Source organism: Urtica dioica, chromosome 9 (genome assembly GCF_054948205.1).
Source record: "Urtica dioica subsp. dioica isolate 48M chromosome 9, U.dioica_male_clone48M_v1_H2, whole genome shotgun sequence".
NCBI lineage: Eukaryota > Viridiplantae > Streptophyta > Magnoliopsida > Rosales > Urticaceae > Urtica > Urtica dioica.
Window position 1 is genome coordinate 17129829 of NC_142764.1, and position 60948 is coordinate 17190776.

Here is a 60948-nt window from a genome sequence, read left to right on the forward strand (position 1 = left end):
GGGTGGAACAAGAAGCGGAAAGAGAACATCTTCCATGGAGAAGAAGAACGTTGTCGCGAAGGAAGCCACAGAGTTTCAGATCACCCGACGTGGTGTTCGTGTTGAGGAAATGTCCTCTAGGAAAAGTGCCGATGGTCAGTCCGGAGGTGCTCGACCTGAGAAGACTCCCATACAAGAGAAAATATTCTTGGCAAGAAGAAGGGTGTGATGATTCTTCCAAGGAATGTTGTCTTCTCAATCCAGGATATCATCTATCTCTTCCAGTGAATCGTCTGCTGAAGAGAGTGATGAAGTCACCGTCTCTGATCACAACGACGAAGATGTTCCCTCCAAAGAACATGATTCAGTTTCTCTAATTGAAGCCCATCATGTGTGGATTCAAGATATTTCTGATTCTGTCTCTACTCCCCGTCGTGATTGAGAAAGAAAAGGAAGTTAGGAATGTTGATGTGATTGATGAGAACCCAGAACCTAGTACTATGAATGAAGATATTGTAGAGAGGGATTTTGACAACTTGGGATCTCTACTTGTTTCCTCTGATCCCCCACATGCTGATGCTATTAGTGGAATTCTTGGTCTATCTCATACTGTTGTTGCTGACAATCCAGTTGGTGAGAAGGATGTTGCACAAGATGTCTCTGCATCTGTCATGCCTATCAGTGAGCCTGTTAGGGAAACTAAGGAAGTGAGTGTGCCTCCTAGTGATATAGTTATGGAGATAGCATAAGAAGTTGTTGTTGCTGGTACTGCTGATAAGGTTGTCTCTAAAGACTGAGAGACCTTCTGAAAAGACCTCTGGAAAGAGGAAAGATGCTGGTGATGATGAAGTTTTGGCATCCTTTATGCCAAAAGGAAAGAAGAAGAAGAAGAAGAAGAAGAAGAAGAAGAAGAAGAAGAAGAAGAAGAAGAAGAAGAAGAAGAAGAAGAAGACTGTAAATGACAAGGGTCCTGTTAAAGAGAATGAGTCTGTGAATACCAAAACTCCTAAGAAGAAAAAAAAAAGCCTGTGAAGAAGGGTTTGAGCAAGAAGAAGCTGAGACAGATGAATGTTGACGAAGAAGTTGCTGACATCCTGGACGACATTGAGGAAGAAGAAGAGGTAGCTCGTCCTGAGAGCTTGTCCTTGACTAATAGAAGATCTGTTGAAGGCCAAAAGCTTCCTAAGGGTGTTCATCCTGCCCATCTGGACAACGTCTCCTTCCACGAAGAAGATCGTGTGAGGAAGTGGAGATATGTGTTTCATAGGATTGTGTTTCCTGAGAAAGAGCTTTCAAAAGAGGCTCTGAAGATTGATGTGATTATGGAGCTACTGAACAATGCACAGTTGCTCAAGACTGTCACAGGAATTGGTCATTACTATCACAAGTTGGTGAAGGAGTTTGTTGTGAACCTGTCTACCTCTATTGATCAACCGCATTGTCTAGAGTTCAGAAAGGTTTATATGCGTGGGCACTGCTTTGATGTCTCTCCCTCAGTGATCAACAACTTCCTGGGTCGTGGGAAGATTATTAATGTTGATCGTCTACCTTCCATGGATGATGTGGCCAAAGAGATCTCAAATGACGAGAAGAAGACTTGGCCAAAGAAAGCTTCCCTACCTTCTTCTGATCTCTCTGCCAAATACTTCGTACTATATAGGATTGGTGTTGCAAATTGGGCCCCTTCCTCTCACGGCTCTAGCATCAAGACTGATTTGGCCTGTCTCATTTATCAGATAGAAGGACGTCCTGCGCATTGATGATGTTGTTGGAAAGCCTCCGAGTGAACTGACTTTCAGTCACAAGCTGGTTGAAGGGAAACATGCTAATGATCTTGTCAGGCCTTCTGTCGCGACATCTGTCGTCACTGGTGAAACTTTGAAGGATGGTCTTCTTTCCGAGATTGTGCAAAGTGACATTCTCAAGGCTCTTATTCAGGAAGTCTCTGCTCTCAAGGAGATCATTGAGATTTCTACCAGCCGGAAAGCTGTTTGTGAGGGTCTTATTAAGGTGATTAACCATCTTCCTTGTACTGATGGTGCTTCTACCTCACAGCCGGCACATACTGCTCAGCCTGCTCCAAAAGATGAAGAGAATGAAGATGAAGATGAGGACGAGGAAGAAGATGTGACTGATAGTGGTGAAGAGGAAGATGAAGATGATGATGATGAATGTTCTGTCGGGACTCCTACTTTCTAGAGCCTCTCTTTATTTGGTCTGTACTATCTAAATATTTGGTAATCTTTAGTTGTTTATGCTCTGGTTGATACACTCATTTGCTTCTCTTTGTGATCACCTATGCTCTCCTCTTCGGTGTCACTACTACAAATTGTGGATTTTACAATATTTAATAATTGTTGTGAAATGATTCTACAACACTTCTTTACCATTATGTAATACAGTGTTGTGGTGATTATCTGTCGTTTTTCTTCAGTTCTCGTGTGCTTTGCATTTTCATATATTTGCCTTCCCTTATTTTGGTTTATCCTTGCCTTTGGTATGTTTTTTAGGCAATCAGGGGGAGAGGTAGTATGTCATGTCATTTATTTTTACTGAGACTTTATCTGACTAAGAACTGCTCTGTAAGTGCTTACCTAAAAATAGCCAAAGGGGGAGTTTGTTGTTAAGTTATGTGTTGGCTTATTTTTTTACTGCAGATTGTTAAGGAAAGATGTCAGACAACATGCTTCAGGATTTGTAGAGACATCTTTCTCTCTGTGCGCAGACTGTAATTTCGGCAAGTTTCCTGTTTTGCTAGATCTTATCGCTGAAGACTTTCCTTGATGATCTTCACGCATTTATGGGTAAGGAAACCCTAGATTGACTTCCATACTTGTATGATTGCTATAAAAGCCGAGTGCTACCCCCTTAGCAGTTCTTGACGCTTTATCAAAATACTTAAGGTTCTTAATTACACGTGCACGACTGGCGGACTAGGAGACTATTTATTTTGATAAGAGCGGTGTAATTCTCCAAACACTATTCCAGAAGTCCGAGTGTCTGTGAGATTGGGTTTTGTGATTGCGTGATTGAAGTTTTTACATGCGTTGGCATTAAACCTGACCAAGCATCGGAGCGTGCTTGAAGAGTGGAATTGAGAAGAGTTTCAAATTCAAGGGGAGTCCCTGTTTTGGTAATCACTTGTAGTAACAGTTCTAGGGCATTGATTCCGGTGTTGTTCATGTAAGTCCATTGTTTGTACTATTGACTACTTGATAGTGAAATCATCTCCACTGGCTGTGAGCCCCCAGACGTAGGTGACGCTGCACCTAACTGGGTAACTATATCGTGTGTCTTTACTTTTATGCAATTTATTATCTGTGTTAAAACAAGTTGTCGGAAATATTGCTGCTACATTGTGTGGAACATCTTGCCTACATAATTTCAAATGCCTCCATTGTGTATTTTTATAAGGGTTTTTTATATTTGCTATTAGCCGCGCTGGTGGTACTTGTAGTAATTAGGTTTTCCAGACGACAAGAATTATTATATGCCTTCGACATTTATAACATGGGCGTATTTGTTTTGGAAATCGTTAGTGTAGAGATCCTTACAAAGTTCAAGCCTCAGTGTTGAGCATAAAGTTCAAGTGCTCTGGGAGACAGATTTTTTGTCTCAAGTTGAATGTAATTTCTGGGTTTATGTTTACTTATTTGTTCTTTTTTATTTGTAGAATTTGATTTTTCATGTTAAACTTAACGTTGTATATATGTTCCAGCTTTTGAATAAAACCTGGTTTTATTTATTTTTTATTTTTTTATGATAATTGTTTCAACCTGCATTTGGTGGATTTGAATTTCAAAAGCTAAATTTTAAATTTAGCTCGTGAAATTTGAATTTCAAGTGTTTATTATTTTAAAAAAAATACCTTTAGATGGCGCTTATTTATAAATGCCTTTAAAATTGAACAACTGCGAACATGACACGTGTATGCCACATGGGAAAAGAATAGACTGCGCTTTTCTATAAACACCGTCTAAAAGAATAGACTGCGCTTTTCTATAAATGTCATTAAAACTTTTGCACTTCAAATCCTACGTGGCTCGCATGTCAGCTTTAGACTACGCTTTTTTTAGGCACCGCCTAATACTTTTAAAAACGTCTTGCGATTTGACGGCACCTAAAAAGCGCAGTGTTTAATATTTAATGGTGTTTATAAAACGCCTTCTATCAATCTTTTTGTAGTAGTGAAGACAATACAAACGCACTCACAAAGACTACGCCGTGCCTCGGCATGTGCCACGGCGAGGATATGGAGTGGTGTTGTACAATGCACAAAAATCATTGGATAAATTCATCTACAACAGTTCAGAACCGTTGTAAAAAATCATGTTTTAATAACAGTTTAGAACCGTTGTAGAAACTTGAACTTTTTTCACCTGTTGTTGAATTTCTACACAACGTAGGGTTCTACAATGATACAAAACCAAACCTTAATTTATAGAAACTTTTTAAGACGGTTGTTTCTTTGTAGAATCCTCTTTTTGTTGTAGTGCCTCTCAAAATAAAATAAGAGACAAAAGGAAAACCTAATTTTTAGTCGTGCAAACCACGTCGTTATAGCAAGGCAAATTTTGTTGCAGCTCAGTTCAAAAACCATATATGCATGTTTGCACTAAGGACACAAAAACCGTCATGCAAACTAAAAACAATTGAAATTTTAGACGACCAAAATTGATCTCCATCCACAAAAGTCAAAAATATATGTAACATGACGAAAAATTTCGATCATTGAAAGTAAAAAAAAAAAAATTAAAATTTTATCCGACGGGAACTTTTTTCCGTTGTTGAAAAAAAGTATATGATCTTCCCCGAACGATAATTCATTTACGTTGTGGAAAGTTATAAAAAATTACTTTCTCCAACAAAAATAAATATCTGCCGTGCAAAGTAAGAAATCCAACTTTTTACGGTGGAAATAAAATTATGTCGCGGAAACCACGATTTATAGTAGTAGTGACCCCTCTGTAATCCTAATATGCTCTACTCTTCAAATAATCATAATGACTCGCATGGTTCTTTTGAAGCGTGTATATATATCTAGACATATCAAAGCAATCCTAAATTCCGTTTTTCAAAACGATGAAATATGTTATAAAAAAGAGAACGATATAATAGGAAAAAATACTCATGTTCAGAGTTGGTATAGAATAGCAAATGAATTACAAATATACAACTTTAAGAAAATTGACCCATCCACATACATTATATGGTAGCGATGCCGCTGGAAAATGCTTTTATTTAGTTGGTTTTTTTTTTTTTTTTTTTGGGCGGCGTTTATTGACGATCTTTGGGTTTGGGTGGGGTCTTGGCTCCAAACTTTTGACCTGGTGGAGAACGACAGTTGTTGGCCTTCATACACCCTCTCTGGTAGTTGTTAGTTGGGGGCGGAAGACACTTGTTACCTCGGCAAGTGGGACGGTCACCTTTGCTTATCGGTCCATACCCGATCGACTTCCCCATTGTGGGGGCCACCAACAGCGAGCATGCCAGCATGGCAACGACACACCACACCGCAGCCTTTGAAATCCCCATCTGTCCTTTGTTTTGTTGAAAACAACAACAAAGACGGATGGGAAGTTTTGTTTTGGATCTGCGTGGAGTTTGGTGAAGAAGCTTGCAATGAGTACACACGGTATATATAGTGAAGACTTGTGCGTCCATTTGTGGGGTGGCTAATAATAAGAATGTGATTTCAAATTGTTTTTGTTATATTTGGCTATAACTAAAAAAACAAAAACAAAAATATTGGTCAACCCGAAATGTAGGTTATTATGCTATTATTAAATAGCCTGTTTTTTGTTCTAATTTGATGCATTTTAAGGTAGCTGAAAATGGATGTATAGACCGTTATGTTTGGATGAAAGAGTTTGATTATTCTTGAAGTGTATTCCATAATAGCCGTGTATATATATATATATATATATACGCTAACAAATATTGCTAACCAGGAAATAGAAACAACTGTAATTCCGTGCCCTAAAAGTAGAAAGCAATCTTTTCTTCTTCTAAAAGCAATATATGCAGTAATATGTGTATGTAAGCATGTCTTTTAAATTTGTCAATCATTTCCGTTTGAAAAAAACGTTTTAGTTGAAAGAAATAGACATTCGACAACAAAAATCTCCCAAAAACAAATAATCAGAATCGACATTTGTTAAATACACATGTTCCTTATTTTGACAAACACCCCAACCCATTACATTAATATTAGTTTTCCATCAACTGTATCTTGTAATTTTTCCCTATCATGTGTATTGGTGTCTGAATTTACGTAAAAATTATAAACGTTAGTTTTACGGAAACTAAATACAACCCTTGTTAAAATAGACAAGATATATCTATGAGAACAATAATAATTATAAATTATTTCTCGATAGCCACCGAACTTGTGTCCTTTGTGACTACAAGTCAATAATTACACTAGATATCTCTCCCGAGATTCCTTTGCGGTGTTTTATGTGCTCACAAAAATAAATATTTATCTTGTACAGATAATACTTTCAAACTACATTTATTTAACAGAAAATTAGGAAAATAGCTAACTTAAACGTTTGACATTGCTAAATAACCAACGTTTGATAAATTAATCTTAGATAAATAACTGTAAATAATGATGTGGCATAATATATGGAGGTGATTATTTATCTAAGATTTACGTCTGTAAATTTAGGAAAATGACTATTTACCCAAGATTTATCAAATCTTGGCTATTTAGCAATGTCAAACATTTAATTTGATTATTTTCGTAATGTACCCTTTATTTAAACATCCCAATAAAAGAATAAACAGATGTGCTCAATAGCATGGAAAAAGTTACATAAATATCTCGTTTGATGGTAATTAATGTGACGACCTGGCTTTCTGGACCGTCGTACTAAGCGTAGTTCTTTTACTTAAAAAAAAAGAGTGGATAATTTTTTTTAAAAACATCATTTTATTTAATTATAAAGTTTAGAATTTAAAATAAAACAACTTTGAAAATAACCAACATTTGAAATCTTAGAAAAACATTTGATAAGAGAAATACTTCATTTGGAATTCCAAACCAAAGTAGATGGTTGGAATATTCAACGAAAATAAAGCCATGAAAATTCAACTTCAATTTCGCAAAATTAATTAAAGTTGAAAAATATATTAAGCATCAAAATCTCAAACCGAGTGTTTAGAAATTTGCGTAGCGGAAGTCTTTTAAATAAACAAACGGAACCATAACTCGACCCCTTAGCTATCGAACGCCGCTGATCCACCTTCCTCACTTGTTCAAGTGTTGTTTGCCTACAACACGGACGAAAACACATAGAATGAGCTAGCGCTGAGCGAGAATAACTATAACTCACAAAAAGATGAGTAATGCAATGCATGGATCGATTATTAGTGTTTTAGTTCTAATGGTGTCATGGTCTTTCGTATCATAAATCTTATCATATTTTATTCGGGGTGCCCTTAGAGTAGTCATACCAATTTCAGTGTACACTTTGGAAACGAACTACGGGGCTGTGACCTCCCATAGTTCGCACCATCTAATAAATATATCGCATGAGAAAACTTCCTTTATAAGCCTGTAGGTCGGCTCGAGAGAATTCTCTTAATACCTCCGTAGCTTGAGGCGGTACGACTCTCTTACTTATCTTACGACTTGATTATTTTGTTGGTGAATCAAGCTCGCATCAGACACGAACAAATCGCTCTGATGCGACTCCTTTGAGATAATTCTACCATATAACCATATTAATGCGGAAAAATAATTAATTACGCTGATCAAATGCTAATTAAATTATGGTTATAATTAACAAGATCTAGTTATGTTTAATTAATTTAATTCATGAGAGCATATTTATCAAGCAATCGATTTGAAGAAAAACGAATACTTACATTGATTTTTGGTTCAGCTACAGAACGCTCCTAAACCAATCGCGTACTCTTTGCGTCGTCTTGATGAAGGACTCGAGGATGACACCTTAGTCTTCCGAAACGTAATCTCCGAGACGAATAAGAAAGATGAGTGGGCACAGTCTTTATCTCACTAGATCACGAAACTAGGTGTTTCGAGATCTCTCTCTTATTTTACTAAGAATGGAAACGAATTTCCGAGGGGAGGGAGAGGCAGATGCACGGCCAAGGGAGGCTAGTGATGCACGAAATTTCTCTCAAAAAATTCCTTAAAATAATTGCTTATTTTTGCCTTCTCATGAACTCCTATTTATAGTAGTAAAAAGGAGATATTCATGGAATCTTCCAGAATATTTTATTTCTTTTTATTGGATCTCAACAAGTGAATCCTACTTTTTCTCTCATCCATCAGATCAATATCTATGTGATATTATTCTTTTATTTAAATAGAGAATAATTTATTTAGTAAGATAATAAAGGAGAATATATTATTCTCCTAAATATTCTCCTAAATACTTTCCTTTAAATAAGAGAAAATATAGGACAATATCTTATATTTTTCTCTCTCTTTTATTTAAACAACTAAAGAGAAAATATTGGTAAATACCAATTATGTATTTTCGAATTTGATGGCACACGGCCCAAGGAGATTTGCGCAAACCCTTGTGCCAAATAGCCAAATTCGAATTTTCCATGTGTGCAAGGCCCAATTGCTTAAAACTCAATTAATCATTTATTTACTTGGTCCAACAATAAACAAATAATTAATAATTGTTTATTTACTTGATCAAACAATAAATAAACAATTCTACCATAAATATTTATTTAATTCTGCGAATACCCGTTTTCCAGAATTAATGCTGTCAATCACAATTACAGCAAGTGAGATTAATAATGATAAACATTATTATACGAAAGTTCTTATCCGCATTTATCAGAGCTGAATCGGGGACTATGGACCTAGTAATAGAAGCTTAACAAATCCGATGAAAAAGACGAAATAGTCCTTTCTCTTTTGTCCATCGATTCGTCTAATCTTGGTCAAATAATCCATGTTGTAAGCCAAGACTGAACTCTCCTTTATACTAGAATTATATTTACTCATCGTGACGAGTGTCCACTGATATAGTCAGTTCGTGATCAAGATCCTCCAGGTTCAACCCGTGTCAAGAGAAGTCAATTTTTCTGTTATACTTTTCTTGATACATATCAGCCATAAGCATTGTTGCTTCCCCAGCGAAAGATTCTTTCGAACGTTACTTACTTCGAAAGTGCTAGCAATCTATCGGTTCTGGAATCAACCCTTAGGTGAGTGAACATTAACCTTCTTTCAGGAAGGCTAGATTCCGTATCTGTAAATCACTTTCCACTCGAATCATGCTCTGAGAAAAACCCCAGGACATAAGCTGTGATTAGCATGAATAGCCTTTTAGCGAATGAGTCAAAGAGCTCAGTAACATAACCGAGTGTCCATGATCACTTCAGGATTTAGATCAAGTCTCACTGTGACCATCATAGTGGCCTCGGTTAGTGTGTCGTAACGGTCCTTAAACGACACATCTACACCAAGACCTGTCCAGGTCGTACACTTACCACAAGTGTAGAATGCTCCCACATAGTGATCAGCATTCACCTATGTGTTCCACATATATGACTTTAGATATAGCTTTCCAGGCGTATATCAGTCATCGACCATGTTTTAGCACACCGCCCGAACTCAGGTGCCCAGCACGTGACTCAGTTAAATACGGAGGCTATGGAAGATAGTTGTTATTGATTCTAATTGTTTAGAACTCAACTCACTAATCATATAATGCTAATAAAGTAATCTTATTATCGAATTTAGTAATCATTTATTCATTATCTTCAAGTGGGCAATATTACCAACAATCTCCCACTTTGACCAGAGAAGATAAGTTTCCTTCAGCCAATTTAATTCTTTGCCATCATTGTAGACGGTTTAGACCTTGACCCAGGATTGAGATTCTCATCATATGGATTCCTACTTTTATCTATACTTTATCATTTATGTTGATCTGACATATGTCCCATTTTCATATTATTCTAGTTCATGCATTTTTGAAAGTGATCTTTGACTTACCATTTAAGGTCAAGTCAAATTGTCCATAGTAAATAAATTTACTTTAGAACAAATGAACACTTCGCATACCATTAGATTATACACCAGACTTTATATCTAAAGATAACAAGTCTCCCTATCAAGGTGTACATCCCTTATTGGTGCCAAAACAGGTTGCACCATTGCATGGTTTGATCTCATCACCACTTACTATAGTGTGATTTATTGAACGTGTTTAAATAAGAACTTTATTGACCTATTTCCATTACTTGGTTATTTATAGTTCATCCTTGTTTGTCGTGTTCATATTCAATATATACACAGGACTTTAAGGATTTACTATATTTAAATAACTAAGTATCTCACTATTTCCAGAAATTACAGTGTTTACAACACATGTAGTTATTCTCGGAAATACGACATTGTCTAAGGTCTAATTATTAGTCCTTTTAAAGACAATGTTGATAGCCTCAACATTGAGCTCATACCTTATATCAATAAGTATGTTTGAGACATAATGGAACGAGCATGTCGTTTCTAAATTTAATTTCAGAAACAGTTAGCTCAGTCAATTTACTTGTGTCATAATGAGGTCTAGAACTATAATAGTAATGACTTTATTCATGACACTTGTTTAGGAGCTATACTTATCGATCATTCTCAAAATATCGATTATAACAAACATCCATGTACAATCATGACTAGTTTGTTAAGTACTTAGGATCTACCTTTCATATTTCAAAAGGTTTAGTAGTATAACTACTTCGATCCATGTCTTTATGTTATTGGAACTTCATCCTCAAAGGATAGTTCATCTTCAATTTTGAAGATCCCTAATGAAGTGGTTTGTGGTATCAGAAAGAAGAGTATTATTTATGATAATGTCTCTCCTTAAGGCCTCAATCCCTTACCTTATAGCTTATAAAGCTTAAACCATTTCATTAATCCTTTTATAGACCTCTCTATTCCTTTAAGCTAATAGCTTAACAGGTAGATCTATTAAATATGGGCTAATAACTTTCAGACAAGTTAGTATGATCGAGAGTGATATCTCAAGATCATGTCTTTCCGTTTAAGGAAAGTTTATTGTTGATGAGAGTGACAAGGATCCATTCTAGGATGCTCCCACTAGGTTATTGATTTTAACGACAAGATAATTCAAAATTATCCTTCCTTTCAATTCATTGATTTATGTGGCAAGGTAATCATTGATTACTCTTTCACTTTAATTATTGAATAATAGCATATACATTCCGGTTAAGGATGCCATCTTCAATGATGGGTTTAATCCTGTGAAGGATGTTGCTATTTATTGAACAACAAGTGGCTAGATTTCATTAAAGAAAGCTCCCACTCTTTTAATGAACAATAGTGACTAGAATCCAATTAAGGATGCTCCCACTCAATAATATTGGTTATTTAGTGGCTAGGTTCCATTTATGGATGCTCCCACTATGTCAATGAATAAGAGTAGCTAGGTTCCAGCTAAGGATGCTCCTACTCTATTATTGAATTTTAGACTGGCTAGGTTCCAATTAAGGATGCTCCCACTCAATCAATAAATCTAGAGTAACTAGGTTCCATTCAAGGATGCTCCCACTCAATCAATACGAATATTAGTGACTAGGTTCCAATTAAGGAAGCTCTCACTAATTTAATTCATCATCAACACTAACTTTTAGTTGTGTCTCCTTTATTACTTATTATTCGCACAAGTCATTGTCGAATAATGGTAATATTTATTTAGACGCTTTCAAAGCTCTAAATAGTTCTTAAACAATAAAACATATTCAACATAAGAATTTAATGAAGCAATAAAAGCTAATTAAATTTTAACAAAGATAATAACTTAAAAAATATTTATATTTATTTATTGTGCTTCTATATAGCATATGAACGGAAAAACGTGACCTTCATATTCTATATCTTTTTCATAAGGACATAAGCATTCATGCATATTCAAATATCATAAAAGAAATCAAGGCATTCAATAGAATGAAATATTTAAAGACACAACCATGTGTTCATAAATAATGTAATAAAACATAAAGAAAGAAAGATTCATCCTTTCTGGAATAGCCATAAAGGCTACAATCAAAAAAACCTCGGATTATTAGATGACACATCCCATGTTCAAAAAATAAATCCAAAAATGAAAGTAATAAAACTAGCGGGAAATTAGATCTTCAAACGGAGCATGAGCTTCTCTACAATTCGGCCTTGAATCCGACATTGCTCAGCAAGCTCGTCTACACATATGTGCTCCATCAGATCTGCTCTGCAACAAGAAAAGAAGTATGCTCATGAATAATTATCCTCAAAACATTTTTAGGATATCTTTAATCATGAATTTTAAGGTACCATACCAGCATTCTTCTTGTTTTTCTCAAGCTCAGCCAAGTACAAAGGACAATGCCTCTTCCAATGGCCTTCAGTGTTGCAGTGGTGACATTTACCAATGCTTTCTCGCTTCTTTTCTTTTCCTTTTCCACTTCTCTTGAAGTTCTTCCTTTCCTTCTTGGCGGGACCTTTCCCCTTCGAAGTATTCGGACGTGCCTTAGATGACTCAGCACCAGAAGTCAACTTCTTCTTGGTTTTAGGCGAAGAACTCTTGTCAGCATAGAGAGCTGACCCTTTGTTCTTCCCATGTCGAGTGATAGACTCGAAAGTCTGTAGTTCATTCAATAGCTGAGACAGTCCATACGTCAACTTGTTCATGATGTAGTTGGACGTAAACGGTATGAAGTCACTTGAAAGGGAATTCAGGATTATTCCCACCTGAGTAACCTCATCCATCTGTGCCCCATGGAGTTCAGCTTCGGTGAAGTAGTTAGTCATCTTCATGACATGATCCCTCACCAGAGTTCCCGCAGTCATCCTAGTGCTAGAGTACTTACGGGTGAGCTCAATGCGGGCTTGCTCGCTTTGCATCCCAAACATTTGTTGCAACGAGTCAAGGATCTCCACAGCAGTCTCATTCCAACGCATCAGATATGCTTGCAAGCATGTAGGCCACCGCCTTGTTATTGGCAGTAGTCCACTTGTCATAGTCCTCCCTCAAGTTCTTGGAGGCACCATGAGCAGGAAGAGGAGGTCTGTCTTCAGTGAGGATAAAGCGAATGCTTTCACTCACAAGCACAATGTTGAGATTCGACTTCCACTTAGGGAAGTTATCTCCAGTCAGGACGTCTTTCGACAACAGGGCCATAATAGGGTTCGACATGATTACTAAAAAACATAAAAGTACATTTATTAACAATATGAAAAGAAACAACTATCAATATAATTTAGGAAATAAAAACTATAATGCAAACATGCACGGGATAAAATACTAATCAAAAGAACCCAGTTTTTATATTCCAAGGTAATTCGACTAATAGCCAGAGTCCGTTTCACTCTGGTGACGTAACGGAGTGCACCTAGTGAAAATGAGAACCATCTCAGATTAGTGAGCAATCATAGTACATGCACCTTCATAACTATGCTCACTAACTACCAATTTTATAGGAATCTTTTGCCACATGAGCAACCACAAGTTGGTTCATGCATGAGTCAACCCAACATTTCAGTGAAATAAATCTAGCCCATACGCACTAGCGTAACTAGTACACGCAGAGATCAACCCTCCCACCTATCGTCAGAGACACAACCTTGGTATTGGAATCAGAAAAGCCCTTCTGAATGGAACTGACCACCATGTTTAGAAAACCGCCGGTCACGAAGGGATCTTTCATCCTCATGGTGTTGTGTCAATGTTGGAGACCTACGACTCAATATACTTTCAGTATTTTAATTTTCCTAGCATTAACTTTAATCTAGGTGTTCCACTCGAGTTAACTAAGTCATATTAAAACTCGAGAGTTTCTAAGCTACCCTTAAAAACAGATGTTTCAATATAGCTTAGTGATTAGGAATTCGTGACATCTAGTCTTGATTATCCTAAAAGTATTCCATCACGGAAAAGCTCCCAGTAGAGAAGGTGAGACACTAGGTCTTCTTAAGTACCTCTCAGCTTAGCCTCTTATCGGCTTGGTGACAAAGCTCTCCGATCCGTTCAACTCATTCATTAATTAACTATCCTAATCCAATTAGACAATTTTAATGAATGAAACCCCATGACAACCATTAACATACGATACATGATCTAAGTTATAGCATACAAGCATGGCATAGTAATTAAATAAACAAGCAAGAGCATGCAAGAATGGTTTGATTCGGATTGATCGTTTCCTATTTGATTCTATAAAGTAAATCAAGATGAGCCCAATCACATTGGCCCATGGATTCAATTGGGCCCATTCTTATGTCCCTTAGAAAAATAAATCAATATCAAATTATTTAATTTTTCTAATTTTTTATCGAAAAATTAATTAAGTAAGGGCCCATTCTAATGTCCCATTTAAAATAAATCGATATCATAATCATTTATTTTGTAATGTTTTAAATAAAAATCATTAGGGCTCAGCCCATACAATTAATTAAATAAAACATTTAAAAACTTAATTTTTTCGGTAAATTTTTTTTTTATATTGAGTGGGCCCGTGGGCCCACTAGGGTTTCCGGGCTGAGGCCCGGACGAATCCTCTAATCTTGACCTAGGTCAAGATTAGACTTGAGGCTGCACCGAACCGCCGCCGCCACGAGGGCGCGGCCCGGCACTAAGAGGACGGCCGAGACTTGTCACAAAATTTTGTGACAAGTTTTCTTGTGGCGTAGTCGTGGAGGCTTTCTTCGTCCGTCATGCTTCTTCGTTGTGTGTCCGTCTCTCGCCGATCGTCGTGATCAAGAGCGTCGCACCATCGGATTACAACAATAATAATAATAATTACATAAAACTTATACCCTTTGAATTTCGGGTTTACAAAAAAATCTAGAAAAGCGAGAATCAAATATTCTACGATCAAACCACGAATCACAATCCACATATCATATATTGAATTGCATGAAATTCACATCCACATATAATTTCATTCAAACCATATTTAAATTAATTACAAGAACGAATCGATTAATTAATCATAACATCTAGCTCTGATACCACTTGTCAGTGGATCGAGCTCGCGTCGGACACGAACGATCGCTCCGATGCGACTCGTTTGAGATGATTCTACCATATAACCATATTAATGCGGAAAAATAATTAATTACGCTGATCATATGCTAATTAAATTATGGTTATAATTAACAAGATCTAGTTATGTTTAATTAATTTAATTCACGAGAGCATATTTATCAAGCAATCGATTTGAAGAAAAACGAATACTTACATTGATTTTTGGTTCAGCTACAGAACGCTCCTAAACCAATCGCGTACTCTTTGCGTCGTCTTGATGAAGGACTCGAGGATGACACCTTAGTCTTCCGAAACGTAATCTCCGAGACGAATAAGAAAGATGAGTGGGCACAGTCTTTATCTCACTAGATCACGAAACTAGGTGTTTCGAGATCTCTCTCTTATTTTACTAAGAATGGAAACGAATTTCCGAGGGGAGGGAGAGGCAGATGCACGGCCAAGGGAGGCTAGTGATGCACGAAATTTCTCTCAAAAAATTCCTTAAAATAATTGCTTATTTTTGTCTTCTCATGAACCCCTATTTATAGTAGTAAAAAAGAGATATTCATGGAATCTTCCAGAATATTTTATTTCTTTTTATTGTGTTCACACTAGTGGATTAAATCTAGGCCATTGGATCTCAACAAGTGAATCCTACTTTTTCTCTTATCCATCATATCAATATCTATGGGATATTATTCTTTTATTTAAATAGAGAATAATTTATTTAGTGAGATAATAAAGGAGAATATAGGGAAAATAACACATTTATACCCTGTGTTTTAGTGAAATGTCAAGTTTAACCTTCGGTTTTCAAAAATGTCGAGATCATACCCTCTGTTTAACTAAAATGACGAAATTATACCCTCTGTTTAACTAAAATGACGAAATTATACCATGAAATGAATAACAGCGTCACAAATCTCCCTTTCATTGATATTAACTCTTATATAAGAAAAATCGAATCAAATCTAAATCAGCACCATAACTTCCAAATTCTCAATTTTGAAATAAAAATAGCCTTAAATTGAAATTAAATAATAAAACTCATACTTTCTAAGAAATGACTTCATTCCGTGTTCGAATTGTAACTCTAAATCCTGGCTTCTCTGTTCGAATATGCGATTTTGATGACTATCAACTATCGATGTTTACCCTTTTGCCTCTTTCTGTGTTCTTCACGATTAAAAGACTGTTGTTTATTTTTTAGTTTTTAAATAAATTACATATATGGCGCGAATGAATAAAGATAATTGGTGTTTATATATAAATATTATAGTCAACGTCAATGAAAAATCAATAAAAAGAATATTCGTGACACTGTTGTCTATTTCAGTGTATAATTTCGTCATTTTAGTTAAACAGAGGGTATAATTTCGTCATTTTAGTTAAACAGAGGGTATGAACTCGACATTTTTGAAAACCGAGGGTTAAACTCGACATTTCGCTAAAACACAGGGTATAAATGTGTTATTTTCCCGAGAATATATTATTCTCCTAAATATTCTCCTAAATGCTTTCCTTTAAATAAGGAGAAAATATAAGACAATATCTTATATTTTTCTCTCTCCTTTATTTAAACAACTAAAGAGAAAATATTGGTAAATACCAATTATGTATTTTCGAATTTGATGGCACACGGCCCAAGGAGATTTGCGCAAACCCTTGTGCCAAATAGCCAAATTCGAATTTTCCATGTGTGCAAGGCCCAATTGCTTAAAACTCAATTAATCATTTATTTACTTGGTCCAACAATAAACAAATAATTAATAATTGTTTATTTACTTGATCAAACAATAAATAAACAATTCTACCATAAATATTTATTTAATTCTGCGAATACCCGTTTTCCAGAATTAATGCTGTCAATCACAATTACAGCAAGTGAGATTAATAATGATAAACATTATTATACGAAAGTTCTTATCCACCTTTATCAGAGCCGAATCGGGGACTATGGACCTAGTAATAGAAGCTTAACAAATCCGATGAAAAAGACGAAATAGTCCTTTCTCTTTTGTCCATCGATTCGTCTAATCTTGGTCAAATAATCCACCTTGTAAGCCAAGACTGAACTCTCCTTTATACTAGAATTATATTTACTCATCGTGACGAGTGTCCACTGATATAGTCAATTCGTGATCAAGATCCTCCAGGTTCAACCCGTGTCAAGAGAAGTCAATTTTTCTGTTATACTTTTCTTGATACATATCAGCCCTAAGCATTGTTGCTTCCCCAGCGAAAGATTCTTTCGAACGTTACTTACTTCGAAAGTGCTAGCAATCTATCGGTTCTGGAATCAACCCTTAGGTGAGTGAACATTAACCTTCTTTCAGGAAGGCTAGATTCCGTATCTGTAAATCACTTCCCACTCGAATCATGCTCTGAGAAAAACCCCAGGACATAAGCTGTGATTAGCATGAATAGCCTTTTAGCGAATGAGTAAAAGAGCTCAGTAACATAACCGAGTGTCCATGATCACTTCAGGATTTAGATCAAGTCTCATTGTGACCATCATAGTGGCCTCGGTTAGTGTGTCGTAACGGTCCTTAAACGACACATCTACACCAAGACTTGTCCAGGTCGTACACTTACCACAAGTGTAGAATGCTCCCACATAGTGATCAGCCTTCACCTATGTGTTCCACATATATGACTTTAGATATAGCTTTCTAGGCGTATATCAGTCATCGACCATGTTTTAGCACACCGCCCGAACTCAGGTGTCCAGCACGTGACTCAGTTAGATACGGAGGCTATGAAAGATAGTTGTTATTGATTTTAATTGTTTAGAACTCAACCCACTAATTATATAATGCTAATAAAGTAATCTTATTATCGAATTTAGTAATCATTTATTCATTATCTTCAAGTGGGCAATATTCCCAACATATTTTGCGTTGCATACAAAGATGACATAGGACATAAGCATAAATAAAGCATGCTAATAATTGGAACATGTTATGCCAAATTTGTACTAAACTCATACATAAGCTCATCATAATAAGACATAACATAATAATCACAATTCACTCAATAACACATAGACGCGTATAGGAAATATCGCACAATCAATCATATTACACATATTAATCAATTCAGATCACATACTCATCGTAATTAATTTTAAACTAATACATATTGTAGTGAGATTTTTCTCACCTTGTTTCGGAAACGTGCGACTTTAAACTATTGAACGATCGGAAAAAGTATTTGGGTCGAGACCTAAATGAAAGAATGACAATCAAGGTTTCTGAAAAAAAAAAACGCAAAGACGAAACTTGGAGTTAAAAGACAAAAACGCCCTTCGCCCCAAGGTTTCGGCAAACATACTAATTTTCGAGAAAAAAATCTGGAAAAATTCCAGAACATAGGAAACAAAATTTTAAACATTTTCTTCTTTATTGGCAGATCAAAAATCAGGTTCCAACATGAAGAAATCTAATTTAAACGTATATTATCTAAAATTTGAGTTTTAGAGAAAGCGGGACAGGTCTACGCACTTACTGAAATAAATACTAACAAAAATACTTCCGGTAACAAAAACTCCTAATTATTTTTATATATAACAATAACAAAAATATGCGTCTAATATAAAAATTTCATGCCAAAATAAGTATTGCAAGTATTTTAACAAATTACTAAATATGCTGTTGGGAACAAAAATAAAAAGTCTGCATATTGATCATAACTGATTTTTAGAAAAATCAGTTTAGAAAAATCACGGGTCGTCCAAAAACTTTGAAATTTAAAATACGTATTATAAAAATCTTGAATATTTTGGTATAAAAATATCAAATAAAAATTCGTTTTGTAGCTATTTTATTAAAATAAATTCACGTTGTTTGGATCATGAAAATAAAGTTCTACGTACCGATGGTAAAAGGTTTACCCAAAAATCATGAAATTTTAAACATGTATCGATAACATATGAAAAGTTCATATACAAAATTATTGGCTCAAAATAATATTCATAGCTATTTAAAATAAACATGTTTTCTTACTGCCTTGAAATGTGATGAATCAAAACGTACTTACCTTAAAATTCTTTAGAAATAAACATAATTACTGAAAAGAAAATACCAAAACAGTGAAAGATAAAAAATTTCGAAAATACCTTGAGAGTTGTGAAAATTTTGTAGGAAAAATAGTCCTAAGGCTTCAAAAAAGAGTAATGTAAAGTATAATATGGTGACTCGGGTTTTTTTTTCTTTGAGAGAAGAAAAAAAGAGAATTTGTAAATCGTCTGAAGAAGAGAAGGAGAGAAAAGAAATTTTGAATGTGTGTGGTATATAGTCTGAAGTGAAAAGAGCCTTTGAAAAAATTTCTAACGTGCCATATCAATATCAATTGGTAAATTTCTAACGTGCCATATTAATATCAATTGGCAAATTAAAAGATATGATTCGATTATGGCATAATCGATGCCATTTATTACTAACCATCAAAACTTGCTTCTTTTTTTCTTTTTGAATTCCTTACGTTGACGTAATATACATAATTGAGTGACCAAAAATCTAAATATAAAATGTAAACACGTGATATATATATATATATATATATATATATATATATATATATATTCGTAAAGTAAGTAAAGGTAATGTATATCTATTATATATATTGATAATATATATATATAACCAAAGTAAATCAGCGTGTATGAATATATATATATATATATATATAATAAATGTATAAACTGAACATAATAGCTTATACTAAAATTACATGTATCAACAATATATACATATATACAGCCTTTTTAATAATTCATGAAAGAAAAAATTATGAGATTTAAATTTATCTCGAATAGAAATCATCTCCCGAACTTAAATTTGAAGTCAGCATAACAATTAGAGAAAAAGTAAACATACATACCGCCTAGCCATATAACTCAAATAAGGGTTTCTCACACAAACAAATTCTAATTAATTTTTAAACTTAATTAAATAGTTAAAGCTAAAAAATAAGAAGATTTGTTGTAACTAACCAATCCTCTAGATTTTTTTAAGATTCTAACAAAAGTTTTATTTTATTAAAAAAAAATAGCATATTAGGTGTGCGGTAAATTAATTAACTAAAAAGTAATTTTTTTTTTTAGTTATTTTACTTTACTCTTTAGTTAATTAATTTATTGTGGGTATGGTGAGCTATTTTTTAATAAAATAAAATTTTGGTTATTTTTTAAAAGGGTGGACTATTGAACTATTGGACGAATTATCCCAAAAAAATAAGTCATATAAAATTCTAAACGCTAATGATGTATATGGAGAATTAAGTTTTTAAAAAAATACATTATGCAATTTTCTCGGAAGTGTAAAGGGCTTCTCTCCTATTTTATTTCTTGTTTTGAAAGATTAAAAAAAAAAGTAAAAAAATAATATAAAAAAAAGAGGTGGGAAACAAACACCCTATTTTTTGGGGTTAATTATGTAATTTTAGATTCAGTTTTTGAAAAAAAACTATTTTTTTTTTTTCAAAAACTGACAAGGTATCTGGTAAACTGTTTATAAAACAGTTGTTGCTGGTAACAAAAACTGATTTAGCGTTTGGTAAAATAAATATATTATAGTAAAAAGACTAAAATAGACATGTTCTTAATAATTAAATAATAATTATTAATATGCTTATTTATATACATATATTTGAATAATATTTTGTTCGAGGATATTACAGTAATTTATATACCAAACTTAAAAACACTTTTTCTAAAAGTTAAGAATCTTAGTTTTTCCATATCATGTACAAAATCTAAAATTGCTTTTGAAGTTTTTTATAAAAACAGTTTTGCCAAACACTAGATAAGCAGTTTAGTTTTTTCTAAAAACAAAAACAGGGCTTTTTAATCTGAACCAAACGCTAGGGGTGAAACTGGATCGGTTCGGTTCGGTTTTTGACATTTTTAGTATCTGAATCCGAATTTTCGGTTTTTAAAAACTCGGTCCAGTATCCGGTCCAATTTAGTCTAAAATCGAAATTCGATTATCTGGTTTCTTAAATCCAGTATCCAGTCCAGTATCCTATTTTTAAAATTCGGTTATCTGGTTTGTAAAATTTCAGATCCAGTTTAATATCCAGTTTTATAAAATGGATATCCAGTTTCTAAAATCCAAATCCGATTTGTAAAAATTCAAAAAACGAGTACAAACGACTCTTATAAAGCTCCAAAATGACAATACATAATCTAAAACTGAGTACAAAAATAAAATTCAAAAGGACACTCGTCTCCAACTACCTGCACATGTAAATATCATAATATAAAATTAAAATTATAACCCTAATGATCATAATAAACCATACAACAATTGAATTTGTATGTTACCTTTATAGACCATATAATCAAGTTGTAGTAGCAGTAGGAGTTGATATATGAGAAGTTTATTATTCTATGACAACTTGACCATCATCTGTTAATAATAATGACATAAAGTTAAAATAAATTTGTTTTAATAAACAAACTACAAATGAATATGTCAAATAAAATATCAAATTAATTATCTTACCCGAAACAACTTGCTTGGAATCATTTAGTGCTTCCACTTCATCCATGTATTCTCACAATACAACAGGATCTTTGTACGAGCTCAACCAACTTTTAGTGCAAATCAACACTACAACAAATACGACATTTACCGACGATTTATTTCGTCGCTAAAAACCCCGAAATCGTCGCTAAATCTCTTTAGCGACGATTTTAGCGACGATAATAATCGTCGCTAAATATGCGTGCCTAAATCTATTTAGCGACGATTTTTTCGTCGCTAAATATTTACCGACGATATTAGCGACGATAATATCGTCCCTAAATGTCGTGACGAGAAGTTTTTTTCCATTTTGAAACAGGAAATTAGCGACGACTTTGTCGTCGCTAATTATTATTATTATTTTTTTTTTTTTTTCGTCGTTAATTATTTTTTTTTATGGTTTTTTGTTTATGAAATTCTAAAATGAAAAATCAAATAAAAACTAAATTATATTATCCAAATCAAGAAATATATAAAATCCGATTACGTACGTTTTCGGTTATCGAGAAATATGTAAATAATAATCTACTATACACAAAATTTCTAATAAAACACTACTCGCGACGTTTGCTTTGTCGTCCCGCCGCTCGTTTTCCTCCTCCTCGACGTGAAACGCTCTTTTGCTGGCGCTGAAGTTCTGCATGCTGCGGCGTCGGAGTAGACTGACTTGGTCCGCCGGGCGTCGTCTGCTGGCTGGCGTCGGGAGTCCTCTGCTGGCCGCCCGTCGGAGTGTGGACGTCGGGCGTCGGAGTGTGGACGCCGGCCGTCGGAGTCTGCTGGCTGTGGGATGACGGAGCCTGCTGTGAACTCTGCGGAAATTGGGACATGAACGAGCTAAGGTTGAGGCCGGGCACCTGACTCTGTATTGTCTCGGCAAACGCGGTGAGGGTCGATGTCAACACCTCCTACGAGACATATCCTGGTTGCGACGTCCCAGCCTCCGAACCGTAGACTTCGGCGACTTCAGCCGCCATCCGTGCTCCCTGTGGCACCAAACGTCCGACGCCGGTCAAGTGATCAGTCCGCGAACCCATAATATCGCGGATCGCCTGCTGCTCTAGAACGGAAATATCAACGTCCGCTCCTTGGTGCTCAGCCTCCGCTCGCAACGTGTTGAACCTAGCGACCAGTCGATCCTGATATAATTAACTAGTTAGTATATATTAATCGAAAAATAAGAAAAATAAATGTAAACTTACATAACGTGCGGAGACTTCAGGAGTCAGCCATTCGGACTTGTCGGACTGATGTTGGCGCTTGTAGTTCGCAAACAAGCTCTCGAAAGCGCCTGTCTCGACGCTCTTCTGCATGTAAACAAAACTTCAAGTGTTAGATAATTTTAACGATTTGATGTATCATATAAACATAAAACTAACGTTCTTCATGCGGTGGGTCGAGAACCCAATCGTCCCCTGTCGAGTCTTCGTCTTCTTCTTCGCGCGATTCGCCTTGTTCTTCGCTTGAATGGCCTGTAATATAAGTAACCGTACATGTAAAGAACAAATCGTTTAATAAAAGGGTAAACACATATTTAACGTAAATGATTTGATTACCTTAAATTCATCGCTCGTATATCGTTGTATCAGCGTCTCCCATTCAGTGTCGAGCTTAACGGTCCTCGGTTTCAGCGACCGCGCCACCTGTACGCTGCTCTTGCAGTCGATGTCGAACCATGACCGCAAGGTATGCCTCCAATCGCGAAGACGAGTCTTCGCGTCTCGAATGATTGCCGCATCGACAATCGCCTTCTTCTTCCCGGTTGCATCACCATCGACTCGAATGTCGTACTTGTCTCGAATCGCATCTCGGATCTCGGCCTCCTTCGCCGGCCCCACGTTCGCATTCATCCACCTTGGGACCGTAGGCGAGATCTTGTCTCGGACGACCAACCCGAGCGTGTTCGCGAACGTCGCGAGATCCGGATCCATCTCGCGCTCTGGCTGCAAGAACGACTGAAACTCCTCGTTATAAACGACGACTTCCTTCACCCCGGGGCGCCGTGCACGCTCAAATCGAATCCCGACCGTCGGCCCACGCACGGCCGGTTCGATATGCTCGTCTTCTTCTTCGACGCCATCACGTACGGGCGCCGACTGGCAATAATTCGGGAGACGGGCTAAGAAGTCATCCCCGCCTCCGCTGCCTCCAGCTCTTGTAGCCGCAGCCATCTGAAATTCAAAACAAAATACGATCCTACCGAAATTTCGGCAGAACCTCCCCTATAAACTTAACAACCCGGCATCAGCCTTTAACTTTAAAACCTGCATAGAAACATCCTAAAACTAACAATAAATCCAACCTCAGTGGTTCGATCATTTTTAAATCTATAAACAACTAATTAATTTCACATTTTTAGTCATTTCTAACAAAAATTAAATCCAATTTCAATTTCAATCCATAACCAATTAATTAATTTCACATAAACTACCTAATTTTCGTTAAACTAATTCATTAATTTAAGTTTGTTACCTTTAGAGAATCGGTTAGTAATTACCTTTAAACAATTCGTTAAACTACCATTAATTCATTAATTCATACATAAACTACACAAACTTAAACAATTTTAAATTTTCTAATCGTAATTAACAAAATTACATTTTCTAATTTATTAATCTCTAATCTACTATACTTATATACATAATTAATCTCTAATCCTAATTTACAATTTTAAATTATCAAACATCCTAAATTATATCGTAATTAAATCCTAAATACTAAATTATATACTAAATTATATCCTAAATACTTATATCCTAAATAATTATATATATAATTATAACTAATTATATATATAACTAATTATGTAAATACTTATATCCTATATAATTATAACTAATTATATAAATACTTATATCTATATACTAAATTATGTAATTATATAAAATATAACTTATATATATATAAATATTTATAACACCAAAATAAGCATAATATCACAATTTTTATAACTAATTCATACAATTCCATTTATTTATAACTAATTTAAATAATTTAAATTACCTAATATAAATAACTATATACTAATTAATACAATTCCATTTATTTATATAAAGTTATATATATATATATAAATAACTAATATATATAACTAATATATTAATTATATAAATAACTAATATATATATATAAAAAGTTATAAAAAAAAACAAAAACTTACCGGGGAGTAGAGGACGGTGGACGAGGACGAGGAAGAGCAGCGCAAGCTGCCGGACCGGGGCGGACGAGGACGAGGACGGCGTCGGTGGTGGAGCGGCGACGGCGTCGGCGGCGTCGGCGGCGGCGGAGCTGCAGACAGGAGAGAGATGTGAGGAGAGAGAGAGAGATGTGAGGAGAGAGAGAGAGAAGTGAGGAGAGAGAGACTTACCGGGGAGGTAGAGATCGGCGTCGACGGCGTCGGCGACACACGGCGGAGGAGGCACACGGCGGAGGAGGAGAAAACAGAGAGAAAAAATTCGATTTTAGGGTTTGGGAGCGAATGAGGGAACTGATACGCGACCTGGTATTTAAAGACATTTACCGACGATTAACTCGTCGCTAAATGTTTAAAATTCGTAGCTAAATGAACTTAAATTTTCAGTTCATAAACCAGGCATTTAGCGACGATTTACTCGTCGCTAATAGATTTTTTACACATTTAGCGACGATAAAATCGTCGCTAAATCATTTCATTTAAATTATTTTGGGGGGATTTTTCCCTCTTTGAATTTCGTTAAATTTCGAAATTAATTCCAAACTATTAGCGACGATTTAATCGTCGCTAATTGTTTCCCCGCGAACTTAGCGACGAATTTACACATTTAGCGACGATAAATTCGTCGCTAATTATCTTTGCCGCCAAACTTTAGAAGTTTTGGCACCAAATAATTAGCGACGGAATTATCGTCGCTAAAAGGTTGATTAGCGACGAAAAATTAGCGACGATTTAGTCGTCGCTAATACTTCCGTCAGTAAATGTCATATTTCTAGTAGTGCAATGCTTCCACCATTCTCGGAGACAAAGAACTTCGAAAAGGATCTAGAATGCGATCACTTGTGGAGAAAGCCGATTAGGAAGCAACTATTGACACCGGAGCTGCAAGAATATCTCTAGCCATACGCGACAAATTTGGATACTTGATGGAATTGATCTTCCACCATCCCAAAAGATCAAAGTAGTTGTCCAGATTCAAGTTTTTTTTTAATATATATTTATTTTTAATTAAAAAAAATCGGTTAAATAACCGATATCCAGATTTTCCCAAAATCAAATCCGATATCCGGTCCAGTTTTGTAAACCGGATCGGTTATCCGAATCCGAAATTCGATTAGCTGACGTGGCTCTAAATTTCGGTTTCGGTTCGGTTTGGATATCGGTTTTATCCGATTTTCGGTTCGGTTTGGATATCATGTAGATGCATTAACTAAATTAGCACTCGATAAATAATTTTTTTTTGTTTTAGTCTTGTCAAGTCTTTCTTTCTTTCTTTCACTTATATATCCACTCAAGATTTATTGCGGTCTACACTTATTTCCGCTACCCCAATGCATCAAATTCAAACAACAAACAGGCTTATTATAGCATAATCAATAAGAAGCACTCGAAATAATAGTACATTCTAAATAGGGAGAGAAAACTCGCAATCTCCTCTCATCATAAATGCCATGCATGCCTTGCTTCCTCCACCAAATAACTCCAAACAAATCCAAGATCAGAACGAACAAAAAAAAAAGTCCAAACTAAGAATGGGGATTTCAAAGACTGCGGCGCTGTGCATAATCGCCATGGTGGCGTGCTCGCTGTTGGTGGGCCCGGTTACGGGAAATGCAATCGGGTACGGTGCTGTAGGTAAGGGTAACGGAAAGCCTTGCACGGGCAAGAATTGTCTACCCGACCCATCCAACGGATACCAAAGAGGCTGCGAAAAGACTGATGACTGCCGCACCCCACCTGCTAATCACCCTAACACGCATCATCATTAGATTGATAATCATCCACTATTAGTACTAGTACTAAATGAGACACCTATTCGAGTCGCTTGCAACCATATTTATAGTTGTGCCTTTTTTTTTTTTTACTCATATATGTAATTGTTTAACTAATTATTCTGAAAGTGAATTATTTTTTTTTCTGCCTGAACAACGTACGTATAAATAGATTCGTACTTTGTGCGGGACTGAGTAGCTCTAGATAATAATAAAAATAAAGGTGTGGATACACTTGTATAATAAGCCAAGCTGGCGATCCTTTGTGCCATGCTGGCGTTAAAATTTGATTAGCTTAGCTTAATAATTTGTAATCTTGGTTGTATACATCGGATGGGAATTAATCAATATATGTAAAAATCAATGTATGTAAATGATTTGACACAAATACACAGTTGTGTCAATATATGTAAATGATTTGACACAAATACACAAAATGATTTTAATCTCACTTTAAATAAAAATTAATACTCGGTCAAACCGCACAAATGTGAAAATAAACATTCATAATAAAAACCTAAACAAAATAAGCTACTGATCGACAAGAAAATCAAAATAAGTCAATAAATTGTCAAAAATTTGAATCTTACTGGCACAAACATTTATTGATTGTCAAAGCACAAAACGCAAAAATCTAACATTGAGAATCAACAAACCTAATCGAACAAGGCAATAAATTGTCAAAGACTTTAATCTCAATTTCAAAAAACTTTATCATCTGTCAAATTACGCAAATACAAAAGTCAAACATTCATAATCACCGAACTCTATCAAGTAAGCTATCGACAAGTGAACAAAAATTATAATCCCACTTTCAAACAAAATAACCTCGTTGGTCTTTTTTCACTTTTTATTCCTTCCCGTTGTCTTTTGCATACTTATCTTCTTCTTTCTATCCCCCACCCTCTTTACCTCGCATTTACTTTTTTTTTAACATATTATTCCTACTCTGTTCTGTGTATTTGGGCGGTCAAGAGGAAATGCGAGACTTCTCTTCTGTGTCTCTCCCTCACTCTACAAGTTCCGTTGTGACACCACTACTCCTCTACACACGACCACCGCACCGATCCTCTGAGACAAAGTTTAGCATAATCTTCGTCGGCGAAATGAGAGAGTGTGAAGATAGAGTCCTTTATGTGGTGTCCTTGCTCGCCGATGAACCTTTGCCGCCGCCATCGCCACCGTGATCCAAGCTCAGCCAAAAGACTTCAAGCTCGTCAAGTAGGAATGTGCTAAGGAAAAGAGGAGAAATAATGAGCATTTTGGAATATTTTCTTTTATTTGTAAGTTTAGATTGGAGTTTGAACATTTGTCTGTTTTGCAAAACTAAAAGTTTAACCTGGCTAAATAGCTACAAGGCCATGATTTTAAACGGTCAACAATTGTGCATTTGACCACATTCACTTACTTGCGGACATATATATAGTAGGCCCACAGTAGAGTTTTGAGTATATTCCGCAAATACCTCAAAAGCTTTCACAAATACCATATATATTTTATCAAATTCCGCAAAAAAATTCACAAATTTTGCAGATACCTCATATGTTATTTATGTTGATTCATTTATTCATATAATAAATTGCAGTGAATCTTCGACACTTACCACCACGAAAGATAAACGATAAACCAATAAAACTGAAGTCACGGTATGGTAGCACGGTAAACGGTAAGTTCATCCTTGATATGACAAGGACAAGCATATATACCCCCATGAACTTTGGAAATAAGAGTTTTTACTATGTATGTACATCGGGTTGAGATATTCGAGTTTATACATTTCATGAACCTGATCCAAAATCTTTGGTTTGTCAGTTTTATAACCCAATCCAAACTGTTTATGGTACTGAAACCAAACCAACCCGAACCGATAATAAGCAGATTGGTTTGGTTTGATTTATTTGGGATGACTTAACAGTTTTTCGGGTTAATTCATCATAACACAAGTACAAAATAGAATCGTTGAAACAAATTCAATAGAAACCATGCAAATACTAAAAATAAATAAACCATATTGATGAATGTGTTTTATACATACTAATCTATCGTTCTCGAGTGTGAATTTAGCGAGTTCTCAAATGTATTTGAAGGTTATTTGGTGTTTTTATAATGAATTTCCAGGTTTTGGGTCATAATTGAGCATCAGGACATCACGAGAGTCATTTAAAAAAATTTAGGGTCAAAACAGTGCTAAAACAAAGATTTACGTGAAATTCAAAGTTGGTCAACACACCAGTGCGGCGTGCCAATTTTCAGCGCCCTGCACTGAAACACCACAACAGATCTCGATGGAAGACAACCACTAACGCGCCGCGAAGACGAAGATTTTCAAAAAAATTTACACTGACTCGGCATGCTGAAGGGTCTGTCAGCTTCAGTAATTACACTTCTTAAGTGTTTTTGAGCCGTTGTATTCAATCCAAATGCCCCTATATCTCTGAAAATTTCAGCCTTAGACCCATTTAAGAAGTCCTTATAACCTCAAAACACATCTTTCTCTTTATTTTAGTTTCTCATATTGTGTATGGCTACTTTGGAGAGCTTTTTGAAAAGAGGAATTGATGCCTCCGACAATCTTTTTAAACCTATGTCAATTGTTCTTCTTTCTTCTCTTCTTTTATTTATTTTATTGCTTTAGATTATTGTTGAACACCTTTTTATATTGAATTCGTTTTTCTTTTCAATGTTGATTTTCATTCTTTCGCATATTAGTTTATTCTTAGCTTTGTTTATGGATTCCTTAGCGGCTACATTTTTATGGGGCAACGATGTAGCCCTAATCGATGTTAACGCGTTGATGATTCTCTAATATTTTTCTATTGCCCATTCCCAACTTGTTTTTCTTGTAGTATAATCATGTTTTTACTATAATCATCATGATCGACTTAGGTTAGTAGAAAGCTCTATGCGGTAGTGCAATCGTTTGAATTCTTATTCTTTATGTGTGCAATTTCTTTAATATGATTAGAGACCGAGAGGATAACAATCTGTCAATTGCATAGGTTTGTTTGAACACGAGAGAGACTAATGGATATGTTAGAAAGAGTGAGATTGGTAGCATAAGAACGAGGCAATAATAGACAATATAGGGATAGTCAACGTAGTCGGTTCGTCGTGAAATCGTAGCCCTGCTTTTCTCTTTGATTTACAAACTGTTAATTGTTTTCTTTAGTCTTGTTAATTTTTTTAAAAATCCTTTCTACATTATACTTTGATACCAATTCGCGTCAAGCTGAAAAAGTTGTTAATATTGCTAGTCATCGTGGGATTCATACTCGTATTTCACATACACTATATTATTTGGGCGACATGTGCGCTTGCTTGTTTCATTTTATCGTAACAAGTTATTAGCGCCGTTGCTGTGGACTAGTTTAATTCAGCGATAGAAGTAGCTTTTTTCTACAATTTGATTGCTTTTTATTTAGTTTGATATCTTTTGTGTTCACTATCTCCTTTAAAAATGCATGCAAAGGGATGGTACCATGAAGCTTCTTTAGCTAGATCCCGAGATAGAAAATACGTTCAAAAGAAATCGAAAAGAAGCCAAAGCACAAAAGATGGGAGACGCGCCGAATACTCTCTTTTAGTATGGCTTACTGCGGCCTTTCTCCATCACGGCATTCAAGGAGGGATGGTGGTGCAAACCTTCTACTGCGGCCTCTCTCCATCATCTCACACCCTCGTCAACACTGTGTTGGGATGGTTATTCTTTCAAAAGACTGAAGAGGATGCCCACGCCATCCTCGAGGAGCTTTCCTATAATAACAATCAATGTCCATCCAAGTGGAGAATCATGAAGAAAGATCCGATCACACTAGAGATGAAGTTGATGAAGGCGCTCGCTACACAAATCACCGACCTTACCAAGACCGCCAAACAGAGCAAACGGTGGATAGATAAACTTTGTGGTCAATAACAACTGCTCAGTGTTCCAGCACACCAATGGCTCTGCAAGGAACATGAATATGCAAGCGGCTCTGTAAGCTTATCAACCACCGCACCAAGCTCATGAGCCAAAGTCCAACCTCGAGGACGTAGTGACGCAGATGGCCACCACCACCAACGTGTTCATGACCAAGATACGAGCAATGCTCCAAACTCAATTGGCTCAAATCCGGAGTCTCGAGGTGCAAGTGGGACAACTCGCCACCGCCATCTATTCGCGAACCCAAACCCGATAGAGCAATGCAACGCTGCTTCACATTAGCGCGTTGCGGTCATCGAGATCTCGAAGAAAGAAGAAAAAGAGGCTGCCCCGAACACTAAAGCTCCTAAGCCGCCCTCGTCGGTCCGCACCTATGAGCCACCACTTATGTTTCCGCTAAAGCTCATGGTGGCACTCTCCGCAGAGTGTAGCACACTTCTACAACAAGAGGTCCCACCAAAGTTGAAGGACTCGAGTCAGTTCACATTGTTGTGATGTATAAGAAACCTCTTCATTGACAACACTTTGTGCGACCTAGGTGCGAGCATCAAACTTATGCCCTCTATAATTTCAAAAAACTTGGGATGGGTGAACTAAACCACACGTGCACCACTCTCCAACTCGCAAACCGGTCCGTCAAGCACCCGTGTGGTGTTGTGGAAGACGTCCTTGTCAAAATCAGAATATTCACATTTTTGGCCTACTTTATACTCGAGATGGACAAGGACCGCGGCATGCTCATACTATTTGGAAAGAGATTTCTTAGCCACATGTGGTGCTTGCATAGACGTGCAAACAAGCGAGCTGAAGATGCGAGTGAAGAACAAGGAAGAGATGTTCGAGATCTACAAAACCCAAAAGCACGCAAAAGAGAAGAAGATGTCTACATCCTTGAGACAGACAAAGGTTCCCCCACATCCCCCGCCACCACCATGTGCCCCTCCCAACAAACGCAAGAAAGGGGCTACAAAGGGGACTGACTCCAAAGTCTCCAATCAAGCCATGGCAAAGAAAATGGCCGTCACCGTTCAAAGAGATATGAAGAAAAAATTGTGATATCGAGCGCCTAGATGAAAAAGAAAACTCGCCGCCTGAGCGCGGGGGCAATGAGTAAGAGTATTCGACCACCATCGCGAGATAATCTTTCTTTATCCCGTGTTTTTATCGCTCTACATTGAGGACAATGTATATACTAAATTTGGAGGGATGGACTGCTTTGCGGGTAATTTTTGTAGATTAGATTTTTTATTTTATTTTTATTCTCTTAATTTTGTTTGGTGATTGATGGTTAGTGGTAGTGTTTAAGTGTTTAATTTCTCTCATTACTTTTCTAAGATACCGTTGTTTATGAAGAAATCTGAATTTGAATTTTTTAAAAAATTGTGTTTCATTATGATTGACTAGTGGTTTGAGTAGCAAATTCTTGTTTCATTTTTTCCGTTTATGCACACACGTCTGTCCCGGATTTTGAGTAGTCTCTTAGGGGTTCGATAACGTTTTTTAAATTTATTTCAGCTCACGAACACTAAGAACCGCTCTAGCTCTCTTCGAGGCGACATGACCTGACACGAATCTTGGAAAAATGATTTAGGCCTTTATTTGAACCGATCAGAGCCAAAAAGCAAACCCGTACTACTATCCTCGAGCAAATTTTTCGAAAAAGCCGAACGATTTTTCCTTTCTCGAAACTAAGTCAGAAAAAACCAAGCTGGTAATGTTTGAAATCCCACAAAAAAACGTTGTTAACTTAGTCATTCTTGAGCGACATTTTGAGTGAATTTTTTTTAATGTGATGATTGTTCGACTATTCTCTACGTGTTTCATAGTTTATTAGACACCACGCAAGTGATTATTTGTTTCTTTTTTATTGTTTTAAAAAAAGAATGCAAAAAAAGTGTTTAATTTATGCGTTTGATTTTATTGTTTATTTGTTTTTAGTTGTTGGCATGGTGTTTATTGACATTAGTTTTAGAGACTAGATTTTGTTTAGTTGAAGTTTAAGGGGAAACATTGGAAAATAAAGACTTAGAAAAGGAAACATTCTTGAAGGAAAAATTCTATGCCATGAATGTGGGAAATCGTTGAGTGAAATTCATGCAAGATTTGGTGGGTTTTGGTGAGATTGAGTCGTTAATTTGATGATTAAGCCACATTTTTATCTTATCCTACCGTTGACCATAACCTAACATTAGAAGCCGAAAAAGCCCTATTGATTTCCTTGGTATGTGTCTTGCATTAGGGGAGAGTGAGCGGCGAAAAAGCATTATGGTGCGAGTCACGTATATCATTTATTCTTTGAGCATTAGACATTAGAGGGCGTGAACGAATTTTCAATTTAATCTCACTATTTAGGGACATATTACACACATAGGGATTTTTGATTGGGAACGTGTTGCAAAGGTCATTTAGTCAATATAAATATTTTTTGTTTCATATGATAAATAACTTGGATTCTGAAATTTTTGTCCAGTGAGGCATTTAACTAACAATTGACACTTTGCGAATTTTGTAATCGCCATTCGTTTTTAGTGTAACTTTGTTGGTGTGTTTATTTTTATTGTTTGGTTTTGTGTGGTGCTTGAGGACAAGTAAAGGTTCAAGTTTTGGGGAATTTGATGAGTGCGTTTCATACGTAGGTACAGATCTATCATTTCCGAGCGTGAATTTGACGAGTTCCCAAGTGTATTTGAAGGTTATTTCTTGTTTTTATAGTGAATTTCATGTTTTGGGTACCATAATTGAGCATAGTGACATGACGGGAGTCATTAAAAAAATTCGAGGTCAAAACGGCGCTAAAACAAAGATTTACGTTAAAGTCAAAGTTGGTCAACACACCACCGTGGCGCGCCAATTTTCAGTGCGCCATGCTAAAGCACCCAGAATGGATCACGGTGGAAGACGACAAGCAACGTGCTGTGAAGACGAAGATATACGGAAAAATTCGCGGTGGCGCACCACACTGCCCTTCTGCGCGACGCGCTGAAGAATCTACCAGCATTAGTAATTACCCGTTTTTAAGTGTTTTTGAACCTTTGGATCCAATTAAAAGGAACATATTGCTCCGAAAATCATGTAGACCTAATGCTCATTAGAACCACAATTGATCTACCAACCAGTAGATTACCTCTAATGCTCAGTAGAACCACTAGTAATATTGATCTAATGATCAGTAGATTAGCTCTAATGCTCAGTAGAACCACTAATAATATTGATCTATTGAATAGTAGATTAGCTCAAATGCTCAGTAGAACCGCTAATAATATTGATCTACAGACCAGTAGATTAGCTCTAATGCTCATTAGAACCACTAGTAATATTGATCTACTGACCAGTAGATTAGCTCAAATGCTCAGTAGAACCACTAGTAATATTGATTTACCGATCAGTGGATTAAATCTAATGCTCAGTAACCACCAGTAATATTGATCTACTGACCAATAGATTAGCTCTCATGCTCAGTAGAACCATTGGTAATATTGATCTACTAATTAGTAGATAATTTCTACCGCTTAGTAGAAGAGTGCATTTCTATAGAAATGTTAATGCCTTCTCAAGTACTTGTTTATCATGCAAAAATGCATTCTCAAGGACTTGTCCATCACATTAGTTGCTAATAATAATAATAAGTATCAAAAAACACAACATACTTAACTAGTACATACATATACTTAAATATAAGTCAAGGCCCCAATCGCCTTCAAAAATATCAACGACCATATTATTCTTAAAGAGTGGAACATGAGAATCCTTTATATCTTCAAAGCCTACTCCAACTGAGTGATTGCATATGTTCCACAATCTGTTCCCCTGTTTACAGAAAACAAAAGTTAAAAAAAAACACAAAATTGATTACCTTATAAATAAACATTGTAAATAGCATGTATAAACTTACTTCTTATTTTGCAGCAAATCTTTCACCCGCTTAAATGGCCATGGACTCCTTAACTTTTCGCCAAGCTCACCAAACATACCACTTTGCTATTGCAGGTATATATCCATATCTACAAAAAAATGTATTTTAATACAACATGTAAAATAATACATATGAATCTACTGACCAATAGATCAGCTCTAATGGTCAGTAGAGCCGCGATTAATTGATCTACCGATCAATAGATTGCCTATAATTCTAAGTAGAATCACTATTAATATTGATAGAATACGAAAATCATACTTGAAAAGCATGTACGAATTCTAAGAACGTATACGTCTTCTTTTTTTTTTTTTTTTTTTTTACTGTTCTTCTAGTTTAGTCTTTATGTCCTTCTAGGGTTCTCTCTAATCAATCAACATTAAAATAATAATAATAAATCCAACCTTCGAGGATTGAGAGACAGAAAAGAGGGTCTCGATTTTGATAAGTCGTAGCTGGCTTTCGCCGCGGACTGAGTTGAGATAGCACGGTCGAGAAGGAAACCGCCGAGAAGATAACATTTTTTTTTGCTGTGTTTGGCCGTTTGGAGAGGGTTGGAGACAAGGGAGAAGGAATGTGAGAGAAGAGTGGGAGTGAGGAGTTTTATTTTCTACTTATTATTATTATTATTATTTTCTTAAAAGGGTTAAATGATAGATATATAGGTAATTTCGGATGTTTTTGTTGATGTGGGCTGAAAAAATAAATAAAAAAAGAAAATGAAAATTAGAGGAGCGTATATAGTTAAAACTAACTCTTTATAAATGCACTAAACTAAATTTCTCTAAAAAAATTATTAATATTGCTAGTATTCGTGTGACCGATACTCGTACCTCACGTACAATATATTACTTGGGCGACATGTGCGCTTGCGTGTGTGATTTTATCGCAGCACATATCTCATCTCAATTTCATACTCCATAAAAAAAAATCTACACCTTTAGAAAAATTCATAAAATAAAATAAAATAAAAAAGAGTTGTATAAATTAATATAGATAGGTCTTCAAAATCATAACGAGTGTACTTCTATTATATCTTGGTATCGTTGTAACCATATCTGTACTAATAAAATGCAGTTATTCATTATGAAATCATAAAGTATAATGTGTATTTTTTTTTACTTTAACCTTAATAACATTTTTAATTTTGCGTGAGCATAAATTCTGAATCCAACGGTATCGTGTTTGTTTGGTTCAACTTAATCTCATGATTATAAAAAATCAATCCAATCATAAACACTTTCGGTTTTGGCTGATTACAACCCAAAGTTTTTCAAATTTCAATGACACAGTTTAGAAAAAATTGCGATTTGACTTGGATGATTGACTTATTTGATTTGGCGATTCTCATGAACACCTTTTTTTAGTTCTTACCCCAAATTTCTTATGTGTGTTTACAATTTTAGCCTAAAATTATTTGATTATTTAATATATACCCCCCACTGAATCATGTTTTCCAAATCTATACCCCCACTCTAATGGGTTAATAAATGGAAAATTTATTCAGCCCTTTACAGCGAGAGAGAGAGAGAGAAAGAGAGAGAGAGAGAAAGAATCATGGCGACTTCGAAGTTTCAAGCGCTCTGGAACCACCCGGCCGGCCCCAAAACCAGTGAGTTGACTGGCCCTCTGTTGTGTTTCTCACAGACGCGAAACGCTGTACCTTGTTTTTTTTTTTTTTCGTCTATTCGATTTCATTTTCCATTAAATTCAATGGTGTGGTTATTCCAAGAACTGCGTATTTTATTGATTTTTCTGCGAATCGGATCTTGTATATGAAAAAAATTATCTTATCCGTTTCCTCATACGATTCGGTACCTATTATAAGTCTTATTTTAAGAGTGAAATAGAGATCATTAGCCATACCTTTATTTGATTCAAGGGTTTTGCTGAATCATCTTTCGACTTTCAGTGTCGAGAGAGGATCTAAATTAGGCCTAATCTCATTATCTCGCTTATTATGACCAAGGTAATAAAAATTGGAGCTGAGATTTAATCCAATTGGTTAATCGATCTAATGCCACAATTTGTGTGCATTTGGGGCTGTTTTACAAACTTTTTTTTTTTTTTTTGTAAAAAACTCTAATTAAGCTTGTGTGTATTCGTGGCTGTTCTTCGTGGCTTTTCATTACAAGATATCAAAACGAACTCCAAAAATTTTGTTTTTCTTTTTCTAATGTAACTACACTGATGTTAGGTTATCACTGTGAATTTAAAACCGTGCTCCATGAAAGTTTTAACCAACTTGTGTGCCCGAGAGTAAAGTCTGGAATTTGTTTATCATGCAATAGAATTGATTGAGGGGTTTCTTGAAATACAGTTCACTTTTGGGCGCCGACATTCAAATGGGGAATCAGCATAGCCAACATCGCTGACATTGCTAAACCACCGGATAACATTTCGTATCCTCAGCAATTAGGTATGTAATGTCAGCGTTTGCATTAAGTCCTTTACATCGGAGCAATTTTTTTCTTTCAACCCAGTTTTTGTTTTACCGTTTCTCCTTTGCTTCAAATTGTTAGTTTTCTAACCCGTTTTTCTTTCCCCGCTTTGCCTTATATCGTAATCGGTTACCAGCGGTTACTTGCACCGGAATTATCTGGTCACGCTACAGCACTGTTATCACTCCGGTGAGTTTGATTTATGCTCCAGCAGATGAGTGATGCTTAACAATAACATTGAAATATGGGATTTCAGTTTACTCTTTCGTTGTCGTTCTTACTCAAACTAAGTGTTCTAGAATGAGAAGAGTAGGATAGACATACCTCCGTATATATTTAGAAATCAATCTATAGATGAATGAGATTGAATTCGTTTGATTTTTAGTTTCATTTTGGACAGCCTTTCTTATAGAAACTTTCTTGACTTTTTGACTTGACTGAATTCTGGGCCTAAAAAATTACAGAAAAACTGGAATCTTTTAAGCGTAAATGTTGCAATGGCTGGCACCGGACTCTATCACCTTTCTCGAAAAATACGGTAAGTTCAGGTCAGAGTGATAGTCTATGTCTGAATATTCAAAATATTTTGAATGATGTGTTTATTTCCGTGTCGAAGTTTACGATGTAACATTCATATCCAGGCATGATTATTTCTCTGAGGCTGAGCCCGCGGTCGCAAACGAATGATGACGAAGATTTATAGGGTGATCGAGGATTCTCTCGATTTGCTCCAGCTGTAATTGGTGTCCCAACTTAAACTACATTTGTCTCTCATGTCCATTTCTGTACCCTTTTTTTTTTAAAGAAAAGTTGCTGGTCATTCCTGTAAACCATCTGAACTATTAGGAGACGATTTCAATAGCAACTAGTCAATGATGGCGAATAAAAGGTCTCATCTTGATTTCTCGATTTCACACCTTGGTTCCTCGTTACTCATCTTTGGCCTTACATGGTGCCAAAATTTCTAATGATTCACTTAAGGCGGCTTCAAAGAAACAGCAGATAATTCTGAATTTGTCAATTGATAGAAATAGGTTCTCTGAACTGGCTTACAAACTAGACGTTATATATTTTTGAAACAGGTCGCTGGAGATTTAATTTTGAAAAACAGAAACATTGCCATAAAGCAATAGGGCCTTCTCGTAAATATCCATTTGTAGCTAATAAATTTGTAATAGAAAGAAGAGAAATAGTGAAAATTTATGTGAACTTATTTGTCAATAAAATTTATTGAGATTTATTCCCAATCTCGAACATTAACTATTTGCCATAAAAATTGAAATTTTGACTATTTTACTAAAAGCTTATAACTACATTTGGCTAACATAAAAATGAATATTTTGCTAATAAGTTCATTTCAGATGTGTGTATCTTCTCATATTAACACAGCCTATTTGGTATTTTCCGTAATAATAATAATAATAATAATAATAATAATAATAATAATAATGATGCATAAACGCGGAATCCCCAATAATTCACTAAAAAAAACTCACTATATTGGTAATATGCCGCTAATGCAAAGTAACAAATGCCGGATGAGGTTAAAAAATGTTACTTTTCGATGTGCTCAAAAATAAGAAATCACCGTCTTACATTTACACAACTCAGCTCTGAGCGACTAAGAATTGAATAATAACGCATGCATAAATAAAGCCAAAGGTGTGAAATTTGCCCGGATGTGACCATGAAGCCAAGAGAGGAAAAGCATTTAAGGTGGGAATGAAATACTTGAACTAGCTCTCTCTACAGTCACTGTCCTTCGAGTCTGGTTCATCGTTTCCGTTAAAGCCCAAGCTCAGGTCCAACGTGCTCTCATTCAGATCTTGGCATACAACCTTATTCGTATCCTGAGATTGGAATGGAATGGAATGCAATGGAGTAACACAATCAGGAATGACTTCTCCTGTAAAATTAACATGATAAAGAACTCAAACTAAAACAAAAGATTTGATCTTTAAAACCGTACTTCGTTTTCGTCCATTGGAACGTCGTTGATGTCGGGTTTCTCGTCCAAATTCTCGTCCTTACCGGAGGAGGATGCATCGCCATCGACTGCTTTCGCTTCGTCCGATTCCTTTTCCAAAACCTCGTCATCGGTCGCATCGTATTTCTGTTCCTCGAGAACCGCAATCTGCATTTCTCGTTATTCAGAAGAAACCCTTAGCAAATCACAATGACGTAGTGGGTTCCTTTTTTTTTTTTTTAATAACATTCGAGCAACTTCTCAGTGTTCTTAGCATAAATATAAATTCTAAAGATTCTTCTAATTTCGCCAACCAAACTGTAAAAGTGGTCCACAATTTTTCAACATAAAAACTAAAGATTCCACACCACTAGTATTCCTATAAGAAAAATCTTTTCTTTACCTATCACACCCTTTTGTTCGATCAATCAACGTTACAATTAGCTCAAGACAAATAAGCTTTTACACACCATCAGAAGTATCTCAGCCATCCCCATCTAACCAAAAGCTAGGAAATTAACGCATAGAAACCATAGCCAATCTAATATTTACACAATGCCATTACAAAAACGGCTTAAAATACACCAGACTGAAGTCAATACCTTGCTATTTTTTCACTACAAAACCTTCAAAAAGAAACCCAAAGATACATGCTTTAGACTCACTCCAAAACCCTAACCTACACAAAACCTAAAAAATGACCAAATTTATTATGATTTAATCTCAAGAAATTTCGCAGAAAAAAAGAAGATAAAATTTACCGGAACGTATTTGAATTTCCTCCTGGGAGGCTCCTCGGAAGCAACATCGTCCTTGGAAGCAGCGACGGCCTTGGCGTCGCCGTTAGTGGCGGCGGAGTTTTGACTATGCGTGGTGGGGGTCCACTTGTAGAGCAGGAGGTGAGACCCGTTAACGGCGGCTGAAGCGCCGTTATGGAGAGAGTGAGCGGCGTTGCCATTGGCGCTGGAAGCCGTGGCGGTAGAAGAAGACGCCACGTGGACCCACTTCTTCTTCCACTTGCGGACCGGGCCCGTGAAGACCGTGGCCGGGCCGTACCGGGTCGATGACCGGCCCAGCCGGGCACCCACTCCCTCCATCCGCTCTTCTTCTCGCTCTCTTCTCTTCCCAGACTCTCTCCTCAGATCCGTTTCGCTCTCGCTTTCTCCCAGGGGGCAAAAACGTAACGAAAAATTAATGTTGGGGGATAATCTCAATTTAAAAGTCAATACAGGTCTTGGTCAAACGAAAGCTCGACCCTCTTTGGGCTTAACATATATCGGCCCAATATAACAAATAAATCCAGGCTGGGTAATTAGAGGCCCAGCTCAATAATCTGAAGAAAGAAAACAGCGACATTACGCCTTTTTACAAAACCATCGCCGGCTTGAAGACATATATCTGCAGAGCTCTTCTTCTCTGCAAGCCGTCGCCGGCGTGAAAGACGGCGAGCTAAGGTAGACGAAAGTGGCACTTATTACATTTAGACGAAGTTTAGCCATATTTTTTTATTATCATTATTATTATTTAAACTCTTTTCATTTTGTAGCTCTGAATCAGTGTACACTGTAAGTCCTCTTCGTTTGGACTTGGAAATTTATTTGAAAGATAGATAATAGGGAATGGAAATTACGCATCCTGTTATGTGAACACGATATATTATCATATTTTACAAACTAACCAAAGGTTTCAGAACCAAATATACATATTATGTTTTGTTGAAATCAAGTTTGTTTATGTTACCTTTCTTTAATGTCGTTGTTTTTGTAGATGCGTTTAGGTTATGCATAGTTACTGGTACATGCTTTTACTAGTGAATGCTCTGTTTTGTTTTTTAAATTAAATTTTCTGATTTAATGTTTTCATCTTTTGTTTGCTTGAATAGTGTTCTGAATCATTTCTTTAGATTATTAGCACGTATTAATTTACTAGGTATGAATGCTATGTTTACATTTTTTTTTTTTTTTTTTTTTTTTTTTTTGCATATTCTCGACTAGCAAGTACATCAGCCAAACTCCAACTAAGAGAAGAGTCGGGAATAAAATAATAAAGCATTAACAAACTTTTCTGAAGTTGTGATGAGGCTAAAACTCTCGACAGTCAATTTGAGTAATGGCCAATCTAAATCCTAAATAAAAACCCAGTGAACTTTTATCTTATGGTATGAGAACAATGGGTTCAATTGTATTCTTGTATAGTTCTATCATATTTGATAATTTCTGTATTATAATATCACAGGATGTAAGTAGCTTTTCTGTGGTTTCACCTTCCAATGGATGCAAAATCATTGCTCTCTGGAGTATGTTCGAACACGGGAAGTCCATCGAAACTTATAACTAGAGAGCCTTTGTATTCAACCCTTCCTCCGACCATTATTTCTTTCGTCCGATCCTATAAACGGGTCGGCTACAGATCACTCGGTCCTTTGATTTCTTCGAGGGCTAGCCAGGGAAACAAAATAAGATGTGACAACAGCGGAGTGGATAAAATGACGCGTGTAGATTCCGAGGAACATATCGGAACCAAGTTGCTACAGAAAAAGCTCGCTGTCTTTGTCTCTGGTGGCGGATCAAATTTCCGCTCGATTTACGAAGCTTGTGTTCGTGGCTTGGTTCCCGGAGACGTTGTTGCTTTGGTCACCAATAATCGAGGTGATTTAGACTTGAATGTAAAAGTTGACGGAATCGTATCAATTTGTGATATTTTGTTATGAGAATATATCATTGGAAATTGATATAAAAAAAAATAAAAAAAATAATTCTTATTTAATATTTTTTTTCCTTCAAATGCAGAATGTGGTGGTGCCGAGTTCGCAAGGGAAAAGGGAATCCCAGTTATTGTGTTCCCCAAGACAAAACTCGAACCTGATGGACTATCACCGACTGAGCTAGTAGATTCCCTCAGGTAAAAAAATAGTTTCTTGATCTCATTCTGTATCAATTAACTTTGTCAGATCATAACTCGGCCTATTTCCGTAAAGTTCTTCTTCAATTCTGTGCCAGGAAGTTTCTAAAGCTACAACTCACCTCACACCTTCATTTGTTTAGTTTATTGACTGTATTATTCCCAAACGAGGATTCAAACCAAGTGCAAAAAGTCGATTGGAAATAGGAAATTGTGCCGGTGCTTACTAACTTCTTGGTATTGTGTTGATTAGGCAATTCGAGGTTGACTTTGTTCTCCTAGCTGGGTATTTGAAACTCATACCGGTCGAGCTTGTCCGAGCCTACCCAAAATCCATTCTCAATATCCATCCGTCCCTTCTTCCAGCTTTCGGAGGAAAAGGTTACTACGGCAAGAAGGTGCACAAAGCAGTGATAGCTTCTGGAGCAAGGTACGCAAAACTCTTCTTAACCCACGTACTCTTTCATACAAAGAGACTTGACCTTTTTGTCATTTCGTATCAGATTCTCCGGCCCGACAATACATTTTGTTGATGAGCACTATGACACGGGGAAGATTCTCGCACAAAAAGTCGTCCCCGTGCTCTCAACTGATACGGCTGAGGATCTTGCAGCTAGGGTTCTTCGAGAGGTAACAAAAAACCGGAAATCAATGATGTTCTCTTTTTGAGTCCTCGGTTTGATTTTTAGTGTATTTGATATTTTTTAGGAGCATCGATTGTACGTGGAGGTTGTAGCAGCATTGTGCGAAGATCGTATAATGTGGAGGAACGACGGGGTTCCTCTGATTCAGAGCAAAGAGAATCCAAAGGAATACAGATAACAAAAGTATTTGCCATGCCATTTTTGTTGTAGAAAACCGAGTAATATGTATTACAAGGGGGCGTTGAGTAATATGTAGAGGACTGTATTTGTTTATTTATCGCCGTGCTCTTCTTTTATTTATTTATTTATTTTTCTGTTGAGAGTGATGATGTTGATGACATTGGGAAATAATCTATGAGCAATGGCTTTTGTAGATTCTCCTCATTCTTTTCTTTTTTTGGAAGGTTGAGGCCCCCGTTAAAACCTCCCCGGTCCCTTATTGGTACCCTGGGTGAGGAAAGAGTGCCCTGATCTCATTAACATTGCTCAAAAAAAGTTTCAACTCATTTTGAACAAGGGTCGGTACTTCCCCAAATTTACAAAAATGCCACATTCATGGTCCTCGGTCCCTAAATTCAAAACTTTAGCGAGAGATTATTCCTAAATTATAACCTCTGCACTCGTTTTGGACCAAAATTCAAGATGTCTAAATTAATCAAAAAGTATGATTACCTTGTATTTTTTTGTACAAAAATATCATCAATAAATTATTTTTTTTTTGTATTCCCAATCTCTCTCTCTCTCTCTCTCTCTCTCTCTCTCTCTCTCTCTCTCTCTCTCTCTCTCTCTCTCTCGTGCGTAGCTGAGAAGGATTTTACGTTTTTCAGTGGCTTCATGCTCAAGGAAGCAAGGTTTGTTCTCATTTTCGGTCATTTTCGTTCACTTTCTTTCACTTTATGGTTTAGAGGTTTTCATAAAAGAATTGTTCGTTCTACTAGCGTTTTTTCGTTGAATTTACGTAGTCTGTGTAGTTAAAAAGCAATGAAAGAAGGATTCTTAGAATTTTGAAAAATCTTTAAACAATTTCTGATAAATCTCTGAAATCGTTGAAGATTTATGGACATCATTGTCTTTTTATTGACATCAATGTCAATAAATCTTCAAACGATTCTTTGAAAATCCTTTGAAGATTTATTGATATCGATGTCAATAAAAAGGCAAAGATGTCAATAAATCTTGACATTTTAAAAAATATTTTGTTATGATTTTAAATCTTTATAAAGGATTTTTAAACGTTTAAAATAGAAAATTAACATCATGATTGCACTATTTTCATGCAGTAATGGATGAAATTTCAATATATGTCAAGCATAGTGGTACATGGGTAACACCATATGTATACAAGATGCGTGCGTCGTTTGTACTTGTGCTTTCGGATGATTTTGACCACCATCATCTCATGGAGGCGTTGTATGCGGAGATGGGGCTCTTACCGTCGACTCATTCCATTGTGATTAAATACGAGACACATTTTTCAGCATCGCCAATAAAGATTACAAACTATAACCACATCAAAAGTTACTTGTATTTGAGCAGCCGATACCATTCCATGTCGAATTTCATCTTGTTATGGAGATAGAGACGCTTCCATGCGATAAGACTGTAACTCAGCCATCCACCTCTCGCCTAGGAGCATGACCAATCAAAGGGGAGTCTAGATTTGTAGATTTTGCATCTCAGCCCACTCTTGGATAGGAAGAATACACGTTTGAACAACCGCATGCGTTGGTGTCACATCTTCTTTCCCCGCCACAGAGACCGTCATAACCCACTGCCTCGACACCTCCACAGCCCCCTTCCCCTGCACATGGACCGTCTCAACCCACTCCCATAACAAAGCAACATCCACATCCCTCTACCAAATCGTCTAGGACCGGTTGTGAGAACATTGGGGAGTTTGAAATGATAGATTTGAACTCACCTATCAGAGTCGAACTAGAATCTTTATTAATATTAATATCAATAAAGTAAACCGTAAACGAGGACTTATTGACACTAATGTCATTCTGATGTTTATTGACATTAATATCAATAAATAAATAACAGTATCAAATTATTTTTTCAGAACTCACTGTGAATATTTTATTGACATTAATATCAATAAGTTTCGATGTTTATTGACATTATTATGAATAAATAAATAACGATATCAAATTATTTTTCTAGAACTCATTGTGAATATTTTGTTTACATTAATATCAATAAGTTCCGATATTTATTGACATTAATATCAATAAATAAATAACAGTATCAAATTATTTTTTCCAGAATTGACTGTGAATACCTGTTCATTGTAGATGAGACCTTCTTCTTTTTTTGAGTTTGAGGTTTTAGATAAAGATGGAGAGAGACAGGCTGTGAATTTGCAACATAAAACGTGCTCATGCCTATAATTTCAAAGAGATAGTTTTTTTATGTGCTCATGCGATTGCGGCATGTCATGTTCGTAACTTGCCATCAATGGACTTTTGTTCTGCCTATTATACCACCGAGTATTGTAAAGGGTGTTATTTAGGTGTCATCCACCCCAATGGAAGTGTTAAAGAATATGACATTCCTCTTGAGGTTAAACAAATCATAGTACTTCCTCCTCACTGTAAAAGTCGTCTGAAAGGTAGATCTAAGAAGGAGGATATTATCTCAAGGTCAAGTGCCTAGTAGGCATAAATGTGGTGAGAGAGAAAGTCATTTCCTCAAAGTGACTTCTCTTATGCGTAATCCTCCATTTCCCTTCTCCACTTTTTTTTTTGTTCTCACTTCACTTTGCGTTCACATTCCTTCTTCTTATTCAAAACGTCTTTTTTTGTTTCTCAAGTCCCGAAACTCAACCTCACTAGTATTTTCATGCTTATTCTTCGTGGTCTTTGAAAATTGGGTTTTGAAAGTGAATGGAGAAAATGTCAAGTTTTTATAAAGATAATGTTTCGCGAGATCTTTTTAAAGTTAAGTTAAATAGTTTTATTTTACATATTTAAGCAACATTTTATAAGAAAAAACAATTTCATTAGAGCTTTCATTGTTGTTCCCGTCGGAAACATCCATGAATACAAAGAACAACTAACTCGTGTTATGTATGGTTGTTCTCGGTTATTCTATTCGTTATTTGTAATTTGAATGATAATAAGCTTCTTCTAAGATTATTTTGTATATATATAAACTCATTACTAAGTTAAATAGATTAGTATAGTTTATCAATAAATATTGAATTGGAACAACCGTCTGTGGACATGAACAACAAATTTTCAACAGAAACAACTTTATGTGTTCATGGTGGTTGTTCTTTGTTGTTTATTATTTGTCTGTTCATAATTGAAAATACATTTTCTTATATATGAAATAAGTTTGAAAACTTACTTTTGTTCTGCATTTAGTTTGTAGTTCTTAGAGGAAAGTGAATATGATGAATAATTTTTATAATTTTGTTTTACAATACCTTGAGATCAACTATAGTTATTAAAACCAATTATTTTACAATATTTTACATATAGTAGTTGCATTTGCATTCACATAGAAAGTGATGGAGAATGGGAAAAATATTAATGGTGGCTCTTGGAAATGGATTGGAGTTGGTATGACCAAGGGATTTGCAATTGAAAGAAGCGTCAGGTTTTAAAATTGGTGGATACAATTTATGAAATAACAAGTGTTGATTGAGAAAAAGTTACCATTAATATAACACATAAACTCCCTAGCCACATATTTGGAGACTCTGTTGCACCGATTATTATTTCAAATGATGTGGATGTTGAAGATGTGATGTTAAATAGCTATTTTCAATCCTTTTTGAAGGATTTTATTGAAATTGAACACATTTGACAAATCATTCTAGTACTAGAGTGTAATCGTTAATGGATAATTGGCCAAAATAAAAACTAAAAAAATTAAAATAACAATAAGCAAGTTATTAAGAGTTGGGAATATCTAATTTAATGTTTCACTTTAATTTTTATAAATTATGTCATTTTCGATGTCTTAATCACGTGCAAAATCATGGAATAACAAGGGTTGTTCTCAGTGTATTTAATCGGTTGTTTTGTTTTGATTTTCTACACTTTAAAAAATGAGGACTTAGTTTTCCATTCAATCCGATGCGATGCATATGATATGACATGACTAGGGATGCACATAAAAGGCACAGATACAAACATGATGTTCTACTGACGACGGTAACTTAATCTAGACACTGAACATATCACTTAGGAGTGTTTCGTCCCATACCGAATATCTCCTATCATACATAACATGGAAGAGAGAAACCGAAGTCCTGCCTATTCCACTTCACGGTTCTCAACGATACTGACGGACGTGGCAATCGTCTTACAAGTATTCGACTTGTTAACCAAAAGATGATGCACGACTCTATTGGCGAAGCACATCTGGTACTGTCGATTTGACATTTGTCGGGATCCACTAATGGTACTACCATTGATAACTATGCCGACATCGTGAGGAGCGCAGTCCTTTCGGACATCTCACGACAAGGGTCTCCTCTAGCAACATCTACGCTTGATCGACTTACACGATCTTGAGGAGGATAGAGTCTGAAGACTCATGCAGTCCATTGACACTGACATTCATTTTAAGCTGACTGTTCATTATTGTTTTAAGCGGTTATCGATATCCTCTAGCAACATCTACGCTCGACCACTTTCACGGCCTCGAGGAAGATCACCAATTGACATGACTAGTGCATATCGGATTACTAACGTCATCCGGTTAGCCTGACTGTTGGGAACAGTCTATCGAGTTTAACCCGATGGATTGGACGCAAGAAGTCTATCTTGGTCAACTATCGTAATTAGACTTGTTTACGTTGCTTACTTGAGTGTTTTAAAGGAGTTAGGAATTTCATTCCAAACATCCTAAGATTATCATATTCGACGGCTACTCGATACAAAAATCTTACGTAAATCCCAAATAACTCAAACACTAGTGTTTGAGTGATTACATTAAGTTCTGGGGCAAACATACATAAACGGCTGCTAATTGTTTAAGGGTAATTTGCCAGACACCATACATTAACCTAATTAACTACTAATCAATTATTGTGGACCGTCGTCCTTATCTGAATACTGACATGACATCCGTTACGTGAGGGTTTCGGCTTATTATCATTTACTAACGTTCTAATGCACGTACGCCGAAACGGCTAAACTATCTAAGCTTGTTGCTGAGGTGCCTATTGTTCACTTACTTCTTGTTGTTCGTGCTTGCCTATTCCTCGTCTCCGGTATCCTGCTTGATTGCTTAATTCCTCAATCTAATGCGAAACCATAAAAAGTTAGCATATATACGGCTAATATATGCTACCGGAAAAACGGACGGAGTCTGGACATAGACTGACTATTCTGGAATCCTAAATGAGTTCATTGACTAGCTGAAACTTCTTAATGGAGTTGACTTTGACTAAAAATTCAACATCAAGAAGGTACTTGAAGACTTGAAGAAATGCTGGAAAACATGCTACAATATTTTCTCAACACTAAGGCCAAACTTGAGAAAATACTAGAAAATATGCTTTAGCATTTTTTTTAGCATTAAGGTTAACTCAAGAAAATATGGTTATTGAAGTTGACTTTGACTAAAAAGTCAACATCAGGAAGTACTGTTCACCGGCACTGGTCATCCGTATTGTTCATCGGCAATGTTCATCTGTATTGTTCACCGTTACTGTTCATCAAGGTCGCTGACGTGGCACTGCTCATCGAGGTACTAAAAAACTCGAATAAATGCTGAAACATATGCTATAGCATTTCTCAGCACTTAAGGTAACTTGAGGAAATGCTGGAAATAAAAATATGGTAACACATTTTCTCAGCATTTAGGCTAACTTGGGGAAATGCTGGAAAATGTGCTATAGCATTTTCCAGCACTAAAGTTAAGGATTTAACACTTGAAGCAAAACTGGAAGGAATGCTGAAAATATGCTAAAGCATTGTTTCCAGCATTGAAGCTAAACTCGATGGAAATGACTTCAAATCGAAAAAGTCAGTACATGAAAGATGTTGGGAAGGATCTAACTCCTTCAACCGAGAAGCTACCTCAAATCATCACTGATCATAACGGGGTCGAAATGGTCAAAAATTGAGGCTGGACACTTAGACAATTTTTTTAGCAAAACTGGAATTAGGCAGCCTGACCCTTGGAGGAAAACGAATTTTTAGAAATTAATCTAGACTGATCTGAGCAAAACGTATTGTTGGAAATTAAATAAATAAAGAGTATTTATTTACATGTGTATGGCTGATTTGTTGGCAACAATTTGAGTGGGTTCCACTCATCGGAATTGAATAATTCCGAGTGTTACGGATTCCTCGTAACGAGGGCTATAAAATTGAATATTTGTTTGCCAAAATCGGACCTAAGATGAATGAGAAATTGATGCTCAAAGTAAGCTAAAGAAATACATTAATGTTATGTTGTGGAAGTGGAATACCAAGAGTCTCACATTGCATGGGGATGTGTGTTGTAGTAGTGTTTAAATACTATCCTCTTTAATTTGTGAATATCCAAGTGCAAGTGAGGAGAGTGTGTGTGGGTTAACCATTAACCTCTCACGCGCGCGCGCACACACACACGCGCGCGCAGTCGCCGCCGCCGAGCCGAGCCAAGCCGTGCCGGGCCGGGCCCGGGCTCGGGCCTCGGGCTTTGGGAATTGTCTCGGTCTCGGGCTTTCTTTTTATTGCAAAGTTCACTTCCAAAATGCTTTAATTCCATAAATAACTCTTTTGTTACGTTGGGAATTAAAACTTGGGTTAATGCCACCTTTACTCGTGAGGTTCAATGCGCCATGAAGGCTGAACGTTGAAGGGTTGAGAAGTGCGTTAATGGCCGGGTGTAATGGCCTCATTAGGAGCATTAAACGCCTTTAAGGCTGGGCGTTTTTTGGCTGGTTCAAATCCGTAACCTCACTGCCATGATTGCCTATATAAAGAGGATTCAGCTCTCATTCGGAGGACACAAAAAATTCCATTGATTCCTCTCTATTCCCGAGCTCTCTCTTTTCCCCAGAGAGTTTCTTCTTGTTTTGTCGTGGTGATAGTTTTCGCACAGGTTCTAGTTCGCAGAGAGTAAGGCCTATTGGTGCTAAGCTTGCCTCTGTAGTCGTTGTATCCTGGGAGGCTTTCGCTCAAATAGTCCAGCATCCGTGGGAGGGCGATAAAAAGCTTCAAGGAAACCGTCCAACGGTCCTCGGCTCTAGCCCGACGAGCGCGGCACGGAAATTAGGAGGCTTGCTTGGCGGTTCAATTCGTGCCCCGTGGCCGAAGTCGACAATTCAACGTGAAGATCGAGACACGCGACGCGATTTGGTGTTGATCGAAAAATCGCATCAACATTTTGGTGCTAGAAGAAGGGCTTGTGTACGTTAACACGAGTACATAGCTCTCACCAGCAACTCAAATCGAGGATTTTTCGACGATCCTCCAACAAACCAACAATCTAAAAACCAACAAATCTCGTATCAAGTGATACTCGAAGATCCAAAATATTAACGAATTTCGTAGCAACGACCCATGTCGTGATACTCGAAGAACCACCCAGAAAAAAGGATTCGACCCGAGTCGGATTCCCCGATAGAAAAGAATTCGGCCCGAGCCGTATCCTCCAAGAAGGGAGGATCTTACCCGAGTCAAATCCATCAAGAAAAAAGGATCCTCCCCAAGCCAGATTCACCAAAAGAATTTGGCCCGAGCCGAATCCGCCAAGGAGGGAGGATCTAACCCGAGTCAGATCCACCAAGAAAAAAGGATCCGGCCCGAGCTGGATTCCCCAAAAGAAAAGAATTCGGCCCGAGTCGAATCCTCCAAGAAGGGAGGATCTTACCCGAGTCAGATCCACCATGAAAAAAAGATCCCATCGAGCCAGATTCGCCAAAAGAAAACAATTTGGCCCGAGTCGAATCCACCAAGGAGGGAGGATATGACCCGAGTCAGATTCACCAAGAAAAAATGATCCGGCCTGAGCCGAATCCTCCAAGAAGGGAGGATCTTACCTGAGTCAAATCCACCAAGAAAAAAGGATCCTCCCCGTGCCGGATTCCCCAAAAGAAAAGAATTCGGCCCGAGCCGAATCCTCCAATAAGGGAGGATCTTACCCGAGTTAGATCCATCAAGAAAAAAGTATCCTCCCCGAGCCGGATTCCCCAAAAGAAAAGAATTCGGCCCGAGCCGAATCCTCAAATAAGCCGAATCCTCAAATAAGGGAGGATCTTACCCGAGTTAGATCCATCAAGAAAAAAGGATCCTCCCCAAGCCAGATTCTCCAAAAGAAAAGAATTTGTCCCGAGTCGAATCCATTGAGAAGAGAGGATCTGGCACAGACAGAATCCTCCCCTAAAAAAAAAGAAAAAAAAAAGAGCACGTCAATGTCTCAAACAAAAAAGAGACGACCAGTCTCAAAGACATGCCAGTGTCTCGAACAAAAAGAGGCGCCCAGTCTCAATGGCATGCCTAGTGCCTCAAATAAAAAGAGACACACAATCTCAAAGATACGCCCAGTATCTTAAACTGAAAGAGACGTACAGTCTCAAAGACACGCCCAATGTCTCAAATAAAAAGAGACGCTCAGTCTCAAAGATACGCCTAGTGTCTTAAACAGAAAGATACGCCCAGTCTCAAAGACACGCCTAGTGTCTCAAATAAAAAGAGACGTCCAATCTCAAAGACACGCATAGTGTCTCAAATAAAAAGAGACGCCCAGTCTCAACGGCACGCCCAGTGCCTCAAATAAAAAGAGACGCCCAGTCTCAAACGGCACACCTAGTGCCTCAAATAGAAAGAGACGTCCAGTCTCAAATACACGCATAGTGTCTCAAATAAAAAGAGACGCCAGTCTCAACGGCACGCCTGCGTCAAAAAAAAAATCGGAGAAGTGAGTTTTCCAAAATTGCAAACAACCACCCTGAATTCGGCACGAGAAGATCAAAGTTTCACACGCGCAAAAATTTACGCATGTAAAACTGGGGGGTTAATGTTGGTTCAAGAAATCGCCCCCGTTGAAAAGTCAAAGGAGTCGACGTGGATGACAAGTTCGAGACACGTCACCTCAAACGCAACTAGTCAAAGAGCCGGGAATCTCACATGCAAGGCATCTCCTACACTTGGTCCAATTCTACGCATCTCGAGCACATTACCGACGAACGATGAGTTCAACTGCGAATACACGAAGACATAACCAAGGCCTGAGCCAAATCCAAATACCGTACAGACTGTGCAGACAGTCCGAACTGCCATATCCAGATCTGTACGGAACTTCCGGATCCGGAAATGTACGGACTGTATGGAACTGCCGGATCCATATCTGTACGGACTGTACGGAATTGCCGGATCCAGAGATGTACGGACTGTACTGACTGTACGGAACAGCCGGATCCGGAACTATACGGACTGTACGGACAGCACCGTACGGACCGCCGGATCCGGCCGTACGGACCGCCGGGAATTGCCGGATCCGGCCCCCTGCCGGATCCGGATCTCAGCTCCATGGGAATCCGCCTTTCACCCGAAAGCTCGCCAGACGGGATGGAACTCCAAAAATCTTCAAAGAGCTCGAATTAAAGGCCATTTATGGATCTTTATGAACACCATCAAGGGAGAGTTGACCCAAGAGAGGGTGTTAGAGTGATGCCCAGGAAAAGATGATTATTGTAATTATCTCACATAGACTGATTATGATGATAATAGTATATTAACTGATTTAGTATAGAATACGTAAATCTTAATTGATTTGTACAAATATCTGCAAATATCCTTAGTACTTAGCATTAACCTTGGTAGAGTATTTACATGAGATGTGAGATACCAACTTTGGGTAAATAGTCTGGTCTAGAATCTAACTAAACTGGCTTTCTAGAGGTATAGAATAGTCTTGATCGGCTAATAAAAATCAAGTCTAAATTTTAGTAAAAAAATAAATGATAATAATAATAAGATATATAGTTCTTTTTTTTTCTTTTTCGTTTTTTGCGTGGAACGGATTTATATAGATAAGGTGTGATCCAAACGGTCTACAAGGACGGTATGATACAAATCTAAAATGATTTGATGTTAAATAAGATGTTGTTTGTTTAGGCGGTTTAGTTTAGATTTTGGTGGTTTTGACACTGTTTCAACTGTTCAATTTGATAAAACTGCCGTTTGTTTGCAGCATGTCACATCAACAGTTTAAACTGTTCAAACTGCTTAAAACTATCCTAAACCGCCGAAACCTAATTTTTGGGGGGAGCAAAGTGTAGGTCGGACGGTTTTGACTCATTTAAATTAATTAATATTTAATTAAGAAAACTAGTATATAAATAAATAAATAGTGTGATTAATAAAATAATTATTCATTGATATAATCGTCATGAATTATGGTAATTAGTATTCAAATAATATTATTTTAAATTAAATTATTGATAATTTAATATTTTGTTAAGAATAATTAATAATAAAATTATTAATATAATACGAGATTTTGTAGTGAATAGTTTGAATATTGGCTATAATTAATATTAAGTAAGATACTATTTCAATAAATCACCTTATCACTCCAATTCTAAAGGGTATGAATCGTATCTCATTTGAGATTATCTTCAGTCCCACGTATGTGTAATAGACATGGGTCAGTTATACACTGTATGAGAAAACGAGGACAAAAAATCGAAGCTAAAGTACAAACAAAGAATAGAAAGCAACACATTTGTATCTACGACACGAAAGATAAACAATCCCAAACTGTCAAAAAATGGGAAAATTCAGAGGTATTATTTTATTGTATATATTTAGTTAGTATCATTATTTATAATGATTTAATTTTAATTACAAACTGAATATTTATTTAATCTTATTATTTTTAGGGTTGTTTTTAACTGGTCCTTTTATTTTATGTCGTTTAATTCTCAATACTTCTATTTATGTCGTTTTAATTATCAATACTTCTATTTGTGCCGTCTTTCAATTTTTTTTTTTTTTCAATTTTTTAATCTTCACTAATACAAATTACACCAATCTTATAAGAGAAACTTGGATAACTATGTTTGTTGCGAGCCTAATTTATAAATTTATGCTCATCTTTGTTGAAATCTAAAAAATATGAAAATTTTAAAATCGGACAAAAATACTCCTAAACTTCATCTCTCTCATTTTCGCACAAACACTCACAAAAAAGAAAAGAGACAAAAACTCAAAATTAATTTTTATAGATTTACAATAGATAAATCCTTAAAAGGTCTCGCTGGATCTTTCAGGTCTAGGCCGACCTTTAGACAAGGCAGGTTAGCCAACTTTGGGCTTAGGGCCCAAGAAAAACATCAGATACAATTTTAATGGAAAAGATTAATTTTGGGCTCAGACTAAATTGAGGCCCAACATATAAAACTCATAGGATATAATTTAGACATTTAATTTGGGATTATTTGATAAATACCTCTTTTAATAGTATATTTTTGAAAAATACGCGCACAATTTTTTTAATAAAAAATACTTGTTTTTCTATTTTATATTTTATATTTTACATTTTCAATGATTAATTTTTTACAATTTGTAGGCATGCCTCGCTGAAAACTAAAGTAGACATAGTCAAATTTCTTGTTTTAACTTTATAATATGGACGGAGACTAAATTGAGGCCTTAATTAAGCAATAATGGTACTTATATGTTTTTACTGTATTACCATTTCTTTCTCTTTTTCTGTTATATACGGGGCTGTAACTGTCCAGAGTTTTTTTTTTTTTTTTTTTTTTTTTTTTTTCAAAGCATATTTGGAATTGGAAACTTTTGCAGCTAAGAAAATACAAATATTTAAAAATAAAAAAAGGAAATACGAGTTTTAAGGCTGAGGTATGCATATGAAATTAGTCTAATATTATGATTTTTTTTAGTGTACTTTATTTCTTTGTAAGATATTTACATATACTTTTATACCAATATACATACATAATCCTACCATACTATTAATCCGAACCTATCATACGAATATTAATATAAATCGCAAAAATTTCAATACTATGTTATTGTTTAAAATAAAATAATAAGAATAATTTTTCTTGTATATTTTTCATAATTTTATTTGATAATTTATGATTAATTACGCGCCCCAAATTATAAATTTTTCTTAGGCACCTAAATTGTCATGGTCAATCCTGTTTAGGACCTTGCAAGATATCACAATTGGGTCTTGTAGTGGACCAACTACGATCGGGTGAATTGAAAATAAAAAATAAAGCTCCTTATATTTCTTCTTCTTCTAAACATTCAAACAAAAACAACAGAAAAATAATTATGTAGGAATTTTTTTTCTTTAGAACTTGTTTGAATTCCAAACACAACGAAAAAAAACCTACTTTACTTCTCTCTATGCGTTTCACCAGGAAATGACGTTCAATTTAAGCCATAACCAAAACTTCTAGGCTAATTCAATTAGGATCATTCTCGACTATGGAGATGAGAACTTGGTTGAATATTATTTCCAGGTTTTATTGCCAAGGCCTTGACTTCTACTTCGGCCTCTAGAAAATCATGGCTTTCTTTTTCAATGCACAAGTTTTGTTCCCTTTTCTCATACCCTACGAAACTATCCAACTTTTCCATTTCCATTTCAAGCTTAGCATCAAGAGTGGCCAAATAAGTTGGATCAAACTCACAATCATTAGTTGTAGTGGAAAGAGAAAGGTTCTGGTCTCGTTGTAACCCAGCTAAAATTTGTGCCTGCACAGAAGTAAAAAAAATAAAAAATGAACTAATTACACATTTATTATAAGGTGGCTAAGCTTGGCTTTATAAGAATGTTATATATTATGCAAACCTGTCGTCTATTCCTTAGTTGCTCTCTTTCTATCTCAGCAATAAGCGACCTCTCTCTTTTTTGTGTCTTAAAGCAGAGAAAAATAGTAAAAACGTATTGGTATATATTCCGAAAAAGAATATAAGAACAACAATTTTTATGCAAAATTATACCTGGAAATGCAACTTCTGAATAGCATACTTCAGATCTTCAATCATTCCAAGGTTCTGTCTGTATTTGTCCTTCAAAATCTGCATGATAATAATATATAAACTAATTATTCACTACTCATTCAGAGCAAACAAAATGAATGCCTTTTAAGAAATTAAACTATACTCAGTTTTTGAAAAATATCCTTAAAATTTTTGTTTTTTTTTTTTTAAAATACGTTTCATAAAAAATATTTATAAACATAAGTAATTGAAAAATGTAAACAAAATGAAAAAAAAAAATAGGTATTTTTCTTAAGGGTATTTTTCAAAAACATACTTTAAAAATAGTTATTTATCAACAAATAATAAACACGAAATTAAATTTGGTTCACCTCTATGCCTTTCGGTCCGTACACGTCGTCTGATTCGAGTACGTTTAACAAATTTGTATCTCCAGTCGAGATCACAACTCGGCTTCCCCCGCCGAACCAATCCCGCTTTCTAGCGAGCGCGTTTAGTTGCTCCAATTCATCAACATCGTCGAGAACTACAAGAACTCTTCTACTCGTCAACATGGATTTTATGGCATCGGTTCCCTCGTTGACGTTTTCTATTTTAATATCGTCGTCATTTATTAGGATATCCGAAAGCAATTGCTGTTGTAGTCTTAGTAGTCCGTTAGGCTGTCGCGATGTTGCGCTCACGTTGGCCAAGAAACTGCTTCCTTCGAATTGAATAAAATTTTGATTGTATACAGACTTTGCAATGCCCGTCTGTCGTAGCTTGTTCGAGCCGTATATGCCGATTATGAGAACGTCTTGTGAGAAAACACTAAGCAAGTGATTTAGGCTTTTTGTTCCATCGTCTTGTAATTCCGGTTGAAGGGTGAGAGACATGTGAGCCTCTTGGCGTCTACCCAAAACTTGCTTTACAATTTCCTGTATAAACTTTGATCTGTGCCTGCCAAGTTAATGTGATCGGTGATAGTTAATAAGTAGAACAATGTTTTATAGCTCTACTTTGTGAGTAACTATATACTCTACTCAGTATTTAACTAAATTTATTTTATTTATTTTTTAATATTGAATTGTTATTAAAATATAAAAAAAAACTAGTGGGACCCACTGTTGCATTTATCAGTAGTAACAAGACGTGAACTAGGGCTAGCCGCTGTCGACACTCGTCGGTCTTCCACCATCTCCACACCTGCTGCACTCTCGGCCTCCGCTCTTCCCAACTACCGGTGCTTCACGTTCCTCCGCTGCTTGCTACACTCGATCTCCCCGCACTTGCTGCAACGAGATCGCCGTTACCATTCACCGATCATCACCGCAGATCCCCCTGCACTTGCTGCAACAAGATCACACACTGTTAACCACCGTCGCCGATCACCATTCAACTGTTTTAATTTCATGGCCTCCGATTCTCAACCTCCGGCCACTACTACGGGAAACCAAGACCAACTCGTTGTCTCGACCTCACTCTCCACCGCCTCCGGTCTCGCGGCGCTTAATGTCAGTGCCCACACACCATTGAAATCGATGTCAACGAACTACTCGTCGTGGCGACTACAGTTTCATTCCCTACTCGTCGGGTACGATCTGCTCGGGTTTGTCGACAGTTTTAAACCATGTCTCTCAGTCACCACCACGGTCCCGGGGTCGACCGTATCTCAACCAAATCTAGAGTCTATATTTTAGATTCGTCAAGATCAACTTCTGAATGCCATTATCGGGTCTCTTCACCCGACATTTATTGGCTTCATCTCCATAGCTATCACTTCTCGTGATGCTTGGCTGACTCTTGAGAAAACCTACGTTGCTCCTTCCCGAGGCGAAATTATGCAACATCGTCACAACTTGGCGGCACTGCATAAGGGTATTCGTTCCATCACTACATATATGCAAGATATCAAAACCAATATTGATACTCTTGCACTTATGAATGTGTTGGTGGACTTCGATGAGTTGTCCATTTGAATTATGCGTGGTCTCGATGACTCATACTCGTCCTTGGCCCATGCCGTAGAGGCTCATGAATCTTTGATTGGCTTTGACGAGCTTTATGAGAAATTGCTCAATTATGAATCTCAATTACGTCTCCCTTCGCCGACCTTGCACTCTCCGATCGCTCTAACAACTGGTGTTGAACCGACAATGACATTTTGGCAAGTGTCAAGTGTGGTGAAGTAGGACATGGTGCCCGCCAATGCTCGTTGCTCCCGGCATCCACTTGGACCTCCCTACCTCCGCGAGCCACTCAAACCTCGTCTCCCTCGAATTGTGTACTTGACTCTGGTCTCACTCATCACATTACCTTGGATCTCGCCAACCTATTGTTAGGGTTACTGCCCAAATAAAGATGTTTATTGTAACAAAGATTGCTGAAATGAATAAACAAATTGACATTTTCTTGATGAGTTTTAGAATACGTAAATCTACTTTTGATTTGTACAAATATATATCGATATCCTTAGTACTGTTGAGTCGAGTTGGGAACGTGTTGTAAATAAAACGACTAGTATCTATCGATATTGATACGGTTGATATTCATTATTATCGATCAGAATATTAGCAATTTTGCCGACACGGCTAAATTCATATAATCAAATACTATTAAAATCCATGAAATTATATTTACTTCAAAATTATCATTATATCCAAAATATCTGATTTATATTAATCAATTACTCCTTACATTAATTACTTCTTATATTATATTATTCCTTACCACTGATAAAAAAACTGACATAAAGAGTGGAAGAGTCGCCCACACTTAAAAACCGTCATTTTTCTCCTCCGTTGTTGTTGATCCCACAGGCGATCTCACATGACGCTCGAACAAGGGCACGTTCTTCGGATCGACGCTCTGGCCCGCTGACCTACGCATACAAATCTACAAGGGGGGCGCGACGTCGACTGGGCTCTCGAATCCCGAATCGGGCCTGCGCTCGCTCAATACACCTCACTCTTCCCCCCCCCCCCCCCCCCCCCCCCATTAAAAATGTGACTCTGCTGGGGAGTTTTTTAGGCATTCCATCAAGTGTTTTGGGCACTTTTTTAGTTCATGATAGATGATTATATTTTTTTTATTTTTTATTTTTTCTCTTCCGTTGTTGCTAATCCTACAGGCGATCTCACATGACGCTCAAACAAGGGCGCGTTCTTCAGATCGACGCTCTGGCCCGCTGACCTACCCACACAAATCTACAATCAAAAGGGGGGCGCGACGTCGACCGGGCTCCCGAATCCCGAATCGGGCCCGCGCTCGCTCAATCCAATTCAACTTTTCCCCCCCTACACTATCAAAACCCTTTTCACGGATCGTGGCGGTGAATACATTGCGTTACGGTCGTTCCTCATCAGCCATGGAATTACTCATCTTACCACCCCATCGCACACCCCGGAACAGAACGGCTACTCCGAACGCCAACATTGCCACATTGTCGAAACTGGGAAGGCGATCCTTCATCAAGCGTCTATCCCGGAGACATTTTGGCCATTTTCGTTTGCTACCACGGTGTTTCTTATCAACCGTATGCCCAAATCCAACCTTCATCCCAGTCCTCTTATGAGAAACTTTTTGAAAAAGTAACTGATCCTATAAAATTACGTGTCTTTGTTGGTTGTTTGTGTTTTCCGTGGCTTCCCCCTTACGCATCTCACAAGTTAGAATCTCAATCTTGTTCATGTGTCTTTCTTGGCTATTCTCTCACGCAGAGCGCCTTTCTTTGTTTCCATATATGATCACCCAACGCATATTCACATCTTGTCATGTCAAGTTCGTTGAACAAGTTTTCCCATTTTCTTCTTCTATTCACTCTGTGTCTCCCACGATTGATCTTGCTGAGGACCTTGCGTCCGCGTACTCTGAGCTGCCGTTGCCTCCGTTGAAAACCCCGCACCGGCCACACCGTTATACATCGGAGTTGCTCTAACTAGAGCGTTTTTGTTTATTTGATTTAAAAAGTCGGAATGGTGTTTTAGATACACAAAAACACAATGTAAAGCCATACCAAAACACATAATACAAAAGCAAACTAGAAACCAAAAAATCTTCAGGATCTTCCATAAAGACTACAACTTTATTTTTGAAAACTTCAAATCCCAGTTATTCTAACCCTGCGTTTTCCTATAAATAATAATTTAAAATTTAAAATGGCAGAATCTGTCAATAATCGATTTGGGTATAGAAACCAGTGAAATTCAAAGCATTACACCACAGTATCACATTCTTTAACCATTTCCCTAAATTTATAATGCATATAACTCTTTCAAAGATTATGATTCAATTTTATTTTTTATTTTTTTCATTCAAACCAATAAATTTGAATAAAAAAAAAAAAAAGTCTTAGTCTGATTCAGGGACCAATTTGCATAACTAACAAACTTCATTACCGATAATAATAATAATAATAATAATAATGTGAGTGGTAGGCTGTTTATAATTTAAAGTTTTTAATAGATAAACTTAAATTATAATGTTTTGAGTATATGGCTTATTTAAGCAATAATCTCCCTCAAAATTTACATGAATTAAGAGTATGCGAGTGAAGTATAATTATGTAATTACATATAATTTTAGTGCAATAAAGAGTGAAGAGAGTAAGTAATAGTTACCAATCGGAAGCAATATTGTATTGCAAATCCCAGGCGGGCGAGGAAGAAGAAGCATCCATCAAAGCCGATCTCCACTTCCTAAGCTTGTGCTCCGAAAACCGTTTCTGATGCTGCCTGAAAGCGCTCTCGAAGCTTCCCTTCTGTCCAAACACGTCGGCGGCGGCGACGTCGCAGAAAACCGGGACGACGGCCTGGCCGTCAACCTCCCTGCACTCCACGATCTTCACCAGCTCGTCGAGGCACCAACCCGACGTGGCGTAGTTCCTCGAGAAAACGACGACGGAAACCCTAGACGACTGTACGGCCTTCATGAGCTCGGACGCTATGTCTCTCCCTTTCTCCAGGTTCACGTCGTCTTTGTAGGTCCGGATCCCGGCCTCGCTCAGCGCTCGGTGGAGCTCAGCGGTGAGGCCGCGCCGCGTGTCTTCGCCTCGGAAGCTTAGGAAAACGTCGTGCCTTTGCTGGCTTATGGCCGACCGGAACGAAAACGACGACGTCGATATCGATGTTGTTGTTGTTTCTTCACACGCCATTAGATTTAGGCTTATTGGGTTCAACGCGTATAAAAGAGTACCTGATCGATCATGTGTTAAAGTCGTCCACAAACTTTGAAATCTTTAAATATTTCTTTTTTGTCCACTTTTAATGGTTTTTTTTTTTTTTTTTTTTCGAGGAAGTCCGGTGTCACGAAATATCATAAAAGCCCTCACGTATGGCGGAGGAATACCGTGGTTACAAGGATAAGAATGAAACATAAACCATCGGTAAGGAAACACAAATTAAACTCAAACAACAAGGCCCTAGGAGGCCGTGCGGGACCTCAACTTGCGATCATCGGCCCTAATAGCCTCCTCCGAACAAGGCGGGACTAAACCCAGCCAGGTCGAAGACGAGCGATGGTTAACCGCGTAGCGCGCTAGATTATGCGCTGCAACATTACAAAGACGAGAAATATGCATAATGCGAAAGACCTCAAGCTCCCTTACCTCTCTGAAGATGCGGTGCAAGATCGTCCCAAGCTCTGTCGCAGGCGTCACGCCCTCATCGATCATCCTCACCACCCCCAAGCAGTCAGACTGGATCTCCGCTTTCCTGTCACCGACGCTGCGAACTAACTCTATGCCCTGGAGGACA

The 60948-nt window shown here is 36.8% G+C and overlaps 6 protein-coding genes across 8 annotated transcripts; 3 read left to right on the forward strand and 3 right to left on the reverse strand.

Moving 5' to 3' along the window:
- Positions 1-1043: 1043 nt before the first annotated feature.
- LOC149385367 (uncharacterized) lies at positions 1044-2178 on the forward strand. Its single transcript, XM_089626315.1, has 2 exons — positions 1044-1628; positions 1720-2178. Exons 1-2 carry the CDS (start codon positions 1044-1046, stop codon positions 2176-2178), a joined length of 1044 nt encoding a protein of 347 aa, XP_089482441.1.
- A 20259-nt stretch (positions 2179-22437) lies between these two features.
- LOC149385368 (uncharacterized) lies at positions 22438-25626 on the reverse strand. Its single transcript, XM_089626316.1, has 5 exons — positions 25600-25626; positions 23086-23352; positions 22909-23001; positions 22732-22836; positions 22438-22668 (listed from the first exon to the last, which is right to left on the reverse strand). The coding sequence occupies exons 1-5, from the start codon at positions 25624-25626 to the stop codon at positions 22438-22440; spliced, it is 723 nt and encodes a 240-aa protein (XP_089482442.1).
- A 10166-nt stretch (positions 25627-35792) lies between these two features.
- On the forward strand, positions 35793-37686 carry LOC149385369 (mitochondrial pyruvate carrier 4). Its single transcript, XM_089625942.1, has 5 exons — positions 35793-35941; positions 36650-36748; positions 36907-36959; positions 37235-37308; positions 37412-37686. Exons 1-5 carry the CDS (start codon positions 35887-35889, stop codon positions 37455-37457), a joined length of 327 nt encoding a protein of 108 aa, XP_089482068.1. The 5' UTR covers positions 35793-35886; the 3' UTR covers positions 37458-37686.
- A 616-nt stretch (positions 37687-38302) lies between these two features.
- Positions 38303-39938, reverse strand: LOC149385370 (golgin family A protein). Its single transcript, XM_089625828.1, has 3 exons — positions 39498-39938; positions 38740-38904; positions 38303-38620 (listed from the first exon to the last, which is right to left on the reverse strand). Exons 1-3 carry the CDS (start codon positions 39831-39833, stop codon positions 38507-38509), a joined length of 615 nt encoding a protein of 204 aa, XP_089481954.1. The 5' UTR covers positions 39834-39938; the 3' UTR covers positions 38303-38506.
- A 114-nt stretch (positions 39939-40052) lies between these two features.
- LOC149385371 (Formyl transferase) lies at positions 40053-42654 on the forward strand. Of its 3 annotated transcripts, none has more exons than XM_089625826.1 (7): positions 40092-40190; positions 40731-40842; positions 40972-41384; positions 41526-41637; positions 41891-42067; positions 42141-42267; positions 42346-42654. In XM_089625826.1, exons 3-7 carry the CDS (start codon positions 41006-41008, stop codon positions 42457-42459), a joined length of 909 nt encoding a protein of 302 aa, XP_089481952.1. In that variant the 5' UTR covers positions 40092-40190; positions 40731-40842; positions 40972-41005; the 3' UTR covers positions 42460-42654. The 3 variants fall into 3 exon arrangements, with proteins under 3 accessions (XP_089481951.1, XP_089481952.1, XP_089481953.1); XM_089625827.1 differs by having other exon boundaries at positions 40735-40842; XM_089625825.1 differs by lacking the exon at positions 40731-40842 and having other exon boundaries at positions 40053-40190.
- An 11808-nt stretch (positions 42655-54462) lies between these two features.
- Positions 54463-60411, reverse strand: LOC149385372 (disease resistance protein RPV1-like). The gene is made up of 5 exons (XM_089625907.1): positions 59815-60411; positions 55588-56155; positions 55217-55294; positions 55065-55130; positions 54463-54967 (listed from the first exon to the last, which is right to left on the reverse strand). Exons 1-5 carry the CDS (start codon positions 60345-60347, stop codon positions 54686-54688), a joined length of 1527 nt encoding a protein of 508 aa, XP_089482033.1. The 5' UTR covers positions 60348-60411; the 3' UTR covers positions 54463-54685.
- Positions 60412-60948: the final 537 nt, after the last annotated feature.

Excerpts from the sequence above, each read along its gene's own strand:
- LOC149385368 (XM_089626316.1), bottom strand. The coding sequence starts at position 25,626 with ATGGCTAGAGATATTCTTGCAGCTCCG. Across the intron at positions 23,353-25,599 it reads GAGATATTCTTGCAGCTCCG|GAGGCCGAGATCCGAGATGC; the intron begins GTGTCAATAGTT and ends GGGCCGGCGAAG. Across the intron at positions 23,002-23,085 it reads ATACGAGCGATGAATTTAAG|GCCATTCAAGCGAAGAACAA; the intron begins GTAATCAAATCA and ends CTTATATTACAG.
- LOC149385370 (XM_089625828.1), bottom strand. The coding sequence starts at position 39,833 with ATGGAGGGAGTGGGTGCCCGGCTGGGCCGGTCATCGACCCGGTACGGC. Across the intron at positions 38,905-39,497 it reads GGAAATTCAAATACGTTCCG|ATTGCGGTTCTCGAGGAACA; the intron begins GTAAATTTTATC and ends CGAGAAATGCAG. Across the intron at positions 38,621-38,739 it reads TTCCAATGGACGAAAACGAA|GATACGAATAAGGTTGTATG; the intron begins GTACGGTTTTAA and ends TTCCAATCTCAG.
- LOC149385371 (XM_089625825.1), top strand. The coding sequence starts at position 41,006 with ATGGATGCAAAATCATTGCTCTCTGGAGTATGTTCGAACACGGGAAGT. Across the intron at positions 41,638-41,890 it reads GAGCTAGTAGATTCCCTCAG|GCAATTCGAGGTTGACTTTG; the intron begins GTAAAAAAATAG and ends TGTGTTGATTAG. Across the intron at positions 42,068-42,140 it reads GTGATAGCTTCTGGAGCAAG|ATTCTCCGGCCCGACAATAC; the intron begins GTACGCAAAACT and ends ATTTCGTATCAG.
- LOC149385369 (XM_089625942.1), top strand. The coding sequence starts at position 35,887 with ATGGCGACTTCGAAGTTTCAAGCGCTCTGGAACCACCCGGCCGGCCCC. Across the intron at positions 35,942-36,649 it reads CCCGGCCGGCCCCAAAACCA|TTCACTTTTGGGCGCCGACA; the intron begins GTGAGTTGACTG and ends CTTGAAATACAG. Across the intron at positions 37,309-37,411 it reads CACCTTTCTCGAAAAATACG|GCATGATTATTTCTCTGAGG; the intron begins GTAAGTTCAGGT and ends ATTCATATCCAG.
- LOC149385372 (XM_089625907.1), bottom strand. The coding sequence starts at position 60,347 with ATGGCGTGTGAAGAAACAACAACAACATCGATATCGACGTCGTCGTTT. Across the intron at positions 55,295-55,587 it reads ACGGACCGAAAGGCATAGAG|ATTTTGAAGGACAAATACAG; the intron begins GTGAACCAAATT and ends ATTATCATGCAG. Across the intron at positions 54,968-55,064 it reads AACTAAGGAATAGACGACAG|GCACAAATTTTAGCTGGGTT; the intron begins GTTTGCATAATA and ends ACTTCTGTGCAG.
- LOC149385367 (XM_089626315.1), top strand. The coding sequence starts at position 1,044 with ATGAATGTTGACGAAGAAGTTGCTGACATCCTGGACGACATTGAGGAA. Across the intron at positions 1,629-1,719 it reads ATCTCTCTGCCAAATACTTC|AAGGACGTCCTGCGCATTGA; the intron begins GTACTATATAGG and ends TTTATCAGATAG.